Source organism: Lathyrus oleraceus, chromosome 3, assembly GCF_024323335.1.
Source record: "Lathyrus oleraceus cultivar Zhongwan6 chromosome 3, CAAS_Psat_ZW6_1.0, whole genome shotgun sequence".
NCBI classification, from domain to species: domain Eukaryota; kingdom Viridiplantae; phylum Streptophyta; class Magnoliopsida; order Fabales; family Fabaceae; genus Lathyrus; species Lathyrus oleraceus.
Window position 1 is genome coordinate 337,263,524 of NC_066581.1, and position 72,089 is coordinate 337,335,612.

A 72,089-nucleotide genomic window follows, 5' to 3' on the forward strand; every position below is an offset into this window, starting at 1 on the left:
GAATTTAGACTACCTAGCCGTTGGAGAAAAGCGTACCCTAGACATTCATAAATTAAAAGAACTTAGGCAATCGGCCTACGAGAATGCAAAAATATATAAAGAGAGGACAAAAGCCTATCACGATAAAAGAATAGTAAAGAAAAATTTCAATATAGGCGATCCTGTTCTCTTTTTCAACTCTAGGTTACGACTTTTCCCTAGAAAGCTACGTTCAAGATGGACTGGTCCTTTCGAAGTATCCAAGATTCTGAGATCCGGAGTCGTAGAAATCAAGAACGATACCTGTAGTCCATTCATTGTAAATGGACAAAGACTGAAGCTCTACAAAGGAGGAGACATTCCAGCATACTACTCAAGCCACACCCTGATTGATCCACCGATTCCTACTACTATAGGTGTATAAATTCTAATCATCAAGCTATTGACGTTAAACAAGCGTTGCGTGGGAGGCAACCCATGGTTTTTCTTTCATTTTACTTTTTCGCATTTATTTATTTTTATTTTTATTTTTTCTTATCATATTTTACATTGAGACTAAGATTTGAATGGTTTGTATTTTCAGGATCACTTTCTTAACTTTTATAGGATCAGGATTTCGATGACATGCACGTGGCCTATAGAGATAATGCTCAGAGAGAGCACTACATCACTCTGTATCAGCGCCCTATGGCACCCACACGTTATCCCGATCAGCACTGTATGGAGGCACTGGGTATCGAGCCGAGTATCCGATTCCTTAGCCACCAGCTTCACTGGGACGAGTTTGCTGATGACTTGAGTAACATCTACAGGAACCTGACTTTGGAATTCCTGAGTTCATTCGACTATGACCCATATTCTGGACCAGATGGGTATGCTGCTTTCAGGCTTTTCGGAGTTGAGTACTCCTTCAGCCAGAAAGAGTTCGGCGACTTATTGGGTTTCCAGACCACTGCTGATGCTATCCCGGAGACACCTATGGGATATTTCCTGGGTAAGGAGGTTGAGAAGTTTTGGAGTGATATATCAGGTGGCGGAAGCCAGGATCCATCTATGCAGCTGTCTCATGCCATACATAACCCCGCCTTCAGATACTTTCAGATGATATTAACACATTCCTTCCTGGGAAGACCGGATGCAGAGACACTACTGAGTGAAGAGGAGATCTTCCTATTATTTTGTGCATCCCAGTCTCGCCCAGTAGCATGTGGGAACTTCTTGTTATACAGTCTCAGCGGTATCTCCAGATCTACCGAAGGAGTCATCCATGTGGACGGAATCATCACGCAGATTGCAGTCGCTTTAGGTCTGTCTCGCAAGCTGTTACATCTTCGGACCTACTGTGGGTACACTACCATAGACATAGACTTCTGTTTGACCAGAGGGTTGATGAGGAGAGCCTCTTTCCACCCATGTCAGGTCCGATTGCTAGTCGACAGCGAGGCTATCCACTATTTCACACTGCCAGATCCTATGATGACCAGTGTGCATGATCCAGCGAATTGGAGTTATGCTCTTGAGGGCCAGGGAGAGACCGTCGAGGAGTCGAGATCACCACCCATTGCGGAATACATGCCTACACCACCATCTCCCAGAATCATTGTTTTCTCTAATAATCTTTCATTGCAGACACCCGACATCCGCACTCAGATTGCTGAGTGTCGTAGAGAGATCGCATCGCTTAGACAGGAGGTGGCTGACCTCACTTTACAGATGGGAGTGTCTGATCTCACCCATGCTACTGAAGCCGACTGTCTATATCAGGAGATCGCAGAGCTCAAGCAGGAGGTATCCATGCTCCGTGGTTCCTCTCAGGAAGATGACATCCCCACTATATGATCTCACCATTTCATCTTATTTTATCTTTTTTTTTTATATTTCTCGTATTTACATAACTCATCTTATTTTATCGCATTTGGAATATTATATAAACTACATCTATACATTGATATTTCTACTTTTATCTATATATGTCTTATTTTTCGTTTTATTTGCATTTTATTTTTTCAGTTATTTATTTATTTATTAGTCTAATATTTAATTTTTTGTTTCAGTTTCATTTTTCTTTTTGTTTTTACCTTTATAAAATTATGCAAGTCAATGATGCTAGGAAAATCACAAAACAAATGCTATTCGGACCCCTCAAAGCCAAAAGACAAGAGAAGCCCAAGCCAAAGGACCAAAATCCGGCCCAGCCAGATTTTGCCTTGTGGCGCCCGCCATAGACCCTGTGGCGCCCGCCACAGGGTCTGTAAAAGGTCGGGGAAGAACCCCTTCACCATTTTTGCAACTTACAACCTTCCAAACCCATTTTTTCACCTTGGAAAAACATCCTTGAACCCACAAAAATCTCATACTTTTCTAACCACCACACCGTGCAAATCACTTTTCCGATTTCCATTTTCATTTTCATCCGTCGGATTTCGTAAAAATCCAACCTTTTCACAAACCACTTTATCTTCTTCATCACTTCTCAAGAGCTTTCAAATGGAGTTTAACGGATTCATTCTTCGAGGAGGGAAACTGGGGGATAGACAAAGAAAAATTATTGAACGGTTGCAAAATCAGGAAATCCTCCCGACAAGGTATGTTTACGAAAACTGTCTCTACACTTTAGGTATCTATCATAGCATATTTCATTTATTAGATAATTTAGGTTTTCATAATTTCTTTTCCAATAAAGAACCTACCTATGAGCGGTTGACAATTAAATTTTTGAGTTCCTTAATTTATATTGTCAACCCTAACACTGCTAGCACAATTGGTACTGTCAAATTTAGAATGTTTGCTGTTGAATACCAATTCAATACCGACGAACTAGCCAGCTTGTTAGGAATCCCTCATGGGGACGGTGCTATTTGTGAGGCCCCTTTGGATTCGGAGTGGTCAGTTGAGGTATTTTCCTTCTGGGAGCGTTTATCAAACACTTCCATAAACTCTTTTGAAGGAGTTCTTGCCTCAAATATCCATAACCCGACCATCAGAGTTTTTCGATATCTGTTGGCATGCACTATTTTTGGCCGGGAGAATCCAAATAAGGTTAATGCTAGAGAGCTTCTATTTTTACAAGGAAGCCTCACAAATAGACGTATTAATTCGGTCCCGTTCATGCTTGCTCATATGACTTTAACTTTGAATAAAGCGAGACCGATTTCTTTTGGTGGATTGATTACATCTATTGCTCGGGCGCTTAACCTGAACCTAAAATTTTTGAGAGACATGAAATTGTGCCGCTCGAGGAGAGAAGGAGGCTATATGCTTATGGTTCATGGTGTAGCCATCTCATCTGTTGTTTTACCGTGCACTAGACGTACAGATGTACGAGATGAAAGGAATTAGACCTACGCTTTAGATGCTCCACATGTTTTGGGTCCTCTTCCTCCTAACATTCCTGATGAGGTGGAACATGACACTGATGATGAATATGATCGGAGAGAGAGATCTCCCGTACCCCATGTGTCCCCCATCATCCTTCACCACCACACACTGCACCATCTTCTTCTTCTTCTGCAGGTACCACTCCTGGCTTCTATATTACAGAGGAGATGTGGCATGACCACATGGCTAGAGAGCAAAGGCGTGATGACCTACTCTCTACCATCCAACAACAAATGGCGGATAACATGTGCTTCATGCAAGAGTTGCAGCGGAGGACAGACAGGTCCTACGACACTGTTCTACAGTCCCTGCAAACGATCACAGATACACAAGCCCGTCAGCAACACTACCACCAGAGAGACATGGCACTCATTGAAGCCACTCAAGGTTCCATTATAGGTAACCTTCGAGAGGTGAGGACCGCTTAGAATGCCCTGCAGGCGAGGATGGATCAGAGAGACCGTCGTCGTACCCGATCCCGTCGTCCACCTCAGGATGGCGAGGGCACTAGTGGTCAGCAATAGGTTATCAGGTAACTCTTCCCTTATCTTATTTCGAAACATTGGGGACAATGTTCGATTTAAGTGTGCGAGGAGACTCTATCGTCTTTTCTTTATTACCTTTCTCGTTTTTCCTTTATCATTTTTTCTTTGCTATTTTTAGATAGTTTATTTATTGTTATTTCCTTTTAGTTGTTTATTTTGCTTTTTAGTATAATGCATGAGTTTGACGAGTCACCAAATATAGTAGATCTTTAGTACAATCCTACCTCCCCATACCTTTAGCCCCACCGAAATTTTTTTTGCAAAAGAAAATAGTGTTATTCCGAAAGTTTTCAGGTTTTAAAGACATGTTTTGAGTAAGGATGCGGTGACTTGGGAGAACTTTGCGAAACATCGATATCTGTTTTAGCACCATAAGCTTCGTAAATATAGGAATCATTCCCGAAACCCCATATACCATGGCCTTAATCATCATTTCCGTATAAGTCCTTAGTAGTTTATCTCAGCAGTCAGTTCCGGCCTACGCATCCTCTACGTAGGGGGCCGATGCAAATAAGTGAATGATCCAGAAAAACAAAAAAATAAAAGAAAGCAAAAAGGCAACTCCGGTATAGGTGACCCTCACAAAGTCATTTAAACGAAAGAATTGTAAAAAATTGCTACAAAAAGAAAAAAAAAGAAAAAGAAAAACTTACCCACTGCTAGTTGGTTCAGAGGTATCTGGCACTGAACTCGGTAGGACGGATTACGATCCGATCCCTCACAACTACAGTTGGGTCCAATAAAAGGGTTTACACATATTTATGTGCCAGAAACCCCATGCTCAGATCATAATCACTAACATGCCACTCTACTACGAAGCATGTACGGATAACGGGCTTAATGTGATTGCGCCTGAATGAAAAGGACACAAAAAGAGATGAAGAGGCAGGCCTAGGTATTATGGGATAATATGGGTTGGTTAATATAGGAATGAAGTTTATGTCCGTATTTGCGGATTAGTGTCATCATGATACCCTTAGTTCACTCAGTTAGTACCTATCACTGCATCCCGACTTGAACTTAGAATTGCTACCTGAAGCACTCGTTTACACAAATTTTCTTTTATGAGTTTTTTTAATGTTTTGCTTGAGGACAAGCAAAGGTTTAAGTGTGGGAGAGTTTGATAACACTGAAATTTACCGTATTTTCGACTCTGATTTCACATGCATTCTAGTTGTTTTATTATCATTTTGTTGTGTTATTGCTATGTTTTTATTTGTTTTCAGGTTTTTACCTTAATCGGAGCCCCGATCGAGAAAAGGAGCGAAAAAGAGCCAAAAACCCTAAAATTCAGCATTTTGTACTTGTGGCCTACCCCATGGCTGGCGCCATAGACCCTGCCATGACGTGTCCAAGCTCAAGTTCCCTCAACTTCCATCTTCACCATTATTTCCACTAAGGCGCCTCATTTTGTCCTTGTGGCGGGCGCCATGGCCTTGTGGCGGGCGCCACAAGAGGAAAGTTTTTCCCTCCCATTTTCAAGTTGAAGGCATCCTTGTCATTTCCATCTTTTTACTTGCTTATAAATAGAAACTCGAAATCACTTTTACAATCATCCAAACTTAGAGAAGAGGCAAACTCAGAGCAACTTTGTTTCACTTAGGCATATATTCAGTATTATAAAGTGGTAACCGCTTCGCATTGGAGTGTTACCACAATTGTGTAATCGAGTCTGTGATAGAGTCTATAATCGAGTTTGGAGCACTTTGGAAGGAAGTTAATCCTGCCGCCATTTTCATTTCCGCTTTGCAATTTATTCAACCCTCCGATTGGAGCAGGTTTTTATTACTTGTCTTTATCTTATTTATTTTCCCGCACTCGCTTTACTTTATTTATTTTCCCGCACTCGCTTTACTTTAGTTATTTCCCGCATTCGCTTTACTTTATTTATTTCTCGCACTCGCTTTACTTTATTTATTTCCCGCACTCGCTTTACTTTATTTATTTCTCGCACTCGCTTTACTTTTATTTATTTCCTCGCACTACTTTTATTTACTTTCCGCACTCGCACTACTTTTATTTACTTTCCGCACTCGCACTACTTTTATTTAAATTAATGCACTTTTACTTTACCATGTCTAACTAAACTTATAAGGTTAGAATGTAAGGATCGTAATTGAACCGATAATCCGTACAATTGTTCGTAGAAGCACTTAAGGGTTATTTTAACTTTCAACTTAAGTTTTCCCGCACTTCAATTCCGTTGGGTAAGATCGAAAGCCGTCCAACGTCTTTTTAAACTTAATCGTTTTTAACTATTTCAAAAACAGCGAAAGCGCTTTGTTTAGTTCATTAGGAGATTTTAACATTAAGAAGAAAAGAGATTTTAAAACTATTTTCGGACGCGTTTATAAGTTTAGAGTCTGGTTCGTAAGAACCTCTTTTGGTTAAGAAATCCAGGTTATAATACTTTTCAACTTAGTCAAGATACTATATTTCTTAAAAATAGGTTTACTACCCTAACGCAATGCGCGTCTTTTGATAAGTGACAATAAGAGGGTTTGATTAGGGAGTACAACTCGGTTCTGAATACGCGAAAGCGACAGTTCCTGTTAAATTAGTTCTTTTCAAAGTAGGAAACACTGCCCATAAGTAGCTATATTAGCAAGTACTTGGATTATTAATTGATTACGTGAATTACATTCGACCCTGTCTTTATTAATTAAATTTATTTTAATACTTTACTTTTCATTGCACACCCCAAAAAAACACCTATTTTAATTGCCTTTGATAAACACCATAACAATAGATAACGATAGATTGACAATAAAAACACCTATTTTGATTGCCTTCCAACATACATAGTCTTGTTGCCTCCCAATGTTGGAGAAACTACTTTGAGATGCTCCATGGACCAGTATTTCCCATCCTTGTCAAAAATGTTTAGGTGAATGTTTCGATTCATTTTATTGATGAAAATGATCAAGTAATCCAGAGTATTGTCTTAAACACTCATATTACTGTCACTTCTTCACTAATTATTGATGGAAGAAGATGATATTGATATTGAGAAGTATAGAACCAACCTTTCCTTTCGCAAAGACATTGTCTCCATCATCAAATATTATGGAAATTCTTCTAAGGATTTTAATCTGACTTCTGTGAAAACTTTATGGTACCAGCTGATCATCACAAACCTTTTTCCAAGGGATCAGAACGAGCTATTCCTCTCTATGGATGACAAACATCTTCTCTATTTCCTCATTTAAAGGGTAAAGGTTATTCTACCTCTTACTATCTTTAACTATCTAAAATAAAAAATCACGACCTCTTGTGAGGGTGAGTTTTCCTTCATTTCTTTTGGGAGAGTTCTCTCTTAACTATTCATTCAAAAAGGAATAGTTAAGGAGGTATAGATGGCAGGCCTAACTGAAGCGCTTGAGACTTCCTGGGAAAATAAGATTGAAGGGTTTAAGATATAAGAGACACATAAGAAGAGGAAGCATGATCCTTAGGAAGGATTCTATGGATGATAGTCCATTTGTCTTTTTCTTTATCATTGCTTCTTGTTGGTGTTTCTTTTCCCTCCAGTTGTTTTGTATTCTTTTCTCCTCTTTTAATAAATATTTCAATTTATCTATCTTTATTGAATCTCTTTGATCATTTTGTGATTCTTTTTTATTGATGACAAAGGGGGAGAAGTGTAATGATTTTGATCATTTTTATTTAGTTAATAATATCCCAAATATTCTCACTCTAAAGGTTGTGTTAAAATTAACATTCTGAAGAAGTCAGAGGTAAAGACTCTAAAGAATTTAATTTAACAACTCTGAAGAAAAATTTATTTATAAAAAGAGTTTCATGAAATCAAAATTATTCTAAGTCTTGTAGTTAGAGGTAACTTGCAAAACTCACTCGATATTTAAGCTGAAGAAATTTGATAGTCTAAAAAACTCAGAGGAAGCTTACAAACCTTACTCTAAATTTTAACATATTTATATGATTTGATATTTTATTGAAACCAAAATTATTTGAGTCTTAAACTCAGAGGGAGGTTGCAAATGTCACTCTGTAGATTTAAGTTGAAAAAATAATTTGAAAGAATAAAACTCAGAGGGAGCTTACAAACCTATTCTCTGAAGTTTCATAAATATAATTATCCAAGTAAAAACAGTTCATCAAAATACATGGATTTGTCATGATCAAAAAGGGGGAGATTTTTAGAACAAGTTTTGTTCTACAACTATCCTTATATTTTGATGATAACAAAGTATGAAGAATAATTTTGTACTCTGACTATTTTTGTTAAGCTCGCAGATAAAAGAAAAGAGATTCAGACTCTGAAGAAGTCAAATCTAAACACAGACGAAGTCTGAAGAAAATTGATAGCAAATTCTAAAGTGAAGACACACTTTGAACAAAAGAAAAAATACAAAGGCATGTTTAAAGCAAATCCAAAGCTTCAAGATTATCAAATTCAACATTCATTTAAGGAATTATCCATAATGGTTCTGACAAAAGACTGTGATATATCAAGTCTCTGAACTCTACTTAAGCTTCATCAAATCAGATTTGAAGCCTCTGACTAGAAGTTAGTGAATAAAGGAAATATTTCTCTTAACAGTCTAAGAATCTGAACAAACTAGTAAATGCTTATGCATTTCTTGTTCAGAATTACTTTTAACTCTGATACTTTCAAGCCTCATTCAGAATAGACTTTGTAATTTACATCATCTAGGCTCTGGATTCCTATCAAGCTTAACTTCTTCTCTTATATGAAGCCTTTGATTATGATGAGAAATATATTCAAGCAATGTACAATTAAAAAGGGATATACTTAAAAGGGTGGAAATACCATATCTTCAAGGATTGTACTATGTACTAAAAGTATCTTCTCACGTACAATCATCACCAACTCTTTGTTGCAAGCGCCAACCCGTTGTTACATATGAAGTGACCTTCATACAACGAATAATTTGAGTATAATTCCTATTCTACCCTCCAACGGATCTATTTCCCTTCTATATAATTAGAGGAGGAAGAATATGGAAAGTGTGTGAGTCTTTGCCAACGCCGAAGCTACAACACCATCACAACATCAAAGAGAGAAACACTTAGAGCTTTCATTCGATATCATTTTAAGTTTATTAATTTTATCTTAATTTTATGTGTTATCTACTTATTTAAGAATCACTCTTGTAAACACAACATTATATTCTTAACCTTGGGTTAAGTCCTTGAGTGACTTGTGTTAGTCTAAATACTCAAGAAGTCTTAAATATTTTGTCTTCAAGTTAATTTCCTTGAGAGACTGGGGTATAATCAGAATTTTTCAAGAAGGCATTGACGGTTAGTCTTTGTGATTGTAATTAGGTTGATTACTGGATTAAGTCCTTTTTGAAGGAAAAACCACTCAGGTGGGTGGACTAGATGTAGCTTTGTTGAGAGCGAACCAGAATAAAAATATGTGTGTTAATATATTTATCTTTCTCGTTGATGTTTGATACATTGGGTGGCAAAAGGTTTTAAATCCCAAAACTCAATTCTAACCCCCCCTTTCTTGTGTTTTTGCACCTTCACATTATACTTCATAAAATAAAATGTCATGCATAGAAAGAGTCGTGAGTGGTGTTCACCCTTATTCCCAAAGACCAGTAGTTGTCTATTAAAGTGGAAACTCTTTCCGAATCTGATGTTTGTTTGGAAATTCAATCTTTTGAGTCTAGTTCTCTCATGGAAATCCATTTTCAAATCTATTTCTCGTATAATAGTTCAATTTAAAGACTAGTTCCCGTCTGGAGATATAAACTAGTTTTCTCGTCTAGTAGTTAAACTTAAAATCCAGGTCTTGTCTGGTAATCTCAATTTTAAAGTCAGTTCCCGTCTAGAAACTTAATATTTTCACCAGTTTCTGTCTGGTAACCTATTTTAAAGTCACCCCTCTCTGGAAACTTAATCATTTTCACCAGTTCTCTTATGGTAGTCTATTTTAAGTTAATTCCCATCTGATAGTTAAATTAAAGCCAGTTCCCATTATGCAACTTAATCTATTTCACCAGTTCCCATATGGTAGTCTATTTTAAAGTCAGTTCCTGTATGACTGTTAAAGTAAAGTAAGTTCCCATCTAAGAACTTAATTTGTTTCACTAGTTCCTGTCTGGTAGCCTATTTTAAAGTTAGTTCTCGTCTGACAGTTAAATCAAATGCAGTTTCCGTTTGGCAACTTAATATTTTTCATCAATTCCTGTATGGTAGTTAAGTTTCAAAATCCAGTACTTGTCTGGCGATCTCCATTTTAAAAACCAGATCTTGTCTAGCAACTTAATCTTTTTCACTAGTTCTCGTTTGGTAGCCTATTTTAAAGTCAATTTCCGTCTGATAGTAAATCAAATCCATTTCCCGTCTGGAAGTCAATTCCAAAGTCTTGTTCCCATCAGGAAGCTTAACATTTTCAAAGTCCAGTTCTTGTCTGGAAATTCTCTTTTTTAAATCCAGTTCTCTTCTAGTAGCTCAACTTTAAAGTCCAATTTCATTGGTATTCATATCCATTAACTCATCACACACATTGACCATGCATTACATTTCATGCATCATCTCATGGATCAACATAAAGCATACATGCATAACATAAGCCAGAATTATGTGAACACTTATAGAACTCCAGATTAATCCATAACATATACCAAGATTCATGAACTACTCTCAAGGAGGTCTAGTTCTCTTCTTCGGTGCCAATCCTAAGGACTTTTCTGAAACCCAATCAACATTGGATTGGTCGTCAAACTGAAGTCTCCCCTAGCAAAGTCACTCACAACTCCCCAAGACTAGTTTCTTGTCTAACAAAATTCAGAAGCATGTTGAATCTGAGGATTACCAGATACTATTTGGTTTGTTTTGTGAGAATCCAGAACTGATTATTTTGTTATGTGAGAATCCGTAAAACACCTTTTTGTTCCATGAGAATCCATAACCCATTACTTTGTTATGTGAGAATCTATGACACACCTTTTCATTCTGTGAGAAGCCATAACCCATTACTTTCTTACATGAGAATCTATAACACACCTTTTCATTCTTTGAGAAGCCATAACCCATCACTTTGTTACGTGAGAATCTGCAACACACCTTTTTATTCTGTGAGAAGTTGGAACCTGTCACTTTGTTATGTGAGAATCCATAACAAATCTTTTCATTTTGTGAGAATCCAAAACCTACCATTTTGTTATCAAGACTGTTGAATGCCACTTGGTTCATTATGTGAGAATCCAGAACTTACCATTTTGTTCCAAAGATTGTCGAATGCCTTTGGTTAATTTTGTGAGAATTCAGAACTCACTATCTCTTTTGAAGCATCCTCCAAGGAACATTTTCCCTAGTCATTTTGTTGTATATATTCCAGTAGATCTTCTTTCCAAATTACCTTGTTTAATCCCCAATGAGTTCACCTTGAATTTTTCGTTCCTACTAAAGGAATTTTGCAAATACTCATCCCATTTCATATCCCCAACAAGAGAAGTCTCCATAAACTCATAGCATGTCATCTCATCAAGGGACAAAATTTGTTTCCTTTGTATTTAATTATCCTTCACCACGATTGTATGAAGACTGTCGTTATTCATATCCTCAGGGTAAAAGTAATTAAATAGGGGAAACTATCATAAATCAAGTTTTCCCCTTACCAATTCACCCACCCCTCATGGAATTTGTCTCATTTTCTTATCATTACATGCATTTCTTTAGGCACAATTCCAAAAGTCAACCATCATTTTTATACTATTTAAAAATCCATTTGCCCTAATTCATTTAGTCATGTTTAGTTCATATTTTATCCATTTATGCATCATTTCATTTAATGCCATTTAATATACATTACATATTCACATTTGAAAATGAGAAGGAAATTTGAATTAAATTTGGTTCATTCATGTTCACGTTTGTTACATCACCAGACATGATCATCATGCACCATTACATTCACCACATTAACATCATTCATTTACAAAATCGAAGTTCGAATTGATATAAATACAATTTCAAATTAAATATCGTCCAAGTTCTTTTCCATTCAAAATTCAAGCCAATTTGAATTACCTCATTAATTCATACACTAATATTACCATACAAGTTAAAATAAGACAAAATAAAGTATAGAATTGGAAACAAAATTGCAAAGAAGAAGATCAAAACTATTTATTCCATTAATAAAAAATAATACATGTTACATTGAGAATTTAAGCAAGTTACATTGAGAAGTTTGAACATGGCCCCCTACACAACCTCCAATGGATCACTCTTCACTCCTCACAAAATCCCCATAAAATCAGTAACAAAATTTTGCAAATATCTCAAATTACAGCTTGCAAATTCATCACACGCTCTTCACTCTCAAGGATCCCACGAAATCAGCAATTCACACAAATCACTCAAAGTTCACCCACTTGAAATCTCATCTCACACATTCACCTACACCTAATTCATTCACCAATAAAGCCTAAATTTAATACACTAAGATGGAGACCACAAATTCAACTGAGAAAGCAATCTACAACAACCTTTAATCTCGTAAACCCTTCACTGAAAGCTCTCTACAAAAGCAATTAGAGCTTCACCTTGAAGCTCTAATTGAACTGAGCTAAACCTCATCCAAGAAACCTCAGTAGTAGAAACATTAAAACACACATACACAAGAAATGTAAGAAGAAATTAAAAGAAGAACAAGGAGAAAATACGAAGTAGGGAAGAAAATAAGTTGTTACCTGCAATTTTGTCGTCATTGGAAATCGCAACCGACGTGCCGAAAATTATTTTGCTCCGATTCGATACTCCCTCTATTTTCATTTGATTATGTTAATGTACACTTCTTGAGTATTTATCCCTCAAATCAATTTCATAAAAACGCGAATCAAACACTTAATAAACATCAAGTTCTTTTATGCTTAATCAACAACACTTTGAAATCTTTTTCATAATAAATTAAGCCGGTTGGAAAAGGATATGTTTAGACATAATATCCTCTCTTTTCCCCTAGTATTTGAATGAAAGCTGTAATTATCCTACCGTTTGAATACTTGTCTTTCGTTCAAAACATGTTAATTAATCGAATTTGGTTTGGTCTTTATTGGATGAAAAGGGATTGGTTTTGACATAATATCCTCTATTTTCCTTGAGTATTTGAATGCTAGCCGTACTTAGCTTGTTGTTCGAATACTTGTATTTCGTTATTGACTTATGACTTAATTCGCCTCACAAATTTCATAAATAATTTGGATGAAAAAGTATTAGTTTGGACGTAATCTCCTCTTGTTTCCCTGACTATTTGAATGATAGTCGTAATTAGCTTGTTGTTTAAATAACTTGTCTTCCACCTAAAAACAATCCAACCAATCAAACTCATATTTCCCCTAGTGCAATCAAATCAAACCTTTTCCTGAACAAACAATGTTTTTATCCATTCTAACTAGATACAAACAAACAAACTCTTAAGCCTCCCATGTGCGAGCATACAAGCAACGTTTAACCACTAGAATATGATGAAACATGATCCATTCTACCGCAAACAACAAATGCTTAAGCCTCTCATGCATGAGAATACAAGCAACATTCAACCTTTAGAATGCGGCCTAAACATCGTTAACTAAAAACAACTAACACACAAACATTTGTCTTGCCCATAGGAGACGTAGGAGTGAGATTGAACGTCTCATCAATCAATATAATAAGAAAATCCAAAAATATATTTTACTTACAAGAACTATGTTGCGTTTAATTCCTCATCACACCTGAGGATACGTAGGAGCAAGACTAGCAATCTATCATACCCTAATTTTGTCCCAAGTTTTTCCCCATATTTTTGCATACACAATTTGTTTATACATTTTATCATATGAATTTTTTTATCATAAAGTAATTGCTCATTTTCTTTAATTAAGAATAATCATGAACATGTGCATTCATTTGATTTTTTCCATCAAATCTCTAATTTTCACATAAAACAAAAACAAAAGAAAGGGTATTTTAATTCACTAATTCTCATGGTAATTCAAGCATTTGCATCATCATATAATCATACACCATTCATTTATTTACATCATAATCAAAAGTAAATGAAAAATCAATATTTTAGGCATAAAAGATAAAAATGATCACATTTTTTCCTTATCGCATTTCTCATTCACACTTCATTTAATTACACATTATATTAGAATTTGAGATTGAAGTTGAGATATTTTCATGCTAAATTCAAATTATCATTTAAATATTCAAATTAATCCAAATTTACTCACACTTTTTAAATTTTTTCATAATTCTAAGAGCCTATAAATTAACACCACTTCATTCACAAAGGACACCAAGAATCATATGAAAAACAAATAGTCCCATAGCCTTGCACAAATCACTCTCCAAATTTCAAGTTTATTCATCTTTAAGAATCTTTAAAAAAAGCTTAAAACTCTAATTTGGTTTGTGAATCTCTTCTTGTTAATGAAGAAATTCCAAATCTAATACTAAGAGTATTATCCATGCATTATACAAATCATTCCATTCAAATTCGGTCGGGAAAAAAGTTCATCGTGTATTTCATGTTATTGAGAAAAATTCATCTAGGTAGCCTTTAATATTTGTTATTTACTGAATTTCTTTGCATTGTTATATTTCTGCACACATTAGTGTCATAATCATCACTGAATTGCACAAAAACTCCATTAATTCACATTTTTGAAAATCAAGGATTTGAGTGTTCTTTAACCTGCATGAGAAAAAAATGGTAAAATGTGATTTGATGCTTGTTTTACATAAATAATGTACTTAAAAGCTTCACATCATTACTCTAAGCATGAATTCATGGTTCGTTTGTCATAAGGATGGATAAAATGGTTGAACCGAGTCAAACAAACTTTGGCCATTTTCAAGTTTTTTTACTTGTTTGATAAATTTGAACTTAGATTATGGTTAGTCACATTTTTCTGATCAAAATGGTATATTATTTTGTTAAAATTCATCGCATTTTTGTGCTTTTTTTTTTTATTTTTTGGCCATTATTATTGTTGAGTAAAGCTTCGTGTGTAGCCCCATGAGGAGGAAGAAGAGCTTTCTCCAGATTTCAATTGGACCCTCTGTTCCTGCTTTAACTGCTTGACCAATCCATCCTCTACATGACTCTCCAAGTGGCACCGGCCCTGGTCTATTTTTTGTTTTACTTGACAATGCCTCATGCGGGCCTTCTGCAGGTCTGGGTGCAATTTTTTTTGCACCCCCAATTTACAGTTTTGTATGCTTTTCTTTTTTCTTTTATTATTTATTGTTTTTTCTTTTATTTTTAGAATTAGGACCTTAAACCCATTTATCATCTTTATTCTCACACTCTTATATTGATAGTGCATCCTCCCCCCTTTATTATTTATTTCATGCTTTTATTTGTTTTATTTTTGTATTTTCTTTTATTTCCTCTAGTTTGTTATTCTTTTACCGGTTGCATTGATAATGTGCCCCTCTCCATTTTATTATTATTTTTAGTTATTTTATTTTATTTTTTTGTTTTAATTTTTAGGTTATTTTATTATTTTTTTATTAGTTGATACATAATTGTTAATTCAAAAATATGAATTAACCATTAAAATTAACCTTTCAAAAATACTAAATTCAAAGATGCTTGATCAACATAAAGTATATTTTCAAAATCAAACCAAAGTCTTTCCAAACAAAAATCTATCGCTTAACATCAATTCACCTTCGTAATAAAATTCAACTTAAAAAAAAAATACTTGATCAACATCATGTTCTTTTCCAGTTAATAAAGAACACTTCGAAAGATTTTCACAATAAATTAAATCGGTTGAAAAAGATTGGTTTGGACATAATATCCTCTCTTTTCCCCCAAGTATTTGAATGTTATCCATGCTTAGCTTCTTGTTCGAATACTTCTCTTTCGTTCAAAACACAATAACTAACCTATTTTAGTTCGGTCTTTATTGGATGAAAAATGATTGGTTTATACATAATATCCTCTCTTTTCCCCGAGTATTTGAATGTTACCTGTAATTAGATTGTTCTTTAATTACTTGTCTTCCTACAAGGACTTATGACTTAAATTCTCCTCATAAATTTTGTAAATAATTTGGATGAAAAAGGATTGGTTTTGACGTAATATCATCTCTTTTCCCGACTATTTGAAAGCTAGCCGTAATTAGCTTATTGTTCAAATATTTTTCATCCACCCAAAAAACAAACGCAACCAATTAAACCTCATTTTTTTTCGCCCTAGCACGATTCAAACCTTTTTCACAAATGAATGATGTTTTATCCATTCTAATGTGAAGCACGAACTAACGCTTTAACCCTTTCATGTGCAAGTTGTAACACTCCGATTTAATTTCCGTATTTATTTATTAGGTGTTTATTTTAATTAATCATTATTTGGTGTGATAATTAATTAAATATGTGTTCTGGTGATTATTTGAATTATTTGAATATATGTGTTATTTGAATAATTGAATTTTATGAGTAGAAATAACAATTGTCTAGTAATGTGCCTAATTAATTAGAATGGATGGATAAGTTGGTTAAGCCCATTATGAGTTAAAAAGATAGTAAGGGTTTTAGAGATTAGAGTTAGTTTTGTAAAACAAGAGAAGAAGAGAGAATAGAAGAGAAGAGAAGAGAAAGAGGAGAAGAGGAAACTAGAAGAAGAAGGACCTATAGATTTCATCTATACTAAGGTAAGGGTGGAATTTCAAGTGGTTATAGGTAAACATATTGTATGTAATGTATGTGGGTTAGATATCATGAACTTAGGATTTGTGGATTTTGATTTTTGAGAAACCCTAACATGTGTTTATGTTTTAATCCATGAAATTGATGTTTATGTCATGCTATGATGTTTCTATATTGAATTCCATGAATGGGTATGTGTATAGAACATGATTTGGTGTATAATTGCATGTTTGAGTTTCACTTGAAAATGGTTGATTTGGGATTTTGGTGAAAATTAGTGGAGCTTAGAATCTTGTTTCTATGATCCTAATAGTTGCTATATGATATATATATATATATATATATATATATATATATATATATATATATATATATATATATATATATATATATATATATATATATATATATATATATATATATATATATATATATATATATATATATATGTTGTATAACTATTTATTTCATGAAAAATTATGGATTAATGTGGTTTTATAATGAAAATTCGTGCTGGACAGTAGCATTTTCGTAACAACAGTTTTTCTGGTTTTTGACAGCATTTTCGCAATAGCAAATTTTCTGGTTTTTGACAGTATTTTAAAAAACTTGTAAATTCAATAACTTTTGAACCATAACTCTGTTTGAGGTGCCGTTTGGACCGTTACGAAGCTAAGAATACTATCTATAACATGATATTCATTTTGATAACAGTAGATGAATATTTTATCAAAAGAATCTAATATGGATGTATGTTGTATGTGTGGTGAATGTGAATGACATATTTTCTATTGTTTGACATGTATTGGATGGTTTTAGATGGATTTTGTGAATAAACATAATACTTGAAATTATGTACGTGATGATGTTAATTGGTGAATTTGATGAATAATATGAATTGGCTTGTTTGCTTTATGTTATTATGTTATGATGAGATGATGAATGTTATTTGATGTATTGTTTGGGATTGAAGTCATGTTAGGTGTATATTGTGAAAATGTTGGATGTGGTACGCTTATGTATGATTAAGGGGTTGTGACCGTCTTAATTGCACGAGTCTTGTTGTTGTTGCACACTTACACTAGCACGAGTCTATGAAAGAGGCAATGTTGGGTAATCTCGCGTAGATTATTTGCTTGTCCCAAACCTAACGCCGAATGGGGTTTGAAAGATTAAGGCCGAATCGAGATTTAGAGGTGGTTATCTAGTCTATTTGAGAGACGCTCGGAAAGCTGGAAATGATAACGAATGGGATCCACATGCATATCACATTGAGTCACACATTGAGTCGCATGTGTCAGTGTGAATTGTTGTTTGTGTGATTATATGATATGATTGTGTGGACATGATTTTGGTAGATATGCATATACGTGGATTTTAGGTGATCCATTTGATATGAATTTTTGATGTGTTGTTGATATGATATGTGTGCATATTTTTGATATATGTGATAAAATGGTGACATGTTTACATTATGGAATCATGTGAAAGTTGTATACATATTTGATGATGATGGATGATAATATGTACATGAAATCGATATGTTATGAAATATGACTTTTGTACATCTTTTAGTATTTATAAATGAATACTTGTGGATTGTTGAGCCATGTCGTATGATGATAAACATGTGATTCTTTAATAAGATGATATGATGCATGTTTGTATGAAGCGTGACGAATTCTAATAATATATGTATGTTTGTTATACATTTCATATTATTATATTTTTCTATAATGATTTGAATTCTCACCCTTCTATTGGAATGATGTTCTATCGCGACATCGCTCAGGTACCGGAAATAGTGGTTCTTCGCATAAGGATTAGATTCAGAGGCTAGTTCTTGTTGGGTTTTGACTAGGTAGTCTATAGTGCTCTGGTCATGTAACACTTGGGTTTATGGGATTATTTTTATTTGTTTTGATGTTGAGAGATATTGTTATGCTCTCTTTTATCTTGTTATTTGGATATATTGATTTTGATGTTGAGTGGCCTTAGAGCCCAAAACGATATTTTGTGGTAGATGATTTATGGGAATCATCACTATTTACCATTTATGAAGAGAGATGTTATTCCGCTGTATGAGTTTGCATGTTGGTTATTTGGTTTTGATTTATAATCCGTGTTACTTGTATGTGACCATGGCATGTGTTGTTTTTGGCAGAAGTAAATGTGATGCCCTCGTGTATGCATGCTTTAATTTACTCTGATTATGCAATTGTGTGTTGTATTTGAGTAGTAGAAGTTATGGGGGTGTTACACGAGTAGCAAGTAACGTTGTTCGCTCGAATGCGATTAAAACACGATATGTAAGAATCCAGATTATGTTTTATACATTCTAATGCGATGGACTCACAACATTCCTCACTTTCATGACTGGGTAACAAGCAATGTTTTTTATGCTTGAATGCGACCTAAGCATCCTTCAGTAAAATTGATCAACACAAAAAAATTTGCTACCCAGAACTAGGTAGATTTGAATCCCTCATTGCACCAGAGGATATGTAGGAGCGATATTCAACGTCTCGTCAACCTCTATAATAAAAAAATCCAAAAATATATTTTTATTTTTAAGAACTACGTAGCTTTGAATTCGTCATCACACCTAATAAAAAAACTTATTTTTAGTGTTTCTCTTTTCACTTTTAATAACTTGAAGAAAACAAGTAAATGAAATGAACACTCCTATTCGCAAATGTAACTAAACGGTTTTCGTTGAGTACAACAAATGTGAGGGGTTTTATAGACATTTACCCTTTTCTTTTGGAATAAATAAACTTTGGTGGTGACTCTGTTGTATTTCGGGCGTTCAGTACGCCTAGGTATCTTTTGCACCGTGACAACTGGCAAATCTATTAGGGATTGTCAAGAGAGTCAAGCCTAGTTTAGTTAACTTTGCGATGAATGATAGTTTTGTTTATTTTCTTTCTTCTTCCATATTTTATTCTCTCACTTTTTTTTATTGTTTATCCATCTAATATGTGGTTCTTATGTGATGCGATTCAGATATTTTGGCTGCTTATACACTTTGTGAGAAAGGCTTTATACCCCAGTATGAGGAAAAACCTAAGATTAGGATCGATGGTAGCGGTGTTAGTCTGCTTGACATACTTATCTAGTTGGGTTGACTTGAAATCCTCACCTAGAGTAAATCATCTGGGGGGTATTGTTGGCTAGCAAGTAATTTTCTATTGATGACAATATTCTCAAGAAGGATTTGTGACTCTAGAAACCTAATTAGAACCTTAAACTCGTCGCTATTAGGATTGATGGTTGCGTAGTGTTGGCCTATTTTACATATTTGTCTCGTTGGGTTGGCATGAAAGCCTCACTCAGAAGAGATTCTCTTGGGGGTATTGTCATCTAGCAAGAATTTTTCTATTGATGGTAATATTTCCGAGAAGGTCCATGACTCTGAGAATCGTATCTTGAACCTTAAAGTCGATGGTTGCGTAATGTTGACTTGCTTGACATACTTGTCTTGTTGGGATGGCATGAAAATCTCACCTAGAGTTTATCCTCTTTAAGGTATTTTCATCTAGCAAGTATTTGCTATTGGGCAATATTCTCATGTAGGGTCCATCAATCTAGGAACCTTTAAAACCCTAGCGCCACCGTTTGTGAAATCAATGTGTACAAGGCAATGTGAATCATGTTGCCATGAGAAATTCATACCCATATTGTTTGAAACCATACCATTCAATAAACCAAAAACATACAGAATATGGCATTGCATATAAAAAAACCAAAAATTGCATGCATCTGCATTTATCAGCATACATGACCATTTTCCAAATCAAGATACTCATTTCATTCTTCCATCCAAAAGGTTGACAAGGAAAGTTGATTCCCCGACATCCCTACGGAACTCACGCTAATTCTAGAAGGTGGATGGAAAACTTGTAAAAGGGTCAGGAAATTATGAGAGAATAGATTGGTTCTCTCAAAGGCACGGTAGGTAAAATCTTAGAGACTATGTAAGCATTAATGAACAAATAAGATCAGCCACAATAGAATGTGCATAGTGATAATGGTACCCCATATGGATTCTCTGTAGGACCTCAACAAGTTTAAGGAGAGAGCATTCAATTGCGAGCTTTTGGTTTACCTTATGGTTATACTCCTCCATTTACAAATGCTACCAACGGATGACTATCTCTTCAGCAGCCTGTGCAAACTCCAGTAGTCACTAAAGTACATCCCGCTGGATTTTCACCACACCAAAGTCCCTTTGAGGATCCTCATCTTGTATTCCACGTATCAGGTCCTCAAGATACCCATCAAGAGTTAATAGTCGAGAACGATGAATCTGAAGGGAAATATCAGGTCTTTGAAAAGAGACTAAGAGTTATAGAAGGCCATAACATATTTGGTCTTGATGATATAAATATGTGTTTGGTCCCTGATGTAACCCTTCCTCAAAAATTCAAAGTCCAGGACTTTGAAAATATAAAGGACTCAATTTTCCAAAGGGTCACCTGGTGATGTATTACAGGAAGATGTCATGATACTCTCACAATGATAAGCTAATGAATTATTATTTCTAAGATATCTTGAGTGGGGCATATCTCAAGTGGTATATGAATCTATAGAGGAGTCAAATTAGTCATTGAGTGTAACACCCACATATAATATATGTCTAGAATACATATTATACATAGTGTAATACTATACTGAAATACATAAGCGCCTAGCGGCAACAGTGTACATATTACATGCCCAAAAGAAAACACTACATGGCACAAAATATACACAAAGGTGCCCAAAATAAAACTAGGAACTTTATCATTGTAGAATGATCTCAAAAATATCTACACAGCGGAGAAGGTATCCAAAACATCAGGTAAGCAAGACATCATTCTATCATGTCCTTACCCTTCGCCCTATCGGAACTACCTGAAAAAAATTATCAACAACATGGGGTGAGATAATAATCCCAGTGGATTCCCTATCTTATGGGTTCACTCAACTCTACAGGTTTTTCTAATCAATATCTAACTTAAGTCAACAAGGGAAAGAAGACTTAAGTGATGGAGAAAGTATCGCAATGTATGGCAACATGCTCCCGAGTTCTCAAAACTCAAATAAGTCACTATTTAGATTCATGAAACATCAATCCCTGGGCGGACCTACGTCTAGGGCAAGCTCAGTTCATGCATGCTCGTATGATTCGACTTTCTCGGTGGATATCGGGTCCTCTATGAGTTCCAAAATCAATCCAAGTGACTGTCACCCGTATGTGACTCTAACCCACTTAGGGTATCTTTCACCGTATGGGCCTCTAACCCACTTTGGTGTTCACCTATCCCCCATGTCCGCCATGGTTGGGGCTCAAACCCAATTGAGACACGAATTATTGGAGTCACATCCCATTGCTTACTCATCTAAGAATCTCAATTAGGGATGTACACCAAGGATAAAACATTCTGAATATGTGATTAGTTCCATAAAATATAACTAGATTCATCAATCACTAGTGACTTCATTCACCAACATCATACAACCACAACATATGTTCCATACAAAGTGTCTCACTCTCAGCTATAGCAACCATTCATTCACGACCTTCACATAGGCAACGTACGAACAAATGTCGCTTTCTAATGTTATCTAAGTTGTGAGTCTAATTTATAGCCTAAAATGATCACTAGGTTAGCTCACTTGATTCAACATGTAATTCTCACATTTAATATTAATTCAATACAAGTATAACATGACAAGTGATTCATAGGTGGTGCAATACATTTAGGAACATCAAAGAAATGAAGTTTGAAGGTTTAGGCATGAGCCAATAGATTAGTTAGGGAGGCCCAATCAATTGGTCTATCTCACATTTCTGTTTTTCAAAGAATGCAAAGGATCAACTGATTGACGCTGAGTGTCAAACGATTGACATCTGTACGATTTTCCAATTTTCAAGTTAGTGAGTTCATGCAATCGATTGGAGTCCAATTTCAATCGATTGTTCCTGTAAAAATTTCATTTTCTTCAAAACAGAAAGATAATACAATCGATTGTCACTAAGGACCAATCAATTGGTCTTAAACATTTTTCACTTTCCATAACTCAGAAACATCATTCAATCAATTGGTCTGGAAAAGACTCAAGAACCAATCGATTGGTCCCTGCATAAAACACAGTTTCTTCTGCACAACAACATAGTTTTCAACCTACATAATATTGTTTCATTTCTAACAACCAATCTCTTGTCATAATCATGAAAACATATCAACAACACTTTCAAAGCAAAAACCACATCATGATATCACAAGAATCCAACAAATACAAGAACACAAATAGAAGCATCATCAATGGAGGTTCATATGATTCATGGAGAAACTTATTATAATATCATCTATCATACTATAAAATTCATGGTTTATCAAACCCTAACTTCTAAATCTAAAGTTCTACCTAGAACCCACCTTAAGAATGGAAGAGGAGGTTGAAGAAGAAGATGAGATGAGATGGTGATGAAGTGATGATGGATTCCAAGTTTGTTTCCTCCTTCTTCTTACCACTAACTAGCTTGCTTTATTCTTATTCCTCCAAGCTTCTTCCTCTTTCCAAGTTCCCTTCTTTTCTCCCAATTTCTTTCTCTGCTAATGTTTCTACTGATAACTAGAGGAAAATGAAGTGGTACACAAGGTTGGTAGGTATTGGATAGAAAACATGTGCCACCATTTGCCACTAGGAATATGTGGTTAGAAAATATTATTAGTAGTAACAAATATCCCAAGTGATATTACACTTTTAATATTTGTCCTACTAGAGCAATTGACCCATTATTAGTGTTACCAAAATGTCCCAATTAATAAAAGCCCAGTCCCAAATAATATTAATTAAGTCAATCTGAATTCACTATTCACTCTATTTATCCCAACTGATAACTTTTAGAGCACATAGGAACTCAGTTGATCTCAATTAATAGGAATTTGAGTATTTAAGGAAATACAGGGTATTACATCCTCCCCCCTTAAAATAAAATTTGTCCTCAAATTTAAATATTACCTGGAAGAAATGAGGGTAAACTTCTCGCATTTCATACTCCAGTTCCTAGGTAGCATCACCCGGATGTGATTCATCCCACTGAACCTTAACAAGAGGGATCTCCTTATTCCTCAATACCTTAATTTCCCGTCCTACAACACGACTTGGTAGAGGTTAGAAAGTTAGGTCTGCTTCTACTTCTATTGAATCTAGAAGAATAGGCTAAAGAGAATCCAGAATGAACTTCCGAAGTTGAGATACGTGAAAAACATCATGCATTTCTGATAAAGAAGGTGGTAAGGCTAATCTGTAAACTACTTCACCAATCCTCTCTATAATATGGTACAATCCTCTGTATCTCGGACTTAACTTTTCTGACTTAAATGGTCCCTTCAGTCTCAATCTCGGAGTTACCTTTAAAAATACATGATCACGTTCATTAAATTCTAATGGTCTTCTTCTGTTATCTGCTTAGCTCTTTTGGCGATCTTGTGCTTTCTTTATCTTATCGCGAACCATCCTTATATTTTCTATAGTCTCTTGAATAATCTTCGGTCCTAAGATTCTTTCTTCACCAACTTTCGTCCAACACAAAGGTGTTCTACATTTCCGTCCATACAAGGCTTCATTAGGAGCCATCCCAATACTTGCATGGTAATTATTGTTGTATTCAAATTCAATCAATGGTAAGAATTCCTTCCAATTTCCTCCACTTTCAAGTACACAAGCTCTTAACATATCCTCTAGTGTCTGTATCGTCCTCTCATTTTGACCATCCGTTTGAGGATGATTAGACGTACTCAAACACAACTTCGATCCCATAGCTTGTTTAAATGCCCTCCAAAATCTTGAAGTAAACTTTGGGTCTCTGTCAGACACAATACTAGTTGGTACACCATGCAGTCTTACAATATCTGAAATGAACAGCCGTGCAAGATGACTTGACTTGTAAGTAGTTTTCACGACCAAGAAGTGCACAGACTTAGTTAACCGATCCACAATCATCCAAATTGAATCATAACCACCTTGGGTCCGAGGTAACCCTCCAGATCAGGATCCAAGACATATTGAATTTTCAGGGCGGTCAGGAGAAATGTCATTTTGTCTTGCCAGCGGGTATAGTTTGTTCCATCGAAACGATCTAACTTAACAAGGTCCTGAAAATCAGAGTGCACAAGATCTAGCACGCTTGTTTTTCTTTCAACACTTTTGAAAGGTTTCTTTATCATTTTTGATTTAACACATATTTCACATTTTCCGAAATCATGAATGTTGCATGATATCAAACCGGATTTAATTAGTCTATTCATAGTACTAATACCAATATGTGCCAATCTAGAGTGCCATAAGGAAATAGATTCAAGCATATAAGCAGAATTAGAAATTTCATTAATAATATTGTCGGTAGTACAAAGTTTGATCATTCCTTCAGCGGAATATTCATTTCCTACAAATATACCATTACGGGTCAATATTAATTTTCCCGATTCATATACAGATGTAATACCCGGTTTTCCCAATAAGTCCCCACTAACAAGGTTTCTATTCATATCGGGAACATGCAGCACATTAACAAGAGTGACTTTCTTTCCGGAAGTGAAGTTGAGTTCGACGGATCCTATTCCAACGACTTTCGATCGCACTTCATTTCCCATTTGCACTTCTTGTCCATCATTTACTTCGGTATAGGTTTTGAATGCTATTTTATCATAAGATACATGCACAGTTGCACATGTGTCATACCACCATCCTTGCACTTTGCCTTTGATAGCCATAATTTCGCTTACCTCAGCGATTATATCATCATCGGCATGAACATCATTGACCTCATTTTTGGACTTATTGTGCCTGCAATCTCGAGCATAATGTCCGGGTTTGCCACATACATAACAACCATTTTTAGTACCTTTTGGTCCGCCAGAATTTTTGAACTTGTTGTGTTCTTTCCTAGGGCCAAGATGGTTTTTCATGCCATCATATTTTCTCTACACCAAGACTCAGATTTTTCTCGATCCTTCGTTTCCTCCTCGATACAAAGATGTTTCTGAAGTTTCTCCAAAGAAAAGTCCTCAGAACTATGCAACAATTTCTTTCTGTATCCTTTCCACGAAGATGGAAATTTTGCTTTTATTTCACCAATTTGGAATGCTTCAGGAATGTCAATTTTCACGGATTTTATTTTATTCACGAGAACCTATAACTCGTGTACTTGTGCAAGAATCGGCTTGGAATCCAACATCTTAAAATCAAAGTATTTAGATATTAAAAACTTTTTCGTACCTTCTTCTTCGGCCTTGAATTTGAATTTGAGTGCGCTCCAGATTTCCTTTGCGGATGCAGTATTGGTGTAGAGATCATAGAGACGATCAGATAATGTGTTCAAGATGTGTCCACGACAAAGCAGTTCATCTTCTTTTCGTTTCTTTCTCTCCTTTTTTTCTTCATAAGTGTCATTCTCAGTTGGTTCTGGAATTTCATCCAGATCAGGATCCAAGACATATTGAATTTTCAGGGCGTCAGGAGAAATGTCATTTTGTATTGCCAGCGGGTATAGTTTGTTCCATCGAAACGATCTAACTTAACAAGGTCCTGAAAATCAGAGTGCACAAGATCTAGCACGTTTGTTTTTCTTTCAACACTATTGAAAGGTTTCTTTATCATTTTTGATTTAACACATATTTCACATTTTCCGAAATCATGAATGTTGCATGATATCAAACCGGATTTAATTAGTCTATTCATAGTACTAATACCAATATGTGCCAATCTAGAGTTCCATAAGGAAGTAGATTCAAGCATATAAGCAGAATTAGAAATTTAATTAATAATATTGTCGGTAGTACAAAGTTTGATCATTCCTTCAGTGGAATATCCTTTTCCTACAAATATACCATTACGGGTCAATATTAATTTTCCCGATTCATATACAGATGTAATGCCCGGTTTTCCCAATAAGTCACCACTAACAAGGTTTCTATTCATATCAAGAACATGAAGCACATTAACAAGAGTGACTTTCTTTCCGGAAGTGAAGTTGAGTTCGATGGATCCTGTTCCAACGACTTTAGATCGCACTTCATTTCCCATTTGCACTTCTTGTCCATCATTTACTTCGGTATAGGTTTTGAATGCTATTTTATCATAAGATACATGCACAGTTGCACATGTGTCATACCACCATCCTTGCACTTTGCCTTTGATTGCCATAATTTCGCTTACCTCAGCGATTATATCATCATCGGCATGAACATCATTGACCTCATTTTTGGACTTATTATGCCTGCAATCTTGAGCATAATGTTCGGGTTTGCCACATACATAACAACCATTTTTATTACCTTTTGGTCCGCCAGAATTTTTGAACTTGTTGTGTTCTTTCCTTGGGCCAAGATGGTTTTTCATGCCATCATATTTTTTCTTTCCTTTAGCGGAAACAACATTTGCTTTAGAAAATCCAGAAGACTCAGATTTTTCTCGATCCTTCGTTTCCTCCTCGATACGAAGATGTTTCTTAAGTTTCTCCAAAGAAAAGTCCTTAGAACTATGCAACAATTTCTTTTTGTATCCTTTCCACGAAGGTGGCAATTTTGCTATTATTGCACCGACTTGGAATGCTTCAGGAATGTCAATTTTCACGGATTTTATTTTATTCACGAGAACCTGTAACTCGTGTACTTGTGCAAGAATCGGCTTGGAATCCAACATCTTAAAATCAAAATATTTAGATATTAAAAACTTTTTCGTACCTTCTTCTTCGGTCTTGAATTTGAATTCGAATGTGTTCCAGATTTCCTTTGCGGATGCAGTATTGGTGTAGAGATCATAAAGACGATTAGATAATGTGTTCAAGATATGTCCACGACAAAGCAGTTCATCTTCTTTTCGTTTCTTTCTCTCCTTTTTTTCTTCATCAGTGTCATTCTCAATTGGTTCTGGAATTTCCTCCAGATCAGGATCCAAGACATATTGAATTTTCAGGGCGGTCAGGAGAAATGTCATTTTGTCTTGCCAGCGGGTATAGTTTGTTCCATCGAAACGATCTAACTTAACAAGGTCCTGAAAATCAGAGTGCACAAGATCTAGCACGTTTGTTTTTCTTTCAACACTTTTGAAAGGTTTCTTTATCATTTTTGATTTAACACATATTTCACATTTTCCGAAATCATGAATGTTGCATGATATCAAACCGGATTTAATTAGTCTATTCATAGTACTAATACCAATATGTGCCAATCTAGAGTGCCATAAGGAAATAGATTCAAGCATATAAGCAGAATTAGAAATTTCATTAATAATATTGTCGGTAGTACAAAGTTTGATCATTCCTTCAGCGGAATATCCTTTTCCTACAAATATACCATTACAGGTCAATATTAATTTTCCCGATTCATATACAGATGTAATACCCGGTTTTCCCAATAAGTCCCCACTAACAAGGTTTCTATTCATATCAGGCACATGAAGCACATTAACAAGAGTGACTTTCTTTCCGGAAGTGAAGTTGAGTTCGACGGATCCTGTTCCAACGACTTTAGATCGCACTTCATTTGCCATTTGCACTTCTTGTCCATCATTTACTTCGGTATAGGTTTTGAATGCTATTTTATCATAAGATACATGCACAGTTGCACATGTGTCATACCACCATCCTTGCACTTTGCCTTTGATTGCCATAATTTCGCTTACCTCAGCGATTATATCGTCATCGGCATGAACATCATTGACCTCATTTTTGGACTTATTGTGCCTGCAATCTCGAGCCAAATGTTCGGGTTTGCCACATACATAACTGTCGCATTACGCGAAAAATCGGCGGGAAAACGAAACAACAGAGCCGCCACCGTGCGTTATTTATCCCAAAAGAGGGAAAGGAAACGCTCGAAGTAAACCTGGAAAACATGGTCTCGCGACCAGAGAAAGATGGGATCGGGAGTCGGTTATGCGAAGGGAAGGTATCTGCACCCCTACGCATCCGTCGTACTCGACGAGATCCACGCTCAGAAAGAATAGAAGGAAGATTGCTAAAAACTGCTCACAAACTGCACACACGCTGGAAACGAATACAGACGAAGGACGGAAGAAACGGGACTCGGCAGGATATCGCATCCTGGGCCTACGTAGTCTGTCAGACACAGACATCAGAGTCGACGTAGTTCGGGACAGGGAAAACGTGCTCGCTAGGATGTCGCATCCTATGCATACGTATCTTCTCTAATCAGAGAAGAATCAGAGCACTCGTAGCTCGGCTAACACACGTCAAACAAAACCACACAGGAAACCGACTGCCAATTGCTGGACTTACGTCAGACTCCACACAAACAGGCAAACATGGAAACCGAATGCCAATCGCTGGACTTACATCAGACTCCGAACCAACAAACACACACAGGAAACCGACTGCCAATCGTTGGACTTACGTCAGACTCCAACAAGCAAACCAGACACAGGAAACCAACTGCCAATCGCTGGACTTACGTCAGACTCCAAACACACACAAGAGGGTTGAAAAAGAAAAAGGGTGCCCGGAGAGATCAGCTCATCTCCTGCCTACGTACCTCATCTGGTATGAGGATCAGGGCGACGTAGTTCCCCTACGCAGGGAAAGAACTTCTAACCTAACCAGAGACTGGGAAATGACAAACTAGAAGGGAGACTGACTCGAGCCTAATAGTTATCATGTAAATTCACCATGGTCCTAGGTTAAGGTTTCTATCTAACTTGCACAGGGAGCAAGCTATCCTAAACAGCACAGGCAAATACATACAAGCATAAAAAGCAAGCACACACACTATATGCACATAATTGGGCTCATACAAGGTGAGGATGTGAAACACAAGCCAACTGGAATCGGGTGTAGTTAACTCTTAACCCTAACATTGAGAGTTAGGGTGAAGCTGATGAAATGGGAAGTGAGGGTAAGACCTCACAGCTCTTATCCCTGGCCTGGGAGAGCTTCAAACAATAGAAGGTGTGGGAGTTCAGAAAATAGGAACTCTTCTCCACATATGACTGACACAACAAAGATCTTGGGTTAATATCCACAATGCATCAACACAAGGTGTGTGAGCAAAGTGAATGACACACTGAGTAACAGGAGATGCATTACACATCTCTTTTATCTGCCAATTGCCTCTAAAGAGGTCTTTTCCTGCTTGGCACAAAAAGTAAATATTCACAAGCATTGCCTCTTAAGGAGGACTTCAGACAGGTGCCTGCCCACATAACAGGACAGGTCTTCCAGACTACATGAAGTCAGAAGAGTTATACCTCAATGGTTAAGCAACCAAGCAAAGCAAAAGCAAGTTCAAAAGAACTCAAAGCAACTTAGGTACCTGAAAAAATCTAACCCAATCAGTACACAGTTCAATCAATCAAACAGACAACAGTCATCCATACAATCAGACAGACAAGCAATGCAACAGTGTGCAAGGCACTAGCCAATAGGCACAACACAAACAACTTGGCATCAACCTACAAAACAACATAAGGTTAGCCAACATCAACCAATTAATCAATCCAAATGAGTGAACCACTTCAATCATGACAATGTGCTTTTTAACCTGAAATCCACAATCCAAACAGTGAGTCCAAACCACTAGGTCAAAGCCTAGGGTCAAAAGAGGGTCAAACATTCAAAACAGAACATGAAATTTAACATGAATCAACTTCATTCACATCTTGAAACAATCCAAAAGGTCTCGCATCAATATCATATACCAAAAGCATTTCATGATCAATTGAAGTTCAAGACAATTTTAAAGCTCAAATGTGATCAACCAGAATGAAAAATCTCAATTAAATGAGAAATGATTCAAATAAATCCAAGAAAATTCATGCGTAATCACAACATCCATAATATGCATCACACAAAAAATCAGGACTATTGGAGATCATTTGGCATGGAAAACTCATCATATAAGTTGAGCAAGCAAAGGTGTGACACAAATTGTCACACCAACTTAACATGATCATAAAATAGAAATGATAAATGGTAAAAATACCAAATCAACACCAATTTTCAATTATATATGAATTTTGAAAGATGATGAAAAATTAAAAAAATCATGTGAAACATGTACATGAACACATGGAGGGAAAAGGAAAATATGAATGAGCATTTGAAAATCTGGCGCAATGGGGAATCGAAGTGAGGAACATTTCAAATAGTGGCACACTCAGTGAATGAAACGCAGCCGTTTCATTAATTGACCTGGCCGGTCAATGCACATGTGGCCAAGTCAAGCGCCTCAGAGCCAATCAAAATGCCATGCATGCGAATACGTGGACCAGTACATGCGCATCTCTTAACAAACACATGCAGAACCAGGAAAAGTGTTTCTAATGGATTAAAAACCGTGGCCTAAGACTAAACCTCATCTTCCTCATTGTGATATTCATGAACAGTACCATATTCATCATGCACCAAGAACAGATTCTCCAGAATTCAGAATTAAAGACATCATCATGTAGCATTTTTATCATAGATCACAAATCAACTAACAATTAAGCATAATTCCTCATGTTAAGATCAAATCGAGCAAATCAAGTTTCATGCATGGATCTTTAACCTACCATAACTAACTCAATTTTGCATGGAATTTCATGATTTAAAGCTCAGATTAACCAGCATTACAAGATCTACAACAATAGCATAAGAATTTTGAGAAAAAGAGAGATCGATTTGGAACCTCTTTGAAGTGCAGCAGCTGGATTTCGATGAATTCAGGCCTTGTAATGCTCAACAGTTCTTCTATGCAGCTTGTAGAGTTGATTGGAAGAGAGATCGAAGCTCAATTGCTCTTGAATCCAACGGAATTTGACATTGCCATGGATGAGTTCAAGCTTCAATATGCTTCAATCTTGTACTGTTTTCTTTAACTCCACGTGTAAACCTGCTCAGGAACAACTCAGAAACAAGGATCAAGCAAGAAGAATGGATTGAATGTGAAGAAATTGCAAGAAAAAAGTGAGAGAAAATTTTTGGTGTTTTGATCTAGATCTGAAATTGTGATTGTTGTTATGAAAAACAGTTAGGGTTTTGATTATATACCTCCTCCTAAACATGTTTAATTAGGCTTAAACCAAATGCTAATGAAATGGATTAAGTTTCAAGGTGTTTTGGCAAAATTTGGTTTTTCACCCTTATGCATGAAATGCATGAATGAATAGTACACGAATTCTATTCAATTTCACTTAAAATGCATTTTTTAAAATCATTGGTGAAGGCAAAATGTTTAAATAATGCACCAATTTTGAATATTGAAATTTCCCTCCAAAAATCCAAGAATTTGCAAGTGATGATATGAAGACAAATTATGCAATGTGATGCAAGATTTGAAAATTAGAGGTCACAAGGAGAAGAATGCAAAAAGAGCCATCCATTTTGGAGCTTTGGTTGAGGAGTTATGCTCATTTGAATCTTCAAGTACACCTTGCCATGTTTTGATCATATCTCTTCAACCACACATGAGAAATTCATGATCTTGGACTTTTTGGAAATGGGAGAGAAAGATATTAAACTTTCATGTTGGACAAAATTTCATTTGAAGCCTTATTGCTGATGTAATCTTGAGTTGAAGTTGGTACAAAACCTTTCCATTTTTGGAAAGTTCAAATTACAGGTCACCTGCTATTTTTGGAAAGTCTTGATCTGACTTCAAATTCTTCAATGTTGATGTTTGGAATGTCAAATGAGACTTGTTAGCACATGAATGAGGCATCTCTAACCATCTCCCACCTCCAAATCCATAGTTGAATTGATAGTTGACTTTTGTTGACTTTTTAAGGTTTCAGATGATTTGCACATGGACTGATGATCTCTGAGCCTCCAATACTTGGCCAAACCACTTCAAAATGATCTTTGAATCATGTGAACTCATGGGAATCACCCTAGGGCTTTAATCTCATGGACAATGCTCTTGCTTGCTTGCACAGTTGAATCTTCTAACCAGTCTGACTGATGACATGATGAACTATGCAATGGTAATGCAATGTTAATGACCTAAAATGAAAATGTATATACAAATGGGAGGTGCAAATTTGAGGTGCTACAGCTGCCCCTATTCAATCAACTGGGAACCTGAACGGATGAGAGCAACGACTGTCAGACCTTCAAGGTACACAGGGATTGAATACTAAAGAACCGTAGAAATTTGCACTCTGCGGGGATTCAAGCAAGGAAAATTCACAAACGGAAGCTTCCACTGGGATCTGGTATTTGTCAATGAACCAGTCAAGATGTTTACCCATGATTCCACTGGGGATTTGATTTTTTCAGAAAAAGGAACCACATCCAGACATCGAAAGACAATGAATGGGAATAGAAATCACAACTAGACGCCAACGGACGACTAGGAAAAACTCGACGTTTATCGACACCAACGGAGAGGTGACCAGACATCAACAGATGAACTGGGAAAAGAGATATACAACCATACATCAACGGACGAATGGGAAAAAATCAACGTTTATCGAAACCAACGGAGAGGTGACCAGACATCAACAGATGAACTGGGAAAAGAGATATACAACCATACGTCAACGGACGAATGGGAAAAACTCAACGTTTATCGAAACCAACAGAGAGGTGACCAGACATCAACAGATGAATGGGAGGAGATATACAACCATACGTCAACGGACGAATGGGAAAAACCCAACGTTTATCGAAACCAACGGAGAGGTGACCAGACATCAACAGATGAATGGGAGGAGATATACAACCATACGTCAACGGACGAATGGGAAAAACCCAACGTTTATCGAAACCAACGGAGAGGTGACCAGACATCAACAGATGAACTGGGAAAGACTCGACCAGACATCAACGGACGAATGGGAGAAGCTCGACGTTTATCGACACCAACGGAGAGGTGACCAGACATCAACGGATGAATGGGAAGACTCGACCAGACGTCAACGGACGAACGGGAGAAGCTCGACGTTTATCGACACCAACGGAGAGGTGACCAGACATCAACGGATGACTGGGAAGACTCGACCAGACGTCAACGGATGAATGGGAGAAGCTCGACGTTTATCGACACCAACAGAGAGGTGACCAGACATCAACAGATGAACTGGGAAAGACTCGACCAAACATCAACGGATGAACGGGAGAAACTCGACGTTTATCGACACCAACGGAGAGAGGTGACCAGACATCAACGGACGAATGGGAAGGACTCGACCAAACATCAACGGATGAACGGGAGAAGCTCGACGTTTATCGACACCAACAGAGAGAGGTGACCAGACATCAACGGATGAATGGGAAGACTCGACCAGACGTCAACGGACGAACGGGAGAAGCTCGACGTTTATCGACACCAACGGAGAGAAGTGACCAGACATCAGCGGATGAATTGGGAAAATAGATATACAACCATACGTCAACGGACGAATGGGAAAAACTCGACGTTTATCGAAACCAACGGAGAGGTGACCAGACATCAACAGATGAATGGGAAGAGATACAACCATACGTCAACGGACGAATGGGAAAAACTCAACGTTTATCGAAACCAACGGAGAGGTGACCAGACATTAACGAATGACTGGGAAAGACTCGACCAGACGTCAACGGACGAATGAGAGAAGCTCGACGTTTATCGACACCAACGGAGAGGTGACCAGACATCAACGGATGAATGGGAAGACTCGACCAGACGTCAACGGACGAACGGGAGAAGCTCGACGTTTATCGACACCAACGGAGAGGTGACTAGACATCAACGGATGAATGGGAAAGGACTGGGTGAGGTGTTACCGGTTAGTAAGTAACAAGCTCGGGGAGAATGAATATCAAAGACCGGCGTACGGGTGAGAGATATCAATCAACCAAAGACATCTGAGAAAAACCTGGAAAAGGCATATTTCGACTCAGGAAAATCTGACTCCACAGAGGACCAAGGTCACAATAGGGAGCAGGAAGGAAGGAACACCAAGGATACCAGGTTGTAAGCATAAAACAGGTGACCTACCAAGGCGTGAATTGGTTTGTGTTCCAAAACACTCATCATCCTGAAGAGAGCGAAAGCAAACTTGTTAAAGGATGGACATTCGATTCCGCAAGGAAAACGAATCTTACTCAGTTGGGGAAACAAAGGGTTCAACCAAAGGGTGCATGAGATATATTATCTATAGCCGTCAAAACGTAGATAATATACTCGCATGGAAGATTATCCATAACCGGGTTGTAGGTTGTTAAAGGATAGATCAACTGAAATCGTGAATTGGTGTGTGTTCCAAAACACTCATCATCCTGAAGAGAGCTAGCAAAGCAATCTTGTTAAAGGATGGACATTCGATTCCACAAGGAATACGAATCTTACTCAACTGGGAAGGACAAAACTTCGACCAAGGAGCGCATGAGATATATTATCTATAGCCGTCAAAATGTAGATAATATACTCGCATGGAAGATTATCCATAACCGGGTTGTAGGTTGTTAAAGGATAGATCAACCGAAATCGTGAATTGGTGTGTGTTCCAAAACACTCATCATCCTGAAGAGAGCGAAAGCAAACTTGTTAAAGGATGGACATTCGATTCCACAAGGAATACGAATCTTACTCAACTGGGAAGGACAAAACTTCGACCAAGGAGCGCATGAGATATATTATCTATAGCCGTCAAAACGTAGATAATATACTCGCATGGAAGATTATCCATAACCGGGTTGTAGGTTGTTAAAGGATAAATCGACCAAAAAGAAAGGCATCGGGATACCAGACTAAGTATGTAAAGATGACCAATCAAAAGGGGAAACTACAAACATTACCGGCAAACGGCGAATGAAAGAGAACCCACTGAGGATAAAATGGCTTACTCGGAGCAATTATCCAAAAGGAAGGGGAAGACCCGCTGGGGGATAAGATTGCTTAATCAAAGAAAATATCCAAAAGGGAAAAGGACTATCGATACCGAAAACTGGATAATGATAACCGCAAAGAGGGGATTACATCTACCGGTTAGTAGGTAGAAAACCACGGAAAAGTAACCGTCATCGACTAGGATGAGCACGAGGGTTGACTCCACAACGGGGAGAAAAGAGGATTCACATCTACCGGTTAGTAGGTAGAAGACCACAAAGATAGGACTTACAACTACCGGTTAGTAGGTAGAAGCCAACAAATTCCGCTGAGGATAAAATGAATGAGTGCCGGTTAGTGAGCAACTATTCATTTATACCACAGGGAAGCACAAGAGACAGCCACAAGGAAGCCAGTTTAGGATCGATCCAAAAAGGCAGACTGAATCAAGACTCATCCTAATGAGGAAAGAACTCAATAGGGAAAACCCATCCCGTTATGTGTAGGGAGGGAACGGAAACAACCGTCATCCACGAGGATATAACTCAGTGGGGAGCGCAGAAGGAAATGACAGACACTTTCTGCTTAAGGGGTCGACTCTATATGGAGAGATCAGACACACCCACATCTGCTAGGGGAGGATCTACTGGGGAGATCTGTATCACCAATTAGCAGGAGACAACCATCACCAGATACATGGCAAAAGATGCAACATGAGTATCTGAATGTTATGATTATGCATGTATGCATTATGCATGAGGAATGCATGATGAATGCTGACAAACAGACATGTTTAACACACATAGGTCCAGGAATCAACCATCCGGTGCTACTCTTCCACAGGGAAGGCCAAAATCACCAGAGAGCAAAGAAAACCTGCTGGAGACTGGGACATCAGGGAACAACATCATCCTGCAGGGGAGGAAGGCCACAATAGGCTTCCGGAGGGATCATCAATCACAACCGGATGAACGAGTTCAATATACAGGCAGACACGCCACAACAACAACTCATGCTGGAGCTCAGAGATACCAAGAAGCAACCAGATCTCTGATGAGGATATATAGGCATTGATAAAGCTCATCATGCCAACAACTCCGCTGAGGAATCTATCCGAGGGAATGCCGGATTACTGGGATGTCAATCCACCAAATACCGAATCTTCCAAAGAAAACCACCCATGCCGGGGAGAGGAGAAGACTGCTCTGCTGGAGAGATGAAAGTTGAAGTCTTCAATAAACACTCTGCTTGGGAACTGGCCCACAAAAGCGTTCCAACAGCAAACTTGTTGGGGATGCCCCACAATAGGGCTCAAACAGCACTCTACTGGGGATGCACCACAATAGGGGCTAACAGGGACTTGGAGGAAGAGTGTTGCACTGCCGGGGACATGAAGATGAACAACTTCAACCAACATTGCACTGAGCAACCTCGCTGAGGAGAAACCATAAGAGGTTCTACAGGAAAAAGATACAGTTATGCTCGAGATACGAACAAATGTCTTACCTGTTGGTAATCATACAACCCTTGGGAGAGCACTGCGGATCTCCTAAGTATCCTTCCATCATTGTGAATGTTCACTTTGTTTAAGAACAATTTTGTGAAAGATTTGTTTATTTTGAAAACAATGATACTTTGTCAATTAAAACATGCAAAATATTTGTTGAGTTGAAACAAATAAGAGTGCAAATAATTGGATAAAAGCTCAAATTGATTTGATGGAATGGTAGTCTGCAAATGGCAAGACTCCATAGATCTGTACAAGTTTGAAATCGGTGATATATATTGGAGAGGGCTACATTGAACATAATGACCTTTTCTCTACCAATTCCGAATTTCGATGTATTCGAAGCTTCAGTCGACGACGAATCGAGAATTTTCTGGCGGATGACAGATATAGAACACAGTCTTGTCAGGATGCAGTTACTTGCCAAATCCCTAATTTTTGCCTAGATTGCCCCAGTGTGAGGTGCTCAATCTAGCGGGATGCAAATTCTTTTTTTCAATGTCTCTAACTTTTTCCTGGATCGCCCTTTCGGGTTTTCAATCCACCAAGACGCTCCTTTTTGCCTAAGTCGCCCTTTCGGGTGTTCAACTTAGCGAGCTATTCTGCTTTTTGTTTTAGGCGAAGTATTTCTTGACTGCATCTGAATTCACAGGACAAGTGAAATCCTTCCCCATCCATTGTTGTAAGGGTCAAAGCACCGCCTGAAAAGGCTCTCTTGACAACATATGGACCTTCATAGTTTGGGGTTCACTTGCCCCTGGAATCGGGCGCGAAAGACAAGACTTTCTTGAGCACAAGGTCATCTTCTCGAAACACACGAGGCTTGACCTTCTTATCGAATGCTTTCTTCATTCTCTGCTGATATAACTGACCAGGATACATGGCAGTCAATCTCTTCTTTCGATCAGATTCAGTTGGTCGTAACGACTCTGAATCCATTCAGCATCAGCCAACTTGGGACTTTGAGGGTGCTATTTTCTTTTGTTTCTTTCTTTCTTTCTTTCTTTTTTCTTTTGATTTTGACTTCTTTTGATTTTGATTTTTCTCACCCTCCTTTTGTTTTTTGTTTTTTTTGTTTTTGATTACATTTGTAATGCCCCAGTTGGACTCTTTTGCTGATTCTCGAGGTACAGCTGAGTGATCTTCTTTTCTTGCTCAAGAAGTCGAGAAATCTCGTCATGAATCCCTTCAACATCATCTTCTTCCGCTTCGAATACAGGGAATTCAAAGTTGGGAGATGGCGTTGGATCATTATGTTCAATGGGTTTAAGAATCAACCTGCATAATGATTTTGAATATAAAAGCTTTTTGGAAAACAAACAAGACAATCGTTATGCAGATGAAAAGATTGCTTTTATTCTTGTTTTTAGGGTTTTTTTATGATCACCAATTTCATGCAAAAAGCGAAAAGGGAAAACAAATGGAAAAACAAATGTTTTAACATGCTTTATTTGAATGAAAATATCATTGCACAAATGTTGCCAACAATGTCATCACTTCTCCTTTTGGCATGGGAGAAGGGTTTTTAAACAAAGTGATTATTACTCTGACTTATGAACAACTGTAGGAACACCCACAGCGACCCAATTGTGTCAGATCCCGCCAGGGATGACAAATGTCAGTATCCTTTGCATCAGCAACTTCCCCACTCTGATTGACGTGGATAAAACCTCCACTTCTGAACAACCCTTTTTCGTTGAAGACCTCAGGAGAAAAGCCAACGCCAGCCCGAGACTTGTTGTCTTCAAGCTCGATTAACATTGGAACCTAAGTCCTCAAAGCTCAGAATCCCTGATCTCATAAGGTCCTGCACCTTATTCTTCAGTTGAAAGCAACTATCCACGTCATGACCAGGAGCACCCGAATGATACACACAATGCTGATCAGGCTTATACCACCACCGAGGGTTGACGGGTATAGCCGGTGGGTCTCTGGGAGTAATCAAGTTCCGCTCTATCAAAGAGGGATACAACTCTGTGTATTACATAGGAATTGGATAAAAAATGATCTTCTTCCTCTCATTACTCGTACTAGCTTGATTACCATCGTGAGGCTGGTAAGCCTGCTGCTGAGGATGATGTTGCTGATGCTGATATTGTTGAGCTGGTCTTCTCTGCTGTTGTTGAGTTGCTGGAATAGTCACAGCAGCAGCCTGACGATACTGTCCTCTGTTCACATTCCTCCGACGGTGCACAACATTTGTTTCACCCTCTCCCCTTCTGGGTGCCCCAGAGGATGGCTTCTTAGAACTCAAAGAACTTGAAGAGCCAGGATCTTGAATCTTTCCTGCTTTAATGAGACTCTCAGTCCTCTCCCCACAGACAACAACATCAGAAAAGCTACTGAACGGGCAACTCCCCATGCGGTCCATGAACACACCCTGCAAGGTCCCGATGAACATGTCAGTCAGCTCTCTCTCCAACATCGGAGGTTGCACCCTTGCGGCTAGTTCACGCCACCTCTGGGCATACTCTTTGAAGCTTTCACCAGATTTTTGACACAAACTCTGCAGTTGGGTTCGGCTCGGAGCCATATCCATGTTGTGCTTGTATTGCCTCAAAAAGGCTTCACCCAGATATCTCCAACTTCTGACTGATTCTCTCTTCAGATCCATGTACCAATCCAAGGAAGCTCCAGACAAGCTGTCCTGGAAAAAGTACATCCACATCTTCTCATCATCAGTATACGCGGAGATCTTTCTGTAATAAGCCTGCACATGGGTGCGAGGACAAGAAGTACCATTATATTTGTCAAAGGACGGCGCCTTGAATTTGTAAGGGATCCTCAGCCCATCAACCAGTCCCATATCGGTAACATCAAAGCCCAAAGAGTTCTGACACTCCATGGCACGAATTTTCTCAGCAAGGGCATCCACTTTTCTATCCCTCTCTTCAGTTCTTACAACCTCGTCGTCTTCACTGAGGAGAGTAAACATATCCTCCTGTCTGCCAACCAGCGGAGCAGGATGGCGAACTGGAGCACGGGTTGCTCTGACATTAGCAGTCTCTGGAGCAATAGGTTGTCCGTTGATTCTAATACCCCTCAACTCATCACCCACATCATAGTTGTTGACGGGAATAGTAGCAACAACGACATTGTCATTAATAGGGACCCCCTCTGGTGAGTTACGGTTGACCGGTGGAATCACAACTTCCTGTCTCTGGGCTAAGGCACGCAGCTCCTCTTACCCTTGCACAACACCCTGCATCATGCTCATGAATTGGGCCATGTTAGCCCTCATCTCTGCCAACTCAGCTTGAACTTGGTCCATGTTTCTCTGTTGATTCAGTCTCGTAGCGTAGCGGTGCGGACGATGATCAACAATCCTGTCTAAGTCAGGAACCAGAGTGAGAAGTCTCTCCCAAGCATGTCTGTAATGCAAGAATGATATGTGCATGATATGTATGATATGGGTGATATTTTATCATGAATGATCCTGAGAAAGGATATGCACATGCAGGTTAACTTGTTCTTCTTTTTTTTCACCATCATTTTTTTTTCATGCATTACTTTTTTTTGAAAATAAACATGCTATGATGCAAATGATGCAATTATGACTGGCTGGCTGTGCATCACAAGGCACAGGTTCAGAGCTTCGGCATGAATTCGGCACCGGAAACCACAGATCAAAATCATCTGGAACCCAAGGTCATCTGGAACCCATACTTCAGAACCAAGTCACCATCTGAGCCAAGAGTCACCAACAGGATACGGTCACCAACAGATCAAGTCACCAACAGGATACGGTCACCAACAGATCAAGTCACCAACAGTACCTGTAAAATGATTCAAACCCTCCCCACTCACAGGTGTCATCTAGGCCAGGGTAAGGTCAAGAGAAACGCAGGATAAACAACCCTTTCAAGAATATCATCATGTGCACACCCGATGTATGCACCGATAATACCCCATCAGAGTCTGAACTGCTCGTGATATCATGTTCCGCTAAGTGGCGCAATACCACCCGCTTCCCATGAATCACTCTATTCCTAGGTATCCTAGAGTTCACTCATAGCCTGGGTATTGGGCCTTTTACCTCTTGTAACTCCCACCCATTAGAGAAACAGACAGCCAGCATGATAATATGATGCATGCAAACACATAATGCACATATATACAATCACATCATAATCATAAATGCAATAAATAAAGCAGTAAAAGCAACCAAACCCTATCCTATAGAGCGCTAGGACTGACTTGCTTAGGGAAGATGGACCAGCAAGAGGTCAACTTCTTTTAGTCCCCAGCAGAGTCGCCAGCTGTCGCATTACGCGAAAAACCGGCGGGAAAACGAAACAACAGAGCCGCCACCGTGCGTTATTTATCCCAAAAGAGGGAAACGAAACGCTCGAAGTAAACCTGGAAAGAACATGGTCTCGCGACCAGAGAAAGATGGGATCGGGAGTCGGTTATGCGAAGGGAAGGTATCAGCACCCCTACGCATCCGTCGTACTCGACGGGATCCACGCTCAGAAAGAATAGAAGGAAGGTTGCTAAAAACTGCTCACAAACTGCACACACGCTGGAAACGAATACAGACGAAGGACGGAAGAAACGGGACTCGGCAGGATATCGCATCCTGGGCCTACGTAGTCTGTCAGACACAGACATCAGAGTCGACGTAGTTCGGGACAGGGGAAACGTGCTCGCTAGGATGTCGCATCCTATGCATACGTATCTTCTATAATCAGAGAAGAATCAGAGCACTCGTAGCTCGGCTAACACACGCCAAACAAAACCACACAGGAAACCGGCTGCCAATCGCTGGACTTACGTCAGACTCCACACAAACAGGCAAACATGGAAACCGAATGCCAATCGCTGGACTTACATCAGACTCCGAACCAACAAACACACACAGGAAACCGACTGCCAATCGCTGGACTTACGTCAGACTCCAACAAGCAAACCAGACACAGGAAACCAACTGCTAATCGCTGGACTTACGTCAGACTCCAAACACACACAAGAGGGTTGAAAAAGAAAAAGGGCGCCCGGAGAGATCAGCTCATCTCCTGCCTACGTACCTCATCTGGTATGAGGATCAGGGCGACGTAGTTCCCCTACGCAGGGAAAGAACTTTTAACCTAACCAGAGACTGGGAAATGACAAACTAGAAGGGAGACTGACTCGAGCCTAATAGTTATCATGTAAATTCACCATGGTCCTAGGTTAAGGTTTCTATCTAACTTGCACAGGGAGCAAGCTATCCTAAACAGCACAGGAAAATACATACAAGCACAAAAAGCAAGCACACACACTATATGCACACAATTGGGCTCATACAAGGTTAGGCTGTGAAACACAAGCCAACTGGAATCGGGTGTAGTTAGCTCTTAACCCTAACATTGAGAGTTAGGGTGAAGCTGATGAAATGGGAAGTGAGGGTAAGACCTCACAGCTCTTATCCCTGGCCTGGGAGAGCTTCAAACAATAGAAGGTGTGGGAGTTCAGAAAGTAGGAACTCTTCTCCACATATGACTGACACAACAAAGATCTTGGGTTAATATCCACAATGCATCAACACAAGGTGTGTGAGCAAAGTGAATGACACACTGAGTAACAGGAGATGGATTACACATCTCTTTTATCTGCCAATTGCCTCTAAAGAGGTCTTTTCCTGCTTGGCACAAAAAGTAAACATTCACAAGCATTGCCTCTTAAGGAGGACTTCAGACAGGTGCCTGCCCACATAACAGGACAGGTCTTCCAGACTACATGAAGTCAGAAGAGTTATACCTCAATGGTTAAGCAACCAAGGAAAGCAAAAGCAAGTTCAAAAGAACTCAAAGCAACTTAGGTACCTGAAAAAATCTAACCCAATCAGTACACAGTTCAATCAATCAAACAGACAACAGTCATCCATACAATCAGACAGACAAGCAATGCAACAGTGTGCAAGGCACTAGCCAATATGCACAACACAAACAACTTGGCATCAACCTACAAAATAACATAAGGTTAGCCAACATCAACCAATTAGTCAATCCAAATGAGTGAACCACTTCAATCATGGCAATGTGCTTCTTAACCTGAAATCCACAATCCAAACAGTGAGTCCAAACCACTAGGTCAAAGCCTAGGGTCAAAAGAGGGTCAAACATTCAAAACAGAACATGAAATTTAACATGAATCAACTTCATTCAAATCTTAAAACAATCCAAAAGGTCTTACATCAATATCATATACCAAAAGCATTTCATGATCAATTGAAGTTCAAGACAATTTTAAAGCTCAAATGTGATCAACCAGAATGAAAAATCTCAATTAAATCAGAAATGATTCAAATAAATCCAATAAAATTCATGAGTAATCATAACATCCATAATATGCATCACACAAAAAATCAGGACAATTGGAGATCATTTGGCATGGAAAACGCATCATATAAGTTGAACAAGCAAAGGTGTGACGCAAATTGTCACACCAACTTAACATGATCATAAAACAGAAATGATAAATGGTAAAAATACCAAATCAACATCAAAATGTCAAGCAATGAGTCTAGTTTCATCATGCAAATTTTCAAATTCATTGGATTAAAAACCAGCATTTCACAAATGAATAAGCAAGGCAAGGTACAAAATGGATACATGTTCATATTCCCTAGCACAAAATGAAATCCAGCCAAGCACAATTTGTGGAAAAATGATCAAAAAAAAAATAGACAAGATAAGGAATGCAATGCTAAAAACCTCATAATTTTTGGATCAATTTTCAATTATATATGAATTTTGAAAGATGATGAAAAATTAAAAAAATCATGTGAAACATGGACATGAACACATGGAGGGAAAAGGAAAATATGAATGAGCATTTGAGAATCTGGCGCAATGGGGAATCGAAGTGAGGAACATTTCAAATAGTGGCGCGCTCAGTGAATGAAACGCAGCCGTTTCATTAATTGACCTGGCCGGTCAATGCACATGTGGCCAAGTCAAGCGCCTCAGAGCCAATCAAAATGCCATGCATGCGAATACGTGGACCAGTACATGCGCATCTCTTAACAAACACATGCAGAACCAGGAAAAGTGTTTCTAATGGATTAAAAACCGTGGCCTAAGACTAAACCTCATCTTCCTCATCGTGATATTCATGAACAGTACCATATTCATCATGCACCAAGAACAAATTCTCCAGAATTCAGAATTAAAGACATCATCATGTAGCATTTTCATCATAGATCACGAATCAATTAACAATTAAGCGTAATTCCTCATGTTAAGATCAAATCGAACAAATCAAGTTTCATGCATGGATCTTTAACCTACCATAACTAACTCAATTTTGCATAGAATTTCATGATTTAAAGCTCAGATTAACCAGCATTACAAGATCTACAACAATAGCATAAGAATTTTGAGAAAAAGAGAGATCGATTTGGAACCTCTTTGAAGTGCAGCAGCTGGATTTCGATGAATTCAGGCCTTGTAATGCTCAACAGTTCTTCTATGCAGCTTGTAGAGTTGATTGGAAGAGAGATCGAAGCTCAATTGCTCTTGAATCCAACAAAATTTGACATTGCCATGGATGAGTTCAAGCTTCAATATGCTTCAATCTTGTACTGTTTTCTTCAACTCCACGTGTAAACCTGCTCAGGAACAACTCAGAAACAAGGATCAAGCAAGAAGAATGGATTGAATGTGAAGAAATTGCAAGAAAAAAGTGAGAGAAAATTTTTGGTGTTTTGATCTAGATCTGAAATTGTGATTGTTGTTATGAAAAACAGTTAGGGTTTTGATTATATACCTCCTCCTAAACATGTTTAATTAGGCTTAAACCAAATGCTAATGAAATGGATTAAGTTTCAAGGTGTTTTGGCAAATTTTGGTTTTTCACCCTTATGCATGAAATGCATGAATGAACAGTACACGAATTCTATTCAATTTCACTTAAAATGCATTTTTTAAAATCATTGGTGAAGGCAAAATGTTTAAATAATGCACCAATTTTGAATATTGAAATTTCCCTCCAAAAATCCAAGAATTTACAAGTGATGATATGAAGACAAATTATGCAATGTGATGCAAGATTTGAAAATTAGAGGTCACAAGGAAAAGAATGTAAAAAGAGCCATCCATTTTGGAGCTTTGGTTGAGGAGTTATGCCCATTTGAATCTTCAAGTACACCTTGCCATGTTTTGATCATATCTCTTCAACCACACATGAGAAATTCATGATCTTAGACTTTTTGGAAATAGGAGAGAAAGATATTCAACTTTCATGTTGGACAAAAATTCATTTGAAGCCTTTTTGATGATGTCATCTTGAGTTGAAGTTGGTCCAAAACCTTTCCATTTTTGGAAAGTTCAAATTACAGGTCACCTGCTATTTTTGGAAAGTCTTGATCTGACTTCAAATTCTTCAATGTTGATGTTTGGTATGTCAAATGAGACTTGTTAGCACATGAATAAGGCATCTCTAACCATCTCCCACCTCCAAATCCATAGTTGAACTGACAGTTGACTTCTGTTGACTTTTTAGGGTTTCAGATGATTTGCACATGGACTGATGATCTCTGAGCCTCCAATACTTGGCCAAACCACTTCAAAATGATCTTTGAATCATGTGAACTCATGGGAATCACCCTAGGGCTTTAATCTCATGGACAATGCTCTTGCTTGCTTGCACAGTTGAATCTTCTAACCAGTCTGACTGATGACATGATGGACTATGCAATGGTAATGCAATGTTAATGACCTAAAATGAAAATGTATATACAAATGGGAGGTGCAAATTTGAGGTGCTACAATAACAACCATTTTTAGTACCTTTTGGTCCGCCAGAATTTTTGAACTTGTTGTGTTCTTTCCTTGGGCCAAGATGGTTTTTCATGCCATCATATTTTTTCTTTCCTTTAGCGGAAACAACATTTGCTTTAGCAAATCCAGAAGACTCAGATTTTTCTCGATCCTTCGTTTCCTCCTCGATACGAAGATGTTTCTGAAGTTTCTCCAAAGAAAAGTCCTCAGAACTATGCAACATTTTCTTTCTGTATCCTTTCCACGAAGGTGGCAATTTTGCTATTATTGCACCGACTTGGAATGCTTCAGGAATGTCAATTTTCACGGATTTTATTTTATTCACGAGAACCTGTAACTCGTGTACTTGTGCAAGAATCGGCTTGGAATCCAACATCTTAAAATCAAAGTATTTAGATATTAAAAACTTTTTCGTACCTTCTTCTTCGGCCTTGAATTTGAATTCGAGTGCGTTCCAGATTTCCTTTGCGGATGCAGTATTGGTGTAGAGATCATAGAGACGATCAGATAATGTGTTCAAGATGTGTCCACGACAAAGCAGTTCATCTTCTTTTCGTTTCTTTCTCTCATTTTTTTCTTCATCAGTGTCATTCTCAGTTGGTTCTGGAATTTCCTCCAGATCAGGATCCAAGACATATTGAATTTTCAGGGCGGTCAGGAGAAATGTCATTTTGTCTTGCCAGCGGGTATAGTTTGTTCCATCGAAACGATCTAACTTAACAAGGTCCTGAAAATCAGAGTGCACAAGATCTAGCACGTTTGTTTTTCTTTCAACACTTTTGAAAGGTTTCTTTATCATTTTTGATTTAACGCATATTTCACATTTTCCGAAATCATGAATGTTGCATGATATCAAACCGGATTTAATTAGTCTATTTATAGTACTAATACCAATATGTGCCAATCTAGAGTGCCATAAGGAAATAGATTCAAGCATATAAGCAGAATTAGAAATTTCATTAATAATATTGTCGGTAGTACAAAGTTTGATCATTCCTTCAGCGGAATATCCTTTTCCTACAAATATACCATTACGGGTCAATATTAATTTTCCTGATTCATATACAGATGTAATACCCGGTTTTCCCAATAAGTCCCCACTAACAAGGTTTCTATTCATATCAGGAACATGAAGCACATTAACAAGAGTGACTTTCTTTCCGGAAGTGAAGTTGAGTTCGACGGATCCTGTTCCAACGACTTTAGATCGCACTTTATTTCCCATTTGCACTTCTTGTCCATCATTTACTTCGGTATAGGTTTTGAATGCTATTTTATCATAAGATACATGCACAGTTGCACATGTGTTATACCACCATCCTTGCACTTTGCCTTTGATTGCCATAATTTCGCTTACCTCAGCGATTATATCGTCATCGGCATGAACATCATTGACCTCATTTTTGGACTTATTGTTCCTGCAATCTCGAGCATAATGTCCGGGTTTGCCACATACATAACAACCATTTTTAGTACCTTTTGGTCCGCCATAATTTTTGAACTTGTTGTGTTCTTTCCTTGGGCCAAGATGGTTTTTTATGCCATCATATTTTTTCTTTCCTTTAGCGGAAACAGCATTTGCTTTAGCAAATCCAGAAGACTCAGATTTTTCTCGATCCTTCGTTTCCTCCTCGATACGAAGATGTTTCTGAAGTTTCTCCAAAGAAAAGTCCTCAGAACTATGCAACAATTTTTTTCTGTATCCTTTCCACGAAGGTGGCAATTTTGCTATTATTGCACCGACTTGGAATGCTTCAGGAATGTCAATTTTCACGGATTTTATTTTATTCACGAGAACCTGTAACTCGTGTACTTGTGCAAGAATCGGCTTGGAATCCAACATCTTAAAATCAAAGTATTTAGATATTAAAAACTTTTTCGTACCTTCTTCTTCGGCCTTGAATTTGAATTCGAGTGCGTTCCAGATTTCCTTTGCGGATGCAGTATTGGTGTAGAGATCATAGAGACTATCAGATAATGTGTTCAAGATGTGTCCACGACAAAGCAGTTCATCTTCTTTTCGTTTCTTTCTCTCCTTTTTTTCTTCATCAGTGTCATTCTCAGTTGGTTCTGGAATTGCCTCCAGATCAGGATCCAAGACATATTGAATTTTCAGGGCGGTCAGGAGAAATGTCATTTTGTCTTGCCAACGGGTATAGTTTGTTCCATCGAAACGATTTAACTTAACAAGGTCCTGGTTCATCCGTTTGATGCTTGAAACAAAAGCGTCGGTGGCCATGATTTGAGATACTATAAGATTGTTAGAAATTTCGGAAAGATTAAAGGGATACAGGCTTGAATCGTGAATGCAACACTTTTCTTATAGTATTTCAAGCACTCTCGATTGTCTTAGAGTTCTGATGTAGGAATACCCAGGATAATTCAGCCTTATCAAGTTTTCGCAAGACCGGCGAAAACCCGAATGCAACGAAGAGCGTCTGGAATTATTTAGAGGATTTTTGGATTTTTTGTGTTGTATTCTGAATCCGGATTTATGCTTTTATAGGCCATGTTGATATTGTTTCACAAGGTAGCGACCCTTGGTGAAGCAATGTCCTTTTCCAATAATCATAATGGTTGGCCTGCAGCATGTTTCACCAGCAGTTGCATGGTTTCGCCTTTGCAACATCTCATGAAGAGTTACAATCTCCGAATTCAAAATTCAAATCGTAGGCACTGACCAAAAGGGAACAACGATAATAGCCCAGCCGAAGGCCGGCCAGCCGCCGGAGTGGCGCCGCCTCATTAATGCAGCGAAGAGCGTCTGGAATTATTTAGAGGATTTTTGGATTTTTTGTGTTGTATTCTGAATCCGGATTTATGCTTTTATAGGCCATGTTGATATTGTTTCACAAGGTAGCGACCCTTGGTGAAGCAATATCCTTTTCCAATAATCATAATGGTTGGCCTGCAGCATGTTTCACCAACAGTTGCATGGTTTCGCCTTTGCAACATCTCATGAAGAGTTACAATCTCCGAATTCAAAATTCAAATCGTAGGCACTGACCAAAAGGAAAAAACGATAATAGTCCGGCCGAAGGCCGGCCAGCCGCCCGAGCGGCGCCGCCTCATTAATGTCGTCTACAAGACGCCACTAGCGCCCTACGGCAACACCGGCAAGTGGTTGAAAGGTTGGGACAAGTGGCATAATGCTTGGGACCACCATATGTGTTCATGTGGCACTTTATCCTCTTTTGTCCTTTTGTTGAGTTAATGATATTAACTCTTTATAAGGACTTACAAAGTGAGTAAATCTTCCAATGTGGGACTTTATCTCATGCATTTATTAGCATTAACTCACTTCCACCATTTGTCATTTTGAAACACACTTGTATTTAATAAATTACAACAATACTCTTGTCGTTCCTATGGGAAAAGGACAATCTACCTCCTACAACAACTTCTTGACTTCCAAGATTTATGTCTTTAGTTGAAGCAGAAAACAGAATTGCAATACAATAAGATTTCCTGCATCCAGTTTACAGCTGAAAATTTGAATGCATTGAAGATAGAGGCATAGTCAAAATATGAACCACAAATGGAAGGTTTGTTTCAGGTATAGAACTTTGACTAAGTTGACTAATTAGATATGTCAAATTTGAGTAAAAAAAAGGATACAATGAATCTATAAAAATAAAATGTTTACTCATAAGAGCATTTTGAAATTCATAACTCACTCGCAGTGTCATATTCTCCGCAACTTTCAGTTTTGTATCACCAACATTCGTAAACCTATTAACCCAACCTCTCCTGAAATGAAAGCTTTAAGAATACAAGGTGAAAGCTATAAGTAAAGTCCAGCAGCAATAATTCACATAACACATTGCTGCTTAAACACCATATTATAATGTGAGAAACAATATTTGAACCAAAAACCCAGATAAAATCCAGTAAAAATTGGCCAAAGAGTTTATTATATTTCAACCAAAAATTTGCATTTTGAATCATTTCCAAAACAAACTCGACAAAGTGGTTTGAAATATATTGTATAGATTTATGTGCAGATTGACTGAAAAAATCATTATGAGGAAAACAAATAATAGGTTCATGTGAAATCTATTACGACAATTAATGGAAAAATCACTTTTGTAGGAAATGTTGCTTCTATGCGGCCATGTTGCTTTATCTTGCAAGCTTAAATCTGCCTCTTTAGAATATATGCAGTAAAGGAAAGTTGAAATGTAATTTAGGAAGTGAAGAATCCAAACTGTAAATGATAGGTCTAAAGCAATATAATAAAAGTTGTTGAAAGCCATACAATTTTGCTGATAAGCTGCGATGTTGCATTGACAATTTCAGAATTTTCACTTTATTTTGATTTAAAAGCTTCGGTACCCTCGAAAGTGAAGTTGACAAAATGTTGCATCATGAGTGTGTGTGACTAAATAAAAATAAACCAAACGCACAAATGTAGGATAATTACAATAATAATTTTATTTTCACCAATAAATGCACCGACTTCATCAGCAGATTTAATTTCGGTTGATGCAAGCCCATTTTGTTTCTTCAAGTATTCAACGATACCGTCAGTTTCACGGGAACCTTTGTATTCTTGAATGCTCTTTCAGTAACACAGTCATACATTGAATATTTAAGACATCCAAAATATTCAACACATCGAAATAATAACATATTGGAATGCATAAAAATTATTAAACACATCGAAAAAGAAATATCCTGAAAAATAAAATGGGGAAGAAGATACCTTGATAATCATAGAATCATGTTGAATGAGGAAGAACTGAAACATTGGAAGAGGGAAAATAGAGTGAGTATGCACACAAAAATTAATGGAAGGGTATTATGTGATGATGAAGATGGTGAAGCAGAGAGAAAAAATTTCACAGTTGAAAAGGGTAAAAAAACATAGTGAACAAATCATGAAATTAAGATAGAGATGAAAGTGTTTCACGGGATAAGAATATAATGAACAAATATTGAACGTAAGATTATAGTGAACAAACATTAACTATGAGTTTAATAACTTTAAGAACAAACCTTCTTCATATTCAGGAAACATGATGATTTTATGATGCTTCTCTGATTCTTAGTTCTTACGACGGATAGGGTAAATCTGATTCACATATAAAGTTGAAGATAAACAGTAACCTCCAAAAAAAACTATCTGAAAATGAATTAAGAAAATGTTGAATCTAACAAACTATTAATCATGAAGTAATACAACATTTTTTGTTAATGAAAACAAGTTGTGGTTTGCAACAACGAATATATAAATCAGTTTATGAAAACAAGTTTACAATAAATCGTTAAACTTATTGAATCGTGGGTTCGAGGGTACATTGTACCTGCATCACCACCATTTCAGTCAGAGCATGGCTATGGCCGAATCGTTGGTAAAACACAACAACCATTTTGAATCCGACCAACACCACACTCGTCGTCGGAAACGCGTTGCGGCCACCATAGATCTACCACAGCGACACCACACATTGTTGTAAATCCGTCGAAAACGCCTTAGCTACTGCTGTCTCCATTATTCCGATTGGTGCCACTTTTCTCCTTCTTGATTTCAGTTTGATCTATGATTGTGATTTTTGTTTGTAAGGGAGATGATTTACATAAATAAAAAGAATAAAAACGGTTTCTTTTGTAAAAAAACAAAAGAGAGGATCATGTAAGAGAAATGATTTACATAGAAAATCATGTTTACTTTTGTGTTAAAAGAAAAAAAGGTTAGAAGAAAAGAAGAAGAAGAAGAATGTGGGATCTGAGAAATTAAAAAGTGTGAGAGTGAAGGAAAAATATGAATAATAGTGGAAGAGAGAGAGAGGAAGAAAAGTACAGAAGTATAAAAGTACAGAAGTTGAAAAAGTAGTATTCGATTAGAACCAAATTGTATAGAAAATCGGTTGATGACATTGTACAAGTGAAAGAAAGTAGAACAAATACAAACCAATCTGATTGGCATAGCTAGTTTCATTGGAAAAAGCAAATTTAGGACTTAAATTGCCCCCATTATGAGGATTGTCAAAATTAGACGGAAAAGCATATATGAGATTTCCAGAACATGATATTTTCTTATATTATAGATTTATATTTTTATATATTTTCTCATTTTTTAACCTGTATTTTTTGTGAATCGTATCAGATCAAAAACAACAACACGTATTTGTGAATCGTATCATATCAAAAATTGTATTACATCAAAGACAATGATTAATTCATGATTAACATATACATCATACCATCTAGTTAACTAAACACGGTTACCTTTAATTATTTTTCCTCTCAAACAATTGCATTCCATAATTATTGTATTATTTTGACTCACACAATAACACAAATAACTGGCATGCAGAATTGATACATTGACTCAAACACTTACTAAATTAAGGCATGCCAACTCAGTGATACAATGATCTATCGAGCTAAATTTTTACCGATAATAATACATAATAATCTATTGGATACATGAAGGGTAGTCTTCAATCTCCATGCCTAGATGAGTTCGTGCAGCTATCAATGTCTTCATTTGATTCATAGTAAGTTGCATCCAGATTCATTAGGTCTTTCCCGATATCCTCAACCTTCTTTATCTTTTCAAGGTTAACATTATTGATAAGAATATTCCTATAGCCAGTTCCACCAGAAGGTTCAACAATAGTAGTGTGATCCCTAGACAAGTTTGATCCCATTAGTTTTATCTTGATTCATGTTGAGAGAATGATTTAAAATCTGAGAGTATGATAAGTCTAAATGGTGTCAAAGTGGTCGTAGAGAAGAGAAACCCTTTTTCAAAACCTACACCTAAAGCATATCCAAACCAACAACAAAACATGTAAACCGAAGTAAATAATATCAAAATCATGTGAAAAAAACCCATAAACTCTCCGACAAGAAGAAAATCATGTGAAACATAAAACAACATACAAAAAAATAAGAGAATAAGGAAGAAGAAGAACATTTTTATGTATGAAGAACAAGAATGAGGTTATACTATAGAATAGGAAATCTAATGACGAAGAAGAAAAGAGAAAATGTATGCTAGGATTTTGATGTGAGATATACGATGATACTGTCAAGAAGCGAAAATTAATTCGCTTATATAGGGTAAACAATTTCACCATGGTCATATTCAAAAACTGTGATGAAATGTAATGTCTTTCACAATAGTTGACATTACCAATCATGGTGATAGGTGTTTTAATATATATATATATATATATATATATATATATATATATATATATATATATATATATATATATATATATATATATATATATATATATATATATATATATATATATATATATATATATATATATATATATATATATATATATATATATATATATATATATATATATATATATATATATATTAAGGATAACACTCATTGTGATGAAAAAATAGAGAAGTGTTAGAGCTGGGATTCGAACCTTGTCACTCCATGAATGTATAATCACGGTTTATTGTTTTTACCGTAATGAATTGTCTTTTCGTAAATATAAAAAAAAACGAAACGTGTCCAAAAATGAGGTAATACCACAGTTAACTGTAAGACCGTTGTAGTTAGTGTTACAAAATGTATATTGTGTAGTAATGGTTGGCATGAAAACCTCACATAGAGAATATCCTCTTCAGGGTATTGTTATCTAGAAAGTAATTTGATATTGAGGGAAATATTCTCAAGTAGGGTTTGTGACACTATGAACCTTGTTAGAATCCTTAAAACCATGGCTATTAGAATTGATGGTTGTGTAATGTTGGCCTGCTTGACGTACTTGTCTCGTTGTGTTGGCATGCAAGTCTCACTCAGAATAGATCTTCTTGGGGGTATTGTCATATAGTAAGTAATTTTCTACTAGGAGGAATATTTCTGAGAAGGATCCATGATTCTAGGAACTGTGTCTAGAACCTTAGAGTCGATGTTTGTGTAGTGTTGGCCTGCTTGACGTACTTCTCTTGTTGGTTTGACATTAAAACCCCACCTAGAGTAGATTATTTTGAGGATATTGTATCTAGAAAGTATAATTTGCTATTAGGGGCAATATTCTCATGTAAGGTCCATGACTCTAGGAACATTCTCAAGCCCTAGAGCCACAATTTGTGAGATCAATGTGTACAAAGCGACGTGTGTAACACCCTAAACTCCACACATAATTTATCGCATAAGTTAAATATAAAATAAAATCACGTAGGGTGTCACACATTCATAACACACATGACCTGCTCCGTAATACGGGTTTCAACAGTAAATTTCAATACACACATTTGTAATAAGTATGTTTACACGACATCCTACTTATCTGAATCATACCTGAGATGTTTACACGACATCCTTCTCATCTGATCGGTATTACTAAAAAGTTGTTGTTTTCTAAATTTTCCAACATAATTTTCATCTTCTTCAACCCCAAAAACGTCCATGAAATAATATCCAAAATCATTTTATTCCTGAAACAAAGTTATAGCCCTCTGTTTCAGATATCCAACGCTTCAAACGACACTCGATTTGGACTTACAGATCAAAAGTTATGGCCAAAACGATTTCGATCGAAAAACATGAAAAAAGGTTCGCGATTATGACGGACAGAATGCAAAATTTTCTGCGTTTTTCATCGTTTGAGGCCTTTCGGACCTCCGATTTCGATTCCGTAAAAAGCTAAACGCTTAAAAAATTACAACCTATGTAATACTATAATTATATAAAGTTAATTTATAGTTTTAACACAATTAAATAATTTAATCACAACTTTAAAATCATGCCTAAAACCTTCAAAATTGCAACAATGGTGAATATAAGTTTAATCATCAAAACAGAAAACTACACACATGCAAGATACATGAAATTCATCGTATCATCATCATATAATAATCACCATAGCATCCAAATTCAAAATTATGAATCAAAACCCCTAACCCTAAGGAGGTTAAGGGTTTCTCCATTCTATCATACTCTTTATTATTGCAACAAATTCTCACCCTTACCTTAGATTTTCCAACAAGATGCACACTTCAAGCTCTAACAATGGAGTTTTCTTTTATCCCTATCCCTGGCCTCTTCTCACCATAAAATTCTATTTTACGTAAAATCTTCCAAACTCTCTTACTAACCTTTTTTATCATTAACCTAGTCCCCTCAATTAGGAACTTCCATCATTGCCCTCACTTATCATATTATTTACCACCATACCCCTCTTGACTCTAATTTTCTTTTAATAAAATAATACCAATAATATTCTTCTTTTTCTCCATACTATTTCTACTCTTCTATTTTATTTCGACCAATTAAATAAAATAGTTATAGGCTAATTATTTAAAATTCTCATTATCCCCATTAAATAAGTAAAATAACTAAATTTCATTATTTAATTAAGATGCTCATATTCTAGTAATTTTTATTTATTTATTTAATTAATTCGAATAAAATACTATTTATTTCAATCACTAATTAAAATTTTAATTAATTATCAACAACTATACCAAACTCTTACTCCCTCCATACTTCTATTTCAAGGATACCTACCTCCACAATCATACACAATTAATTTAAAACACTCATTAATCATATAAAAATCTAAATAATTCAAATTAATTAATTAATTAAATTCAGGGTGTTACAATGTGAATCCTTCCACCATGAGAAACTATATGTGGATTGTTTGAAACCACATCATACCTTTCTGCATCCATGCCTAGCATGACATTGCAATTTTATAAAAAAATATTATTTACATATAAAAAAAACAAATATTTTCTTCATCCGCATTCATCAGGATGCATGCACATTTTTCCATAAAACAAAAAAAAAAGTCATCCCGCCTTTTGTCTATAACCACAAATTGACTACCCGACACACACTTAGAACGTGAAACATGTCTCGGAAAACTATGGACGAACTTCAGCGTGGTCAAGAATTATTGAGAAAGGAGATCAATTCGTTGAAAATTCAGTTGGGATGGGTCATGAAAACTTTGCAAGCTTTATTGAGAAGAGAAGGCAACCTCACACCAATTGCTGCAGCATAAATGGTTACCTCTCTACATCCGTCCGATTTTACCACAGGACAATGGCAGTCCCACACGACGACCATTCATTTTCTAGTGTGTGGTCCTTCTCCCAAATATTAATTAACGCTTGCCAAGTATCCATATCAACAACCTTTGTATGTTCCTCCCTAAGATCACCAGAGTCAGAATCAGAGCCATAATCAAAATTTGTGTAGGAGGAGCAAGACTCACATTGACCCAACCCCTATACCATATAATCGGTTATTTCCACATTTGATTCAAAATTCAATGGTGTTTACACTATCTCTTAAGCCTTTGAAATCATCATTGCTGTCTGGGTATGACTTGAATGTTAGGTGGGATTATCATGCTGGATCAGTGGGGCACTCCATTGAAAATTGTGGGGCGTTCAAGGCTAAAGTACGATAGTTGATCGACAACAAAAGCCTAGTCTTGAAGAGGACCATTTAAAGGTCAAGTGAGAATACAATATTGGAATAATGGGCCATACTATCAAATAGTGTAGGGGTTTTAAGATCAAAGTGCAAAGGTTGATTGACGTCAGGTCACCGGTCCTCAAGAAAAAAAGCTCAAATGCAGATGTCTTGATTCCTAAGCCATGTAACGAAGGAAGCAAAGGATTTCTGAAACCCCTTAAAATCATGTACCACAAGGAAAAGGTCGAACATATTGCTAACGAGATATCATTGTTTCCCTGCTAGAACAATGAGATAATGCCACATAACTACAATGCCATAAACCACGCAAGTGGAAACAGAGAAGAAGTGGGAGATAGATCTGAAAGGATTGTATCCTATGAAGAGCATGAGAGAGGGACTTCTAGGACTATCACACCAATTTTGACGAGCATGATGACCCTAACCTTTGGGTGAGTAAAATGATCAACCAAACAATGAATCAAGCATGAGAAAGTTTCCTGAATGATGACGATCATTAGGCAGTTTCATCATTTTCATTTGTAAACTTTCTTGTTTATTAAAAGTGTGGTTTGCCTTTGAACTTGTTGCTTTTAAATGGTAATAGTAACGAAATGAGCATGCATCTTTTGAATCAATCCATTTATGTTCACTTTTACTATATTTCTTTCACTTATGCAAAAAAAAAAAAATTAATAAACATCAACATTTCATTATCTCACTTCTTTTTCTTTATCAAATTTTTGTTTAAGCAAATATCGAAGAATTATCAAAAGAAGAATGATGAAAATAAACTTTATCAAATTTTCTAACTTGAAGATTGGTCTTTACAGTTGTGATGCACAAAAGATATTCAGTTATAAAAACAACTAAAATTTGAATTTGTAAACAAAATGACAAATACTAGCTAATAACCCAACACCCTGATAAATGCAAAATTCTACAATGTTCTTTAATTATTAAATTTTAAAATATCCCTTAACTAAATGTATTAATACATAATTACTAAACTGAAATATGAAAAAATAATTATATACACATACAATATATAAAGTACAACCTTAAAAGAAACGAAAAGAATATGAGAAAGTTTAAATACTACTAGTGCATAAAACAATGGAGTTTAATTAACACGCTCCAGCACCACCTCCTCCTCCAGCTCCAGCACCACCGCCACCGTCAAATGCTCCCCCACCACCTGCACCGCCCATAACTCCACCCATTGTTCCATCGTGCAATTGATGGTGGTTATGGAGGTTGTTATGGTGGACAAAACCTCCACCTCCACCGCCACTTCCATAGGCCGGCCGGTATCCCATTAATCGGCACAACAAACTCAGTATTACAATTAAAACGAAAACGGAGACAGCTACTACGATAATTATCACGAATGGTTCCATCTCTCAAATATTATGGCAAATGCTAATTAATAATTCCATCAGCTTAAACAGTTTTATAGTACTTTGTATAGTTGCTGACTATTCGTCGTATAAATCTTTGTTTTACTTGTCAACACGCGGAAGGGTTTGGCATGTTACACTTTAGTTCATTGTGTAAGACAAGTAACTTAAATAAGAACACGTTGCGTACTGGTTTTGGAGTGTGTGTGTATATGATCAAAATTGACCAAGACTCATGGTCAAACTTTATAGGCTAAATCGAACAAGTCCATGTTATCATCTTTTAATTTTGTATTCTAGTAGTTACTCATTTAATAAAATTAAATGTAAATATTAAAAAAAAATCAAAATTTATCATATCTTTTAACAGTTAGAGATATGCACACAAAGTCTCTACCTTACTCACTAGTTTCTCAATGTCTCTACAATTTATAGAATTTTAGTACATCCATTCTACAACAATTTATACAATTTTATGTACTAATTTAGTACACCTTTAACAATTAGAAATATGAACACAAAGTCCCTGACAATTTATACGATTTTAGTACATCCATTCTACAACAATGTCTCTACATTACTCACTAGTTTCTCAAACATTTTCTAACAATCACAAAAATCTTCTTTAAGTTACATTCACAAAGTCTTCAACCGATTAAATTCATACATATATTTTTCAAAATCAACAAAACTATATATAACTTATCTACTTGAATTGAATTGATGGACTCAAATTTATTTTTATTGTGGTACATATATACCACTCTACTCTACTGTCTTTTCCATTAGAGTAATAAGAAAACGTTAATTAAATAAAAGGCAAAACTTTGTGCTCAATGTGTTTTGGAGCAGTAAAATCCATTCTTCACATGTTCTAGAAATATCCTACTGCCGAGAGTGTTTGGGAGGATGTTTATGCCTGGATTTATTTGCAAAGGATTGAAGAGGATGATTCAATGGAGCTTAACCTTAAAAGCTTTCGGGTTTCATTGCAAGGCTTGCAATGTAAACTCAAAAGTGTACCTATTGATTTGGTTGTCGGTTTGTTAATTTGGTTGTTGTAACAATAAACATTAACTTTAACCAGTACACAATAATATATAAAATAATGAATAGAAAGGAATTACACTAGCCAACCTCATTCCTTGCAACATAATCATATCCTTGACTTATAAGCACTCTACGTTAAGCTTGAATTTCTTGAAATGGTACATGCATGGGAACCTATGTTTTTATAAAACGAACATATCTATGTCGGGGAAAATCCAATCTTAAATTTAACGGAATCAATTTTGATGAATAAGAATCAATCTATTTGATTGATCACATCTATTGTTCTTCACCATTTACTCAGGTGAAATAATCATTCATTGGTTATAATATCATTCTACATTACATAAATAGTTGAAAGAAAAACAATGCAATTGAAAGTGAGAGAAAAGAGAAGTTCTAGAGAAAGAAGATGAATATATTGATATGCAAACTCCATTCTAAGTGCTTTTTACAATGGGTGTTAATCACAACTGTGATTTATGAATCTACAAAATGCTATTACAAAACTTGTATTACACTTAGTTACAAATAAAATAGAGCTCTTTTATATTTATAGAAGAGATTAATTGCATTCAAAATAATCACAAAATAACTAACTCAATTAAAACTAAGTTAAGTTAACTATTTCGACTGTCGAATCCTTCAAAAACTACATGTTTCGAGTGCATGTTATTTCGACAGGCTATAATTGTCTTTGTGTCGAATATATCAAATGCAGACTCTGTTCGACACAAACTAATTTCGACATCGAACACAAACAAACTATTTCGACTTCGACACAAAGAATTACATATTTAACACACCACCTAATTCATTGTGTGTAAGCTATCTACATTCATCATTGTTTTTAATCTCTTGAACAATTCGACATGCACAATCTTTGTCATTATATCTGCAATCTGATTCTCTGATCTGCAATACTCCATAATCAACTTTCCATTCTCTACCCGCTCTCTCAGGTAATAGAACCTTATTTTGATGTGTTTGGTTCTTCCATTTGCTATCAGATTCTTCGCCAAGTTGATAAAAGACATGTTGTCGATCTTCATGGTCATTAGTCCATGATTCTTCCCTGTAATTTCTTCGACTAGATTCATCATCCATGTTGCTTGGCATGCACATAGCGAAACTGCTATGTATTCTTTCTTACATGATGATAAAGCTATCATGGGTTCCTTTATCGAACTCCATATGACTGACACACCACCTAACATGAACACATATCCTGTAGTCAATTTTCTATCTTCAGCATCACCACACCAACTAGAGTCAGTGTAGCCCACAAGTTTGCATTGTTTTCCTTCGTCGACTGAAGGAAACAAATTACCATAGTCGAGTATTCCTTTGAGATACCTTAGTATCCTTTTGGTGGTTGCAAGATGGGGTACCTTCGGCTTCTGCATGAATCTGTTGAACATGCCTACACAATAGGCTAAATCTGGCCTTGTATGACAGGCGTAATGAAGTGATCCAATGAGTCTTTTGTACTGTATTGGATCACCATAATCTTCATATGAGTCTTTCGATAGTTAAAATTTGGGATCAACTGAGTCGAAGTTGGGTTGTAATCTTGCATCTCAAATCTCTTGAGTATTTCTTCTGCATATCTTTTTTGGTGCATCATCAAGCCTACTACTCTTGTAGAATTTGATACCAAGAAAGTATGAGAGATTTCCTAAGTGTGGAAAAACCTTTTAATTAAGTCCTATTTGAAGTCTTCGATCTCCTTCTTGCAACATCTTGTTATAAATAGGTCATTGACATATAAGTGTAGTATAAGCAACTCACTTCTACTTCTCCTGACATACACATCATGCTCTATCGAACACTTCTCAAACTTATTCCCTCTTAGAAAGTTGTTTATCTTATTGTTCCAAGCTCTTGGGTCTTGTTTTAATCCATACATGGCCTTTATGCAGTATGTATACATTTCTTTCATGGTCCTCTTTCTCAAACCCAATTGGTTGTGTTACATGGACCTCTTTGTCTAGAGGGTCATTCAAGAATGCACAATTCACGTCCATATGACATATAGACCAGTTATGCATATTGGATAGACCAACAACCAACCTGATTGTTTTGATTCTAGATACTGGTGCAAATACTTCGTCATAGTCGATTCCTTCTTTCTGAAGAAACATCTTGGATACAAGTTTTTTCTTGTGTTAAATTACTTCTCATTTTGGATTCGTATTGACTTTGTATACCCACTTCACACCAATTTACTTTTTCCCTTTTGGAAATTCGACTAGTGACCATTTATCATCGTCTTCTATGGATTTTGCCTCATTCACCATAGCTTTCATCAACCCTGAGTCTTGCAATGCTTCAGTTGCATTGACTGACTCAATATCAGAAGGCATAATGTATTAACTCACCTTCATCATCGACATTACCATCTGATGTGATTACACATTCCTGCAATCCTGTAGGCATGTTTTTGGTTCTCTGAGGTCTGCTTATGCTAGCTTGACTTTCGACAGCTTCTTGTCGGGCTTCTCTAATAGCTTGTCGAACATCGCTACCAGCTTTACTAGTTAGTTCTTCATACAAGATTCTCACTGAATCCTTCTTGATGTTATTAGTCCAATCCCACTCCTTAAACTCATCGATCACATCATTTTTCTTCTTGATTATGTAGGTCCACAACTTTTTGATGTAATCATCAATAAATGTAACAAAGTACTTGTTACCTCCCAGTGAACCTACCTATATAGGACCGCACACGTCTGAGTAAATTATGTCGAGAGTGGATTTCGACATGCTTCTTGCATCCTTGCATAAGCTATTCTTGTGTTTCTTTGCTTGAACACATGCATCCCTTACTTCTTATGGAATATGGATTTCTGGTAGGCCTAAAACCATTTTCTTCCTATTTTGATTATTAATGTCATTAAATTTCAAGTGACCAAGTCTGTAATACCATAACCATTCATCTCTTCTAGCTGCAGTCGCTATGAACTTGTGTTCCAACACATCAAGTTCAATCCTGAAGGTTCTATATTAAGGCATAAGAGCCTTCAAGATTAACCTGTTTCTCGAGTCAATCACTCTCATCATTCCATCTTCAATCAATACTTTTTAATTCCTCTCGATCAGCTGACTTACACTTAGCAGATTATTCTTCATGCCAGGTATGTATAACACATTGGAAATTACTGATCGTTTACCATCCTTTCTCCTGATCAGAACATCACGAATATCTTCAGCATATAGGGTATTTTTGTTTAAAAATTTTACCTTGTTCTTCGATTATGAAGTGATGTTGATAAACTAATCTTTTCTTCCAGTTATGTGTGACGAACAACCTAAGCCGAGATACCATTGGTCTTTGAATCTTTCTTCTTCTTTTGTTGTGGCCATTAGCATTACTTTGTCTTCTACAAGCTTTGCATCACTTTCTTGATCTTTCTTGCCTCCTTGGCATTTCCTTGCATAATGGCCATACTTTTGACAATTGTAGCACTGAATATGACTTTTATCAGGTTTTCTTCCATCGTCTCTTCCTCTACCTGCACCATCACCTCTTTGATTGCCTTGGTTAGAAGATTTTCTTTGATTTGATGAACTAAGCTCTTGATGGTTTCCTCTACCAGTCAAATTGTTGCAACTTCCTCTTCCCTTGTTACCATTCCACCTTCCTTGTGTTTCTTAGTCGACTGAGCTTGCAAAGACGCGCCATTCTTCGACTTACTTGCAATTCTTTCATTCATTATTTGTTCATGAGATTCAAGAGTCCCTTGAAGCTCTTCTTTTGTAACTTGACAAATCCTTCAATTTTTCTATGATTACTACCACATGATCGAACTTTGGAGTCAATGACCTCAAAATCTTTGACACTACAGACTTTGATGTCAACATTTCTCCACACTTTTGATTTAATTCACCTGTTTTGTCACTCTGGTGAATAAACCAGTCACACGTTGATTGTCTTCCATCTGAAGCAAATCACACATTCTTTTGTGATTTTGTAACCACACCTCCTTCACTTTCTCAGCACCTCTAAACGATTTTCCAAGATGTTCCATGCTTTCTTTGCTGAATCTACATTATAAATTTTTTCAAAGTTGTCTAGATCGCATTGATGGATTAAAAAGAGAGTCTTGTAATATTTCTTCTTCAAAACTTTGTGTGCAGCATTTTGTTCATCCGTAACATTCTCTTCAATTGTTGTTACACCACTCTTCACAAGATCCCAAAGATCTTGATAACAAAACACAACCTTTATCTGCTTCGACTAATTTTCATAATTCTTACCATTCAAGATTGGAATATTTGCCAGAAAATGCTCGTTCGGATGATTCATCGTGATTCAATGTGTCCCAAAGATCACACAACCAGGCTCTAATACCCGATGTTGGAAAAACTCCAATCTTGAAGTTAACCAAATCAATCTTGATGAACAAGATCAATCTTTCTGATTAATCACCTTATTGTTCTTCATCCTTTACTCAAGTGAAACAATCACTCATTAGTTGTAAGATGATTCTACACTACACAAAGAGTTGAAATAGGAAAATAATGCAATTGAAAGTGAGAGAAAAAAGAAGTTATGGAGGAAGAAGATAAATGTATTGATGTGCAAACTGCACTGTAAGTGTTTATTACAATGTGTGTTAATCACAACTGTGATTTCTGAATCTACACAATACAACTACAAAAATGTATTACACTTAGTTACAAGTGAAATAGAGCTCATCTTTATTTATAGAAGAGATTACTTGTACTCCAAGTAATCACAAAATAACTAACTCAACTAAAACTAAATTAAATTAACTATTTCGACTATGTTAAATCCTTCGACAAGTACATGCTTCAACTGCATGTTATTTTCACATGCTATATTTAATAATCTAAATTATGATTTCAACGAGGGAGATCCAAAAATGAACAGTAATAACTTAGGGTTTTCTATTGAGGAGCATGATGATTTAAAAGAATTTAGAATTTTAGGAGACCAACCATCAAAATAGAAGATGTTTCAACGAAATTGTGTTTAAGATACCTCACTGCCATAGGCCAACGAGGATGCCTCATCCTAATCTTGTTGAAGACTTCGAAGATGCCCAACGATTTCAAACAAATCGTGTTGAGGACAAAGATATCTCAAACTGTGTTACACAAATCGTGTTGAAGAAGGATTTAAAGGAACTTAGGATTTCAAAAAAATCAAAGATGTCAATCTGATTTCGAAGATTACACCTTCAAAATCGAAGATGTCAAACTGAACAAATCGAAACCTACTCACATGATGGGGTTTGAAAAATATCATATACCTTTGATTAGGAGAATTAAGACTTGATGGAGAGCTTAAAGTATTCAAAGGGGAGGGCGGCTTAAGATCCATTACAACCCAAAATTGAAAGAGCAAACTCGTATTCCACATGGTCCAAAGATGAATGGTTGTTAAATGTGCTTTTTATATAAAAAAAATGTTGTTGGCATGGATATTTGTTTTTGTCATCTTTTTATAACAGATTTACAATACTTATTTTAAAAAGTATTGTCCTTTTCAAGACTATATTTTATAAAAATTGTTTTAAAAATGGAAAATTATTTTACAATCATCTTTTAAAAGATTAACCGATTTTTTTTTATAATGAAACGCTGTGAATCCTTTTAAAAAAACCTTATTTTTGTTTAAAGATCAACCTCTCTTTTTAACTCAAGTGCAATTCTTTTTCCTGTGTATTTTTTTGACAGCAATTTTACACAAAAGGGTTCTTAAAGAAATGTTGTTCAAGTTCTTAAAGCACTATTGTATATTTAAATTCAACTTTAAATAGGATAACAAACTTCATTTAAAATTTACTTTGTACAAATTTACTAGCTATAAAAAATTCTTACACTAGAGAATTATATGAAATCTTAGAAAACTATAATATTACATGAACTCAAATACAAGTGCAACATGATCTGTACCACGTAAGTAAAAGAGGTATAATAAGATTAGAGATAACAACTAAACTAGGAAGACTACAAAGTTTTTACAAAACATTACTATACCATTAAGGTTGCATGTCAATAACTTACTCCAACATTATTAACAACCATAATCTCAGCAGCCACCCCCGCCGCCACCTCCACACCCTCCGCCTCCGCCTCCGCATCCTCCGCCACCACCTCCATGTCCACCATGTCCGCCGCCATGTCCTCCATGATGACCACCATGATGATTTCCAGCTGAAGTCGTGTCAACGGGAGTCATAAAAACCATGTTACCATCTCTAGCACCACCTTTGAACTTTTTCGGCTTTTCATGTCCAGAGCAAAGATTTCCCATATCTATCTGTATGTTGTTTGCTATTAATTTGAAGTCTTTGTTTCCTATACAGGTTTACCCTTCTTATAGTATAATTTATAGGCAATGTTTGGTGAAAATATTTTTTTATAGTCAACGTCCTTGTTTTCCACGAAAAGTGTGGGATGAACCTTGTATACCATATGACCTTGTAATACGCAATTTAATATGGGAAGAATCTTGTATGCCATATGACCTTGTAATACGCAATTAAAAATTAGTATTTGATATCTTAAATATTTAATTTTCACAAAACACGGTTTTAGGAAATGTAAAAGGATTTAGTAAGAAAAAAGAAATGTAAAAGGATAAGTACATGGAATGTATATTTGACTAAAAATATTTATGAGAGGAAAAGTAACAAAGAAAATTGCTGGACAATTTTTTTTGTCCATATTAAAGATAAATCTTAAGATAGAAAGAAACGATGATTTAAGCTTACACGTGTATGTTTCCGGAAAGTTTGAAAAAGAAAATTATATTTTCAACGAAAGATGCATACTTTAAATATATGTAAATTATTTTGAATAGTATTTTGGGATCTAGGATTTTGTAGATGGCCCACTGGCTTAATAGCAAGACTAAGTTGGATAGTCCATTTTGTCAACTATAAACACTAATCAATTCTTCGAATTGAATATGTCCACAGTGAAAAAAATTTAAAATCAATATAGCAGATTGTAAAAAGAAAACAATTTTTAACTTTAAGTGAAGAATTTTTAAGAATAAAATATTCCTCCATGTGAATAGTTCTATTATGCGCTCATGATATATATGTATACTTATCTTTCATAAAATATTCAAGTCTTCAATTAATAAAGTCAATAATCGCGGATCTACGTGATGTGCAAGTATAATTGTCATATGATTTTAATGATGATAACTGTCAATCAATTTAATGACAACCCCATAATTCAAATGATGCTTGGTGTTAATGATTTAATAAGTTCTTGGTGACAACTGCTAAAAGATAAATTTGTTGGTTCTGGAACTATTGATTAAGAGTCTTAAACCTATCGTTGAGCTATTCTGATTAGAATTTTTTATAACAGAGTTTACTTTACTTGTGTCAAAGGTAATAGAGTAGATATAAACCTTTTATATACAATATCTTTAAAAACTCATAAATAAAATTTATTTTTTATATTAAAACTTTTAAGAAAATACCATTATTATAGAAGAATTCATTCATGTTTCCTTTTATGATCTAACCACTTTTTTAGTAGGGGTAGAACACTTTATTTATGCAAGTATTATGAAGAACACTCTAGAAGACCAAGATAAACATAAATGTCAAGATTAAAATGAATAGAAAGAACAACACGAAGAAAAATACCAAAATCTAACTAAAATTAACTAAAACGAAGAATCATGCAATACTCACCAAGATCTATCCAAGGAATGAAGAAGCACAAAAGATCATTCAATCTAGAATGTCATTGGTGATATCTCTAAAGTAGTTACAACTTTACACTCTCTTAACGAGCTATGTAACTTTATGCATTTTGTTTCCTAAATTGAGTTAAAAGACTTCAATGAAACTCTATTTTACAAAAAGGAGTTCGATTAAGATTGATGACGAAAGTGTTTTGAGGTGAATCAGGTTGGAAGATCTTTAATGAAAGACGATTACTCGAATGGTCGAGTAGGGGAGCTAGTATCCAAGTAATTAAGGAGAGGAATCGAAGGCTCGAGACCATCTTCCTTTTCATCCTTACTGAAAGGGCTTAGATATTGTTAACATGTTTTAGATAAACGACGAATACTCGAATGACCGAGTAAGGGAACTCGTATCCAAGTATTCGGGGAAAGGAATAGAAAGCTCTAAACCATATCCTTTTTCGTCTAAGTTATTATGAAAATGATTTAGATTTAATCGAATTTAGAAGTTTTTTAAGAAATGACAATCGTTTGAATAGTCGAGTAAGGGAACTCATACCCAAACAATTGAGGAGAGGAATCAAAGGCTTGAGACCACCCCCCTTTTCATCTTTAGTGAAATGGTGTTTAATCGTGATTAGGTGTTTTGAATTGATTTGGAAAAGGCGCACTCGATATTGATTGAGGTTTTTGTTTGCGTTTGAGATGAATTGAATTATAAAAATGGTTTTGAATCGATGAGATTGAATTTGCTAGGTTTGAAAATGATTGTGAAATTATGATAGTGGAAGAAATCGATCAATATTTAATTTTCAAATTTAATTGATTAAAATTCAGTTAAATCGATTAATTAAGTTAATTAAGATTAATTATCAAAATTATTTTAATTGAATCAAATAATCAAGTTAATTAATCAAAATTATCTAATTAAGAAAAATTTAATTAATTAATGAATTAAATTAAAAGAGAAAGAAATAAGTGACAATGTCGATTTAAAAATGATCGAAGTGAATTGGCCACAATGTGCTCAAAACCGGTTTATGGGTAAAGACAACACGAGTAATTTCATACGCAAGATCATAATGCGGCAAAAATGTTCTATCAATGTATTGAAATTTTGGCGGTATAACGACATAAATTTTCCGAATCCACCAATTAAAAAAAATCTGATTTATCGCAATGAAGTAAAATAATACTACTCCCGTTTTTAATCATAAGTCACTTTAGAAAAATATTTTGTACCACAATATATGTGGTTTGATAATATCAATGAGTCATTAATATTATTTTTTCTATTATACCCTTAAATATTTATTATTCTCTCTCTTTTTAATTATGTTGAATTATCTTTCAATACCATTAATGAAGAACAATTTTGTAAAAAAAATTATAATTTTTCTTTTTTATATCATAATTATTACATTTCTTAATACGTGTGGAAATTCAAAAATGACTTATAATAAAAAAAAAAGGAGGGAGTAACAACTTAATACACTCTACATTATTTACGATTAGAAATCAGCACCAAACTAATATTGTTTACCAATATTATACAATTACAAAATAATCAACTAGGTATAAACCAATTGAAATTAAACTTTCCTCAACTTAACACAAAATATCATAAACAAATAAATACACCACAAATCTAAATTCATAACAGCAAGCAAAAGTTAAAACATCAATAGTTATCTGGTGAGCAAAACTAAATACACAAACATCCCCTGCCATCTTCAATGCACAGAGTTTTAGAATGGTGACAACTTTTAAAGGAACAACTTATTCAAATGACATACACTGGGAAGCTACACCCAAGGTAGGATAAAGTAACATCAAAAGAAAAAAACTTAACACAAAGCTTATACGAATCTAACAGAAAAGCAACACATTTGAACCAACTATAAACAACATGTCAGCATAACAAATGTTTAATAAATCCAAAATCTGTTGATTTATTATGATGATGAATGGAATACTCAGCGACAAGAAACAATAACATTCTAAATCGAGTTGAAATTAAACACAATACGACAGTAACTTGCATAACACAAATCTTGATTTGAAAAGTTACCACAATGTCGAATCGTCATTATTGTCAGAGATGTAGGTTGCAACTAGAAATTCACTCCTTGAAATCGTTGGAGGGGCGGTTTGTCAGAGCTTGTCGACGTGATTATGCTTATGGCAGAACTATAACCTCCATCCTTTCATCTTTCTGTAATCGATCGCATTGCTGCAACTATTTGATTTAAGTATTGGCTTTAGAAACCAACGGTTCCTCATCAACAAAAATGAGCTTAGCATTAGTGACTCCAAGTAACTAACGGATGTGAAGCTCATGTCCACCCTCTTGGATTTTCAAACAAACTACCCATATAAGCTTGAAGACGAAGAGGGAGGAGGTGTTTCTCCGGATACGGAGGTTTCAGCTGTGTACGGTAAATATGTTAGATGCAACAAGAATTCAATAGAAAACAACTAACAATATTGTGAATGACTTGTTTATTCTTTGTGAAATGCAGTAAAATAAATAAGGAACAAAATGAACGTGCAGTAACAAACTACAACCCACTTCTAGTTAGAAATAAGGAAAAAAACTTGACTAAATCAATTCAACAAACTATCCTAAAAACTAGGACACGTATTTGACTAAAGACTTATCATTCCCTCCCTTGAACTAGATTGCATTTGCAGCTAGTTAACATTTGGTAGTTCAGACACTCTAAGTCTCTTTCTTAGCTCCCAAAATAGCTCCAATTTGAGCGGTTTGGTGAAAATACCGGCTATCTGCTGCCTTGTACCACAAAATTGAAGTTACACAACTCCATCATTCACTAGCTCTCGTAAGAAATGGTAGTGCACATCAATGTGCTTACTCCTGCCGTGCATCACCGGATTCCTTGCCAACTTAATTATTGAGCTATTGTCACAAAAGATGACACTACTCTCATTGCCCATGTAGCCAATCTTCTGTAGCACCCTTTGCATCCATATTACTTGACAACTACTTCCTGCAGCTGCAATGAATTCAGCTTCGGTTGTGCTTAGTGTTATGATCAGTTGCTTTCGAGAAGACTAAGTCACAACTGATCCACTTAGCATAAAAACTTAGCCTGATGTGCTTCTTCTATCTTCCACTGATCCGACATAATCGCTGTTAGTAAAACCAATCAACTCATGACTTCCTCCCCTTCTGTAAAGAATGCCAAACCTTGTTTTACCTTGCAAGTAACGTAGAATTCTCTTGGCTGCCAAATGATGAAGTTCTGTAGGCCTTGACATATACCTGTTTAATAAGCTTACTACATACATTATATCTAGTCTCGTAGCGGTCAAGTACATCATGCTCCCAATCATCTGCTTGAAGAATGAACCATCCATCTTAATACCATTTTCATCTTTGGAGATTTTGAATCCTGGAAGCATTGGATTTTCAACGAAATTGCTATGCTCCATTCCAAAACGTCTCAACACTTCCATCACATAATTCGCCTGACTGATGAATATACCACCATTGAACTGAACTACCTCAATACCAAGAAAATACTTCATCTTAACCAAGTTCGTCATATCAAATTCCTTCATCATGGACTCTTTGAATTCAACCATCATATTCTCATCATCTCCGGTATAAATTAAATCATCAACATACAAGCTAATGATTAAATATTTACCTTTTTTATTGACTTTGGTAAACAAAGTTTGCTCGCTGTCCTCCTTCCCAAAACCTTCCTTTTTGAAATATGATTCAATCTAGCTGAACCATGCTCGTGGTTCCTGCTTGAGTCCGTACAAAGCTTTGTTGAGCTTGTACACCTTATGTTCCTCATTCTTTATTTCATAACCTCTTGGTTGCTCCACATACACATTCTCAGTTAACTTCCCGTGAAGGAAAGCTGATTTCACGTCCAGCTGAAACACACACCATCTTCTTTGTGCTGCAAGTGCTAAAATCATTTGAATTGTGTCCATGCGAGTTAGGGGAGCATATACTTCTTCATAATCAACTCCGTATTTCTGAGCATACCCTTTTGCGACCAAGCGAGCCTTGTATTTATCCATTTCTCCGAGCTCATTCAATTTTGTTTTGTACACCCATTTGACTCCTATTCTTTTATCTCCTTTAGGAAGCTCAATAAGATCCAATGTTTCATTCTTCCCAATTGATCTCATTTCGGCATCCATGGTTGTTCTCCATTTCTCCTCCTTTATTGCTTCGTCAAACGAAATTGGATCAGAATGAACGACACTAGAAAACAAGGCTAATTGAGTTTGTACCTCTTCCCCTTCATCTGAAAGACCATCACCAGAGACAAAATCATTCAAATATGTTGGTTCTCTTCTAACTCGGGGTGTCATCGGGGGAGCCGCTTCATCTTCTCCATTGCCATCACTGGATTCGCCCCTCACCGGAGAAGCTACGTTTTCTTCTTCACTACCATCGTCGGAATCCTCCACGTCTTTATCGTTGCCATCTTCCCATTCCATATCAAACCTTCGGTCATCTTCAAAGCTCTTATCCCAATTCCGTTCTTCTTCTTCAAAGATGACCTCCCGACTAATTATAATCCTCTTAGAGATAGGATTATATAGCCGATATGCCTTTGATTCTTCGCTTACCCCTAAAAGAACACAATAATGGAGCTCATCCTCAAGCTTTGTTCTCCGAGCATCTGGTACATGAGCATGTGCTATACAACCAAATACTCTCAAGTGCTCGACTGAAGGTTTCACCCCACACCAAGCTTCTTCTGGCGTCATTTCTTTCACCGATGATGTCGGGCGTATATTAAGAACATAAAATCCCCAATTCACTGCTTCAGCCCAGAGTTTTCTTTGAACATTCTTCTCAACCAATAAGCTCCTCACCATATTTATCACGGTTCTGTTTTTCCACTCAGCAACTCCATTATGCTGCGGTGTATATGCAGCAGTTAATTGCCTCTTGATCCCATTTGTTTCACAATATTCTTTGAACTCATTTGATGTGAATTCACCCCCACAATCAGTTCTGAGACATTTAATGGGAAAACCAATTTCTTTTTCGACAAGAGCTTTAAATAACTTAAAGTAAGTGAATGCATCTGACTCAAAAGCAAGAAAATACACCCATGCCTTCCTACTATAGTCATCAATAAAGCAAATAAAATACCTCTTACTACCCTCTGAAACTGGAGATATTGGGCCGCAAATATCAGCGTGAACAAGCTCCAACTTTGATAATGCTCTCCATGTACTTTTCTTTGGGATTACATCTCTATGTTGTTTCCCTTTCAAACAATCGTTGCACGTAATCTCACCCTCGGAAAAACTTGGTAAGCCTTTCACCATGCCCTTTGTTTGCAAAGTCTTCAAACCTTTGTAGCTGAGATGACTAAATCTTTGATGCCATAAATGAGCCACGTCTTGAATGATTACTTGGAGACACTCTTCATCTATTTCCTTTTTGACTGATCGAGTGTTCGATAGCAACACAAACATTCGATTGGCAGCCATGGTGGTTTTGAAAATCAATCCCTTTGTGTGGTGATAAATCCGACACATATTTGACTACATCAATACAGCTAAACCCCTTTGTTGCATCTGCCCAACACTGAGAAGATTATTCTTCAACCCCAGTACATAATACACATCCCGTACAAGGTGATTCACTTCTTTTATAGTCAATCGAACACTTCCCTTTCCAACAACATTCATACTTGCATAATTCCCCCATCTTACCACCTTGTTGAACCCCTTTTCTAAATCATAAAAGAGAGATGAATCACCACACATGTGATTGCTACATCCAGAGTCAATAAATCGTATGTCATCTCGATCACCTCCAAGCGTATCGGTATACGCCATTAGCACCATCTCTTCTGATTCATCCAAATTTGCATAATTTGCTTGGCACTCATACTGAAAGTGTCCAAG

The 72,089-nt window shown here is 36.4% G+C and overlaps 1 protein-coding gene and 1 long non-coding RNA gene across 3 annotated transcripts; both read right to left on the minus strand.

Annotated features, from left to right (window-relative positions):
• Window positions 1-24,544: 24,544 nt before the first annotated feature.
• Window positions 24,545-48,536, minus strand: LOC127131161 (uncharacterized). The gene is made up of 2 exons (XM_051060096.1): window positions 45,635-48,536; window positions 24,545-25,449 (listed from the first exon to the last, which is right to left on the minus strand). Exons 1-2 carry the CDS (start codon window positions 47,862-47,864, stop codon window positions 24,545-24,547), a joined length of 3,135 nt encoding a protein of 1,044 aa, XP_050916053.1. The 5' UTR covers window positions 47,865-48,536.
• A 1,349-nt stretch (window positions 48,537-49,885) lies between these two features.
• On the minus strand, window positions 49,886-51,612 carry LOC127127524 (uncharacterized). 2 transcript variants are annotated; one of them, XR_007805365.1, is made up of 3 exons: window positions 50,932-51,612; window positions 50,624-50,699; window positions 49,886-50,366 (listed from the first exon to the last, which is right to left on the minus strand). It is a non-coding gene; the product is annotated as an uncharacterized LOC127127524 (long non-coding RNA). The 2 variants fall into 2 exon arrangements; XR_007805366.1 differs by having other exon boundaries at window positions 50,624-50,750.
• Window positions 51,613-72,089: the final 20,477 nt, after the last annotated feature.

Bases quoted from the DNA above. Each gene is read 5' to 3' on its own strand.
- LOC127131161 (XM_051060096.1), bottom strand. From the start codon at position 47,864: ATGGCCACCGACGCTTTTGTTTCAAGCATCAAACGGATGAACCAGGAC. The intron at 25,450-45,634 runs GTACTAAAAATG...GCGGACCAAAAG, and splicing joins AAATTCTGGCGGACCAAAAG to GTACTAAAAATGGTTGTTAT.